Here is a 72089-nt window from a genome sequence, read left to right as displayed (position 1 = left end):
TGCCCTCTTTGGACGTCCGAAGTCCATCTTTCCCATCTCTTTCTGCCACCTTCTCAAATTTGCGAAGTCTAAAGAAGAAAAAAAAGCCTACTAAGCTTTCATTGATTTTCAGTTGACTATATGTTTACCTTGTTTACATGTAATTTCTGATCTTAGCATTTGTGTAACATACTAATACATTTACACATTTGTACAAACTGGCACCTCTCTGAAGTTCTTCTGATTTTTATTTCTGGCTGCAGGGTGCTTCTCGCCAATGGATTGATGTGATGAAGAGGAAGAGAGAAGTTCATGAGAAGATTATCAATCAGGCGCGTGATCAGCGTTCCAGTGAAATGATAGCTCAACAACCCTCCAGTGATGATGAAACTCAGCCAATTTCCAGTGAAAATGAGCCCAAGGTAATCAATCATTTTTTCATGTTTGTTATAATAGTAATTGGTAAATCATTAATAATTGTTAGAATTGTGGACGGCAAAGGGACGAGTTTGTTCTAAATTTTATGAATCTGTATGCAGGATGTGAAGCCAGAAATAATTTCCGTTAAAAGGGGCAAAAAAGGTTCTTTTTTCTGCTTCCTATCGTTGTATTTAAGTTATATTTACATTGTCTTGCATTATGTATGCTTCGAATTTCATGTATGCATTTTCTCTTTACTTTATAATCATGAGCAAGTCTGAGGATTGCAGGATATGGGTATTTTGCAGTGTAAATATTAATCCTTCAGGTGCAATTTGTAACACATTAATTCATATATAGTCCATAGAGTAGCAGGCTACCAGCCAGTCGACTCAATTTTTAAAACTGACGGTGTTTTCAGCATAGGGTAAGACGGTAAGTATGGCGAGATTGCGTTCATTGGACCCCTTGCCTCTCGTTAGGTGGGAGCCTTTTAGGAATAAAGTAATGTTGTTAGCAATAACTGTACGATATTTTTGCCAAGGTTCTTTCTTCTAGACTAATGTTGTAGGCAAGGAGTCAAACGTGGATGTAGGCGTAACTCTTAATAGCTAATGGATGCTTTGGTGCATGGTGCACATCTTAATGCTAAGGACCTTGGTTCTCTGTGAGTTAGATTTTGAAAAGTTCTAGAAGATCTATGATGGTGTTGCCTACCAAATGGCTCAATTGGCCAAGTGGTATCTTTGAAAGCTCTAAAGGCTTGAAGCAAGTCGATAAACTTTCTACTGTGCTGTTTATTTGGTTTGATTTGATGCAGTTCTTTTCTTTCCCCTATCTAAATCATTGTCTGATTTACAAAATATAATTTTAGCTTTTCCATTCCCAATCTCTTAGAATCATAAATGTTGAGTAAAACCTAATGATTAGTTAAACCGAGTTAATTTTTTCCTTTATGCTTTTAGTTTATCTAGTTTCATTGCCTCTAGAGTGAGACCGGAATAGGATTACATGTCAAATCAGCAACCACATGGCTTATGTGCTGAGAACGATATTTGTTAAATCACGCCGTGGATGTGCAATTGTGCATGTACAATCTAGTTTAGAAGAAAAATGGTCAGAGAAAAGGGTCAGTATGTAAGTACATGGAATTGGTTGGAGTAACAAATAAGCTTGCTTCTGGTGGCCAATCTGTAAATATTGGGCTGACATTCTTTATCTAAACATTATAAGTTTCTTGTTCTTTCCTCAATGTCTTTCACTTGATCCATTTTCTTTCAGTTGATCCATTTTCTCTCCCTTTTTCCATAGTAACTGTTGGTTCTAAGCGGAAAGAAAGGAGCTATAAGGATGAAGAGTATTTCATTAGTCTGTTTCCAAAAAACCAGGTTGGGCGCTGTTCTCTTTTCAACTAACGCCTTGTATTGTTTTGGTGTATGTTTCCCCTGATATGCTTTTTGGCGTTGTTTGGCGTGTCTGACACATTTACAATCCAACATGACATATTGACATCTTAGTTAAGGCCAAATTATAAAGCTTTTTCACAATATATATAGCTGTATGCGATGCTCCAGTTGGGTATGACGCCCGTAGGCTGTATCACATCAATCACTTGTAGCCTAGTCAGTTGCATAATTTTGGTGACGTATATTATCTGAACTTCAATTTGGTCTATGTTTTTCTGTCTCTTGTTGCTTAATGTGGGAGCTTCGTGATTCTAACTTCACGTTTTGGATTTGGTTTCAGCATCTCGAAGCGGGTCTCTCAGTGCGTGATGGTCAAGACTTGGGATCAAATAGGTGCATTTGACAAACAATTTATTCCCGAGCTTCTTTTTTTTTTATATCTAGTTTTATATTTTATATTTAGTCTATGATAATTCAAAAACTGGCGCATGAATTTTTTAAGTATTTATATCAAAGAAAAGTATAGTGAACTGATAGACGAGAACTGTTTGTTACATGTCCCTTGATTATATATTTTATGGGTCTTTTGTGCCTCAAAATATATTTTGCTGCGTTTGTGATGCATGCGAAAATCCGCAGTTAAGTCAGAGACGTTATTTCTAGATCTTACAATTGCATAAAGTGTCATTGTTTTTTTTTTTTTTTATAGTGTTATATACCCATTAGATGTTATATTTCCCACTTTTTTACAGAGTACTACCTCCTATTCTACATAAGTGTCTCATTGTCCAATTGTCTATTTTTGGTAAACTTTTATACTTATTTTAATCACTTCAACTCCACAATAATACCCCACCTCAACCCAAAACAATGCTTATTTTAATCACTTCACTCACAATAATACCCCACAATACCTTCCCTCTCTCCAATTACCTCACCCCACTACAATACTTTACATTATTTAACTCTTTTCCTTAATTCCCGTACCATGCCCACAATGGGACTATTATCCAGAATAGGAGGGAGTATTTTTTTTCCCTCACAAGTTTTTTTCCTTTTTTTTTTCTCATTCAAACATGTTCTTGATACTCTTTTAAAATGATTCTACATTTTGTCCTTTTCTTTTTTCCACTTTTTATATTTCAATTGTACACCTTTTTTAAGACATGTCTTCCTTTAATTCCATTGTTTTATGTTAACCGATATATGTTTAACTGATTTAAATCATTTTGGGACTAAGACTTTGTCGTTAAATACTGCAAATATTTCACGTGTACATTTCTTTTAGAAGGAACTTCTAAGTTCTATGTTGCTCGGACTCGTTTAGAAGTATCCGACACGGGTGCGTTTTAGGAGAGGGGGGGGGGGGTCAGGTTTTTGGTCTAAAATAGTGTCCAAGTGTCCTACCCATATCCGAATGTCAAGTGTCCGACATGGGTACGTGAGGTAATATTGAAGTGTTTGAGCAACATAGTCCAAGTTTGTGTGGGCTCACTTAAACCATATGCTCAGGGACTTTCTCAAACCCCAGCAATTGGTGAACTTTTTCTCACCTATTTCGTATTCATATTAGTACATACTCCGTATTATGATATTTGGTTAAATTCCATCGTATTACGTCGTAATCTGTGTACTGTATATATGCGTGTTACATAAACTCATAGCTGGACGTACTACAAATTAGTCACCTTTGGTTGAATAGGTGAGTTACATTACATGGCTTCAAATTTTTGTAGGCTTGATTCAGCCACTATGGATATAGCTGCTGATGATAATGCGGGTATACAGAAGCAAAAGAGCGTATATCACTGGGATAAGGTAAATATAGAAGAACTGTATTACTCCATATTTGATCAATTCCTTTTTTTAACTATTACTGGTAGATCCAACTGTAATTGTGATGTTTTTACCTTTCAGAAAAGTAAGAAGTATGTCAAACTTAACAATGGTGATCGGGTGTCGGCTAGTGGGAAGGTATGTAAAAGCATCTCTATAATTTGCAGATCCTTCCATTGATAAGAAATTGCAGTTGGTTCACTTGGTTGTTTGTACTTCTTTATCATAGAATTCACGCAGGCTTGTAAAATTGTTATTTTTGTCCCTTTTCCCCCTTTCCACGGGAGTTGGAGTTTAGCATTTATGTCTGACCCGGAGGCTCCGTACTATCTGGGTTTGAAATATGATGGGAAATGTCCAGTAGTCAAGTACCAAAGATTACAGTATATTAGTGGAATATCATTTAGGTCTGACGTTTATCTTCAGCTATTTGTTAATTTGGTTCATTAGAGGATTTTGGTGTCATCAGATATTATTTCCAAAATCTCGTCTGAGACCGCTCTTAAGGTTTAGACGACCTTAAGCAAGACTAGCTGATCATAGTTTACTTGAATACTCCGTATTATTCTGTCATCTGCCTTTGGGTTGTGATTTTTTATTATTTCTTAAAACAATTTAGTTTTGATGACCTGGTTTTAGTCAGTATGCACACATAATTGATTACCCATGCGTGTTTGCTGTTTTTCAGGTAAAGACAGAAAGTGGGCAAAGAGTGAAAGCTCAGAAAACTGGGATATACAAGAAATGGAAGGCAGGTTCACACAATAAAGTTTCTTCGAGAGGGACTGATAATGAAGGCAATGTGCGAGAAACCACTACTTCACAAGGTATTACTTGACTTGTCATGCGGGTTTTAACACTCCCTTTCTAGGTTCCACAAGCGCTCTTAGATAGACCCGGTAAAATTGTCCTGAACTGGATTAATAACCTATACTAGATCTGAAATAGAATAACCCTCAAATGACCCGTAGCCCCGTCTGCTCTGATCCTACCTATAACCTGACCCTACACAAAAACCATTTCACCAGTACAATTTTGCCGATCCGAAATTACTAATTTTAAATTAGATCACATTTTATGCAAAAACTCGTCTCATCTGATAGAAAAAGACCCATGATCCTGAACTGATCTTAGCTGTCATGAGTTGGGTAATACTTCGTATATACCTAGAATGACCTGACCCAGGTTGACTTCACTCGTATCTTGTTTGGCGAAGTGCCAGGTCTCAGTTAATTTTTTTAGATCTGTTTTTACTACCTAATATAAAGTTGAAGCATGGAGATGATGTGTGTGTCGGAGAGTGGATGGAACAATCTGAGGTCGTCTAACATCCAACATTACCTATGGCTATGCTCATCTTGATGGAAATCAAGGAACTTAGTTCTTTGTTGTGACTAAAATTCGATGCCTATGTTTCCATTGCGATTAAAACTCTGGTTCTTCATCATGACTAAAATTCACTTTGATTATAGGAGGAGGTCGCTTTAACAGGAGATTCCAAGGAGGTAGGCAACAGCGACAAATACCGAATGCACATCTTCCTTCGGAAATCAAAGATCTGGAACAAGTTCGTAAACAAAGGCAGCGCAAAGCAACCCAACAATCTTATGTCAAGAACAAACAAAACAAAGGAAAAGGAAATAAGTTTGGGAAGAATGGGAAGAAGAGGAAATCTAAATAGAACACCTGCTAGTTTGCTCAGAATTAATTTTGTTTGTATGTCGTCGATTGAGAGTTGGGAGCAACACTTTTTGGTGTGTACACGAACAACAATATACTCGGTAATCGTTATTGTTATGAAATTTTGTATTCTTCTTTATGTGTGTTTTATCATTTTTCTCATCGGTGTTTATTTAAACTGGTTATTTTTTGAAGACCCGTTTATCATTGTGATTTGCACTCTGATAATAAATCAATGTTGTTGCTAGGAAATGGTTCAAAATTGGCTATAAAAGTTGTCTTTGAATCTACCACTAAAGTAATGACGTATACTGACCGAATTATTCCGACGTCTATGACTTTTATGATGGTGCGTGACTGCGTGCAGTGTGCATGTTGAATATTACACTTTAATTTCTACGATATTCATGAAACAACTATCAGTTTAATGAAACCTCTAGATAGTAATTAGTAAATAGTTATGCTAGGGTAGATCTATAAATAGCAACATACATATAACCGATATTGGAATATAGCAGGTAGATGAACTAGGAAATCATATTCTAAGTGATAGACATAAATCACGGCGAAAGACGAGAATGGGTGGTAAGACTGGTAACGATGGTGAACAAAGTAGTATTGCTAAATTCCTGGCAAAGCCCATTTTGGAGGGGACACATTTGGGGTTGTGGATATTGCTCTTATTGGGTTTTATACAAGATTTTAAACTATTGAAGAATTAGGAGGCTAATCTTGATATTGAATGCCCAAAACTTGCGATATGGGCTCAAAGATGTATGACCCTGAAAAGTGTGTCCGATTCTCTTCCTGATCCGCTTAAAGTGCTTCAGTTCTCTTCGGAACTAAAGAAGAAGCTTCTTCCAGAACAAACACTGATACTTGGTCCGTCCCGGTCATTTGTTTTAACTTTGGTTTTGTCACGAAGATTAAGGAGAGGGGAGAGGACCAATTGTGAGTGTTATTGTTAAATGATAAGTGGGCAATATGTTATATGCATGATTATATTACCCTTTAAAATATTCTTAAAATAAAAAGATAAATAAATGAATGAGACACCTATAAATAGAATATGTAAACAAATGATCAGAATGAAGGGTACTCCATACCATAGTTCATGCTTCGGCTTTATCTTGATTTTCTGTTATTTATAGACGCACTATGCATTAATCCTGTTCCGAGTGTAATTCCAGAGCAGTTATTTGTTACCACCTATGCTTGTTGAATGACGTCTTTGGTTGAATCTCCCTTTCGGCCTCCTGAAACAGTGAACAAACTGAGGGCTCGGCTTTGGACCGAGCGAACTCACTCCGACGCTCAAGTCAGTAAACTTAAAGGATAAGTTGTTGTTACTTGGCGAAGTATATATTGTAGAGAGATAAGGAAGATATTACCAGATGAATAGTGATTATTAGGTTAAATTGTGGATCCTTTCCTCAATGAGAGTTGAGGAGTATTTATAGACTTTCACCTTTTGTCACGTAGTGGCCAAGTGGCCAAGTGGCTAAGTGGCTAGCAGGTGGAAAGACTGATCTACCCTCGGCCGAGGGACCCATGGCAGGCCGGCGGGCCCTGTTGACTCGCCGCCGAGGGTTCTTGGATATGGGTTCGCGGATGTGTGCCCCGGCTAGCCGTTGTACCAGCCGAGACCCAAGAGACAGGCCGACGGGCTGCGTCGGCTAGGCTGTCTAAGTCGTTGACTTGCTGTGGATATCTTTGACCTTGCTCAGTATGTTGACTCGGTCAGCGGGTGCAGAATATGCCCCATCAATTTGCCCCCAGCGTAGTCTATGCCGTGGTATGGGCTCCGATGTACGTTGAGCGTATATTCTGCGCAAGTGAAAAATTTCTGCGGCGGCTTTATTTACCTCGGCTTGGTTCTGCTTAGGCCGTACCATATCCCCCCTCCACATGGATGTGTAAAGGGCATCCGATGTGGAAAAGAAGCTGACGCTGGCCGAGACCTGGATTGAGAGTGCCGGTTGTTTTTGATTGCCCCCCAGCCAGTGCTGCCAAGCTTGGTTGATCATGTGGCCGGCGGAGAACAGATACTTAGGAATTTGTTGAGGAAGATGAATAGGCAAAGAGATATGAAGGGGCGTGTTGAAGACGCTTGGTCACTGTTGCATTGATTGACGTTTAACTGTTGCAACGATTGACATTCCGTGGTTGCATGTCCGACACGTGTCTGTTCGCTGATTGGCTGACGTTTCATGGGCTGTGCCCTGATTGGTCCTTCTTCATGGGCTTTTCCCTATAAATAGGGCAGTTAGTCCCTGAAATTGGTCACCAATTTCATTCTCTCTAAAATTTTCTTCTCTCTAAACTTTCAAGGGCTTCTTTCTCTTCTAATCTTCAGAGACGTTACTCCGGCGTAGTACTTTTTCTTCATGGTAAACAAACGAATTTTCAACTTTTAATTGTTAAGTAATTGTCGTGAACATGTCTTTCGCAACGATCTTTGGTCCTAGTAAACTGCGCCGGGGGGTTCCCCGTCGCGTCTTGATGAGGAGGAGATACTAGACGCCGTCCCGATAAGGTCTGGGGGCCCTAGGTCTCCTTCTCCCGAAGTCGATCCAGAAATTTTGGAGAATTGGGATGATGATGATGATGATGATGATGACGGCGATGATGTTGGAAGGACTCGTCCTAGTGAGGGGAGGCAGTACATCATGGATCACGGCGACGCTTGTAAGGTCTGCCCTGACCGTGCTTGGACCCATAAGTTCGCCAGTTGTTCCGGCGAAACACTTTTCGAGGGCCATTTCTTCTTCGGCAGGGGATACAAAATTGTTATCCCCGAGGAGGGTCAGGCTGTCTGTTGCCCTCCACCGGGTTGCACCGGCGTATACATCCGGCACTTGGAGTACGGGCTCCGGTTTCCGCTGAATGAATATGTTATGGCCATCATTAGAGCCATGAACGTCGTCGTGGCCCAACTGCACCCGTTGTCTATTAGGACCATAGTCGGCTTTGTCTGGCTCTGTCTCTTCAAGGGGGAGGTCCCAACGGTTAATTTATTCCGTCGGCTTCACCACCTTCGGCAGTCGTTTGCTGGTCGCGTCGGATGGTACAGCGTGCAAATGGAGCCGGGTTACGTCTCCGTCGATAAGCTTTCTTCTTGCAAAGACTGGAAAGATCGGTGGGTGTACGTTGAGGTGCTTGGGATGACTATCCGCCGCCCGGTCCTTCCAGACAAGTTAATTTGCGGTGCGAGACTAAGGCGGAGCATGACAAATGGGTCACCCGGAAAAAGCTTAAGATGGACGCCAGCAAGGTCCCTCTTACTGCGAATAAGAAGCTGGCGATGAGGCTTTTTGAGGCGGACAAGAGTGGGGTGCCGAAAAGATGGATTCCCCCAACGCAGATCATTCTTCAGGATGAGCTGCTCTGCCATGTCGGCCTCATACCGGCCCTAGCACAGGGTGAGTGGGGTCGGTGTGAGGCCCATCTCTGCTCTCGATGTTTTTTCATTTTGAACTTTGATTTATTCCTCGCTTAACATAAGCTTTGTTTCTCTTGCAGATCATTTTGGCTCGGACCTGTCTGAGGGTATTCTTAAGAGAATGGGGCTTGCCAAGGACAAGACCGTTGTTGATTTGCATCCTAAGGCTCTAGCCCGTGATCGCAGAACGTCGACGAATGACCTTATGGATCAGCAGCTGAAAGGCTTGAATGTGGAGGCGGCCCAGGCGAAGGTTGCTAGTAACATGCCGCGCCGAACGCGGAAAACAAAGTCTTCGGCGGCGACGGCGTCGACATCGGTTCCACCTCCCATCTCTTCAGCCCAGAAGGAGACGGTGGTGATCGTTGACATTACCAATGGGGGGGACTCCGATGCGGAGGGATCTCCCCTTGTCCGCAAGAGGAAAGAGTCTACCCCTGCTGCTGTTGCTGCTACCGAGGGCGGCAAGGAAATGGGCCCTCCGACCAAGAAGTCCAAGCCTGGTACTGATCTATCCTATGGCTCAGACTTAGCCGGTTCATTGGGCGTTCCAGATGACAGACTCTCTGGTTTGTCCATGAATGTTGACATGGATGATTTGATTGAATTTTTTGTATATCAACCGCTGCCGTCTACCGGTCACACTATTGAACGGCGTGCCGAGAAGAAAACTGCGCAGGCAAGTGGTCAAGACGCCACCGTTGTCACCTCCTTCCCGAAGCCTACCCCCTCCAGATTAAGTCGGAGGGCCTAAGTTTGATCCGGTCACTGGCGACGTGGGCTAATACGGCCGGTGCTCTTATTATGGAGCAAGAGAAGACCATGGCTGAAGCTGCTCCACAGCTCGAGCGGCTAAGGCTTGAACTCGACGCGGCGAACAAGGAGGCTAAGAGGGCCAAGGCTGAGGCCGAAAAGGCAGTCCGTGCTGAGAGAAAACTCAGGGAGGACGCTGAAAAGGAGGTCCTTGCTGAGAGAGCCAAGACCGAGGCTGCGACGGCTGAAGTTGCTAAGCTGCTGGAGGGGCATGACCTTGTTCAGAAGCACGCCGACCTTTACCGTACGCAGAGGGACGAATGGAGGGGCATGTTCCACTCCCAGGGGAAGGTGGTTCGGAATAAGGATGCTATCATCGCCCAAAGGGTGGAGGACATTGAGACGCTTCAAACCGTTATCCTCCCTAACATGTGTGCCCAATACCGGGACCTGGCCGAGGAAGCTGCTAGGGAAGTGATTGGGGAGCTCTTCCCTCTTGATGGTTCCTTTCCGTGGGACAAATTTGACGAGTTGTTTGATGACAAGCTCGAAGCTAAGGAGAAAGCCGCGGAGGAGAAGGCCAAGGAGGAGGTACGGGTGAAGAAGGAGGAAGAGGTGGCTGCGGAGAAGGCAGCCCTTGCTGAAAAGGCCAAGGCGACCAAAGAGGAAGCGGAGAGGATGAGGGCAGCTGAGGCTGCTGAGGCTGAGGCTGCCAAGAAAGCTGAGGCTGAGGCTGCTGAGAAAGCCGAGACTGCGAAGACAGCTTCTGAGTCGCCCAACAAGGACGACGCTGCTAACGCTGTTGATGACAAGCAGCAACAGGCGTAGGAAGACGGGCGGTCGTCACCAGGCTCACCCGACATCTCGGATAGCTTCAGCTGTTCTGGAGCCAACTATTAAGTCTTTCCTCCCTGCCATCTTTTGGTGCTTAAATGATATGTCTGTAACCTTTTGCTTTTCTTTTCTTTGTATTTTGTACAACTTTGGTAGGTTGTGCTTTGGCTTATCCCTATGGGGACGGCCGTCGTCTGTATTCTCCTCACTTGCAACCCGTTGTCATTTTTAATAAGAGTTTGATCATTTTGCCTCTGGCTTGGCCGAGATCTTTTCTTGTCTTCTTGCGTTATTAATTGAGCGCTCTTTTTCATTTTTACCTTCGGCTTGGCCGAGGCAGTCAGAATGCGTATCTCAACTGTGTTTAACGTCTTTTTCTTGAACATGTTAGCGTGTCGACCGTTGTGTCCCCTGCCAGGCCTTTGGTTAGCCGAGGCGACTATGGGTTACGGCGCGACAGCGTATGTTAGCGACTGCTGTGACGTCTACCTCTTGGAGTGACTGCCGTGGCGTCTACCTCTTGGGGTGACTGCCGTGGCGTCTACTTCTTGGGGTGACTGCCGTTGCGTCTACTTCTTGATAGTGACTGCGGTGACGTCTACCTCTTGGAGTGACTGCCGTGGCGTCTACCTCTTGGGGTGACTGCCGTGGCGTCTACTTCTTGGGGTGACTACCGTTGCGTCTATTTCTTGATAGTGACTGCGGTGACGTCTACCTCTTGGAGTGATCGCCGTGGCGTCTACTCTTGGGGTGTCGCCGTGGCGTCTACTTTTTGGGGTGATTGCCGTTGCGTCTATTTCTTGATAGTGATGCGGTGACGTCTACCTCTTGGAGTGATCGCCGTGGCGTCTACCTCTTGGGGTGACTCGCCGTGGCGTCTACTTCTTGGGGTGACTGCCGTTGCGTCTATTTCTTGATGGTGACTGCGGTGACGTCTACCTCTTGGAGTGACTGCCGTGGCGTCTACCTCTTGGGGTGACTGCCGTGGCGTCTACTTCTTGGGGTGACTGCCGTTGCGTCTGCTTCTTGATAGTGACTATGGTGGGGGAATGAACACTTTGATGGAAAACTTGGACCATTCTTCATTAGATATAAACATGCGTCGGGGTGCCCACAACTGTCTTGGGCACCTCCGCCGCTATACAAAGTATTTCCTGAGATAGTGTTCTAATGTCTCATCCAAGGCACACCCTCCATGTCTGTCAGCCGGTATGTATGACCTTATTTCTTGACCACTTTGCGGGGACCTTCCCAGTTAGCCGTCAGTTGCATCCATGAGGTCGCCCTCCTGTTGTAAGGATGGGCTCTTTCCCTTCTCTGATTTCTTTGCCACTTTGAGGGATTGCATGTTGCACCCTCTGGCAGATATCTGGATGTTGACCACCTCGTCCTTCTCATCCTTTGAGGCGAGCTTATGCGCTTCCCCCCGGTCCGAGACATACATTAGTGTCAAGGCCCGGATGGACATTACTGCATCGGCCTCGCTCAGAGTGACTCGGCCTATGAGAATGTTGTAGGCGGACGAGCCGTCAATTACCACGAACTCGGACAGGACATTCTTGGCCGCATTCCCCTCGCCGAACATCACTGGCAGTCTGATTGACCCCAGGGGTACCAGGCCGGCCCCGGAGAAGCTGTACAGTGGATTGGTGCAGGGGCTCAAGTCCTCGACTTTCAGGCCGAGGCTGAGAAAGCACTCCCTGAACATGATGTTCGTGTAGGCGCCTGTGTCAATCAGGCACCTCTTGACCAGGTGGTTGGCTATGTCCAAGTGGACTACAAGTGGGTCGCTGTGAGGGGCGATGACTCCCTCGTAGTCCTTCTTCCCAATGGTTATATCGGGGATGTTGGAAGCGGGGATCGCTGTTTTGGGTACAAAGTTGATGGCCTGATACAGTTCGTTCAGGTGCCGTTTGTGCCCATGAGCGGACCCACCGTTCTCGTTGCCCCCGATGACGACATGTATTACTCCTATCCGTTCAAAGACGGATTTCTTATTTGAACCGCCGGCATCGGTTTTTTGGCCTTTGGCAACATACTTGCCGAGGCTCCCCTTCCGGATCAGCTCTTCGATGGCATTCTTCAGATGCCGGCAGTTGTCGGTAAGGTGACCGGTGTGGCCGTGGTACTCACAGTACTGGCTCGTGTCACCGTCCCCCTTCGGCTTGGGGGGCCTTTCCCATTTCTAGCCCTCGCCCTTGCTCAGGGCGAAGACCTCGGCAGCAGATACAACCAGGGGGGTGTGATCATTGTACCGCTTTCGGTGATACTGTCCCGAACTCCCCCCGGCGCCCGCCGAGTTCTGTTTCCTGGCAGACCTGTCAGACCGTGACCTATCATTGTCACGGCGTCTTTCATCCGGGTTGTCCTCCCGGCGGCTCTTACTCTCTGAGTACCCGGTCTCGCTGGGGCCTACCCAGGTTTTGTGGTAGTCCTCCACCTTAATGGCTTGGTCGGCCATCTTCCTGGCGGAGTCTAAATTCAGACCTCCGCACTTGATGAGCTCATTTTTTAAGTCTCCTCTTGGGAGGCCTTTCATCAGTGCGAAGGCCGCCAGTTCGCTGTTCAGCTCACGAATCTGCTGAACCTTGGCGTCGAACCTCTTCACATAGCTTCGGAGAGACTCGCCTCCCTCCTGTTTGATAGTCAGGAGGTCCGATGTCTCGACGGCCCTCCTCTTATTGCAAGAGTACTGGGCCAAAAATATTTCCCTCAGGTCGCCATAACCGTATATCGACCCGTTGGGCAGCCCCTTGTACCAACTTTGTGCCATACCATGCAAGGTCGTTGGGAAGACACGGCACCAAACCTCATCAGGCTGTTCCCATACCGACATGTGAGACTCGAAAGCCTCAGCGTGGTCGATTGGGTCGCTTTCTCCTGTGTATGATATGGGTGGCAACTTTAGTTTGGTCGGCACCGGGACTTCCAGGACGTAGTCGCTGAGGGGCTGTCTGACCACGTGTCGAACGACACGCGGCGATCGGCTCCTCGCACCCCTAGTCCGGCTCCTCTCCCCGTGGCGGGAAGGGCTTCTTCTCCGACTCAGGTAAGTCGGGCTTCTTCTTCTCCGACTCTGACGAGTCGGACTTCTTTCACTCCTCTGGGGCATGCCTCGTCGGTGCTGCGGCGACGCTGTCCTCCCGCGAGTGCGGGAAGGACTTGCGTCTATCACTAGCACTCTGGGCTCCTCCGGCGTCTTGACAGGGTCGGCTTCCTCCAGTGCCTCGTTCAAGTTTCTCGGAGTCACATTTTGGACCCTGGTCTTCTGTCCGGGTGCACCCGCTCTTGTCGGAATGACAGTGTGAGCCGACGTGCTACCTATTAGGTCCAGGAGTATCTTCAGCTTAGCTGCGTCGACCGTATGTCCCATGATAGTGACTTGGTCGGCGGGCAGCGGTGTATCTTGTTCCTTTGGCATCCCGTTCGTCGTATCAGTGATACGGCCGGTGGGGGACTGCCCGATTTCAGAGTTGTGGAATGTGTCATCCTGGTAGAATTCATTTTCCACCAGCACCTTCTCTGGTTGTTTCGACATCTTCTTAGCTTTTTGGGTGGGTTTTTGTTGTGTGTTTTTAAGGGATTTGATTAGCTTTTAGTATGCTTTCCCCACAGACGGCGCCAATTGTTCCGAGTGTAATTCCAGAGCAGTTATTTGTTACCACCTATGCTTGTTGAATGACGTCTTTGGTTGAATCTCTCTTTCGGCCTCCTGAAACAGTGAACAAACCGAGGGCTCGGCTTTGGACCGAGCGAACTCACTCCGACGCTCAAGTCAGTAAACTTAAAGGATAAGTTGTTGTTACTTGGCGAAGTATATATTGTAGAGAGATAAGGAAGATATTACCAGATGAATATTGATTATTAGGTTAAATTGTGGATCCTTTCCTCAATGAGGGTTGAGGAGTATTTATAGACTTTCACCTTTTGTCACGTAGTGGCCAAGTGGCCAAGTGGCTAGCAGGTGGAAAGACTGATCTACCCTCGGCCGAGGGACCCATAGCGGCGGCGGGCCTGTTGACTCGCCGCCGAGGGGTCTTGGATATGAGTACGCGGGTATGTGCCCCATTTGTGAGTTGCCATCCGAGACCAGTGACAGTAGCCGATAAATTTCGCATCGGCTAGGCTGTCTAAGTCGTTGACTTGCTGTGGATATCTTTGACCTTGCTCAGTATGTTGACTCGGTCAGCGGGTGCAGAATATGCCCCATCAAATCCTAACATCATTATTTGGTATTCCATATAAGAAATAAAAGTAGTATGTAGATACTTACAATTTTAGCATGTTATGTATGAAAATCCAAGTAGAAAATAAAATATTACTCCCTCCGTTCCGGTCATTTGTTGTTCTTTGGTTTTGGCAAAGACCAAGGAAAGAAAAATGAGTCAATTACTAAATGATAAGTGGAACAAATTGAGTGTCAATGATCAAATTGTTCATCAAGTTCATTCTTAAAATAGAAAGGACAACAAATGACTCACTGAGACACCCCAATATGAAAAAAAAGACTACAAATAACCGAGACAGAGGGAGTACTTTCTTTATTTTATTCATTCGTTTATTTATAAAATAATCTCTTTAAAAAAATAGAAGTGATAATGTAATAACTTGCGCGAGAGAAATTAATCACTTGTCATAATAGTTTAACTACCTAATGTAATAATGTTAAAACATTATCGTGTATGAGAGTGTCCATCCTTGGACAATACATATCGAAATGACCGACGCTTAAAATGTGACAAGTGAGACAAAATGAAGATGCCTAGAAATTAATTAAAGGGTTGTCCTATATAGAATAAGTACTCCCTCCATTCAACTCCACTTTACATGTATTCCATTTCCGTCCATTCAACTCCATTTTACAGGTTTCCTTATTTGGCTAAAAAAATGACAATTCTATCCTTATTGAAAATCTTTATTTACAAAAAATGCCACCCATACCCCACACTAACCCACCATAAAACCCCACCTTTATGTTTTTTTTAATATTTTTAACCTCTTCTCTCTCTTTCCCCATGTACTTTTAATATTTTTTTTAATCCGCTCCTTAATATCCGTGTAAAAACCAAAGTTGCAAAGTGGAGTTGAATGGGGGGAGTAATAGAGTAGTAATACCATATTTAACCCATTTTGATTTTAAAATGAATATCTTTATCACTTCATGTTAAGGGAGATTCGCTGACAATTATAAAGACACAAACTATAATGCGATATAAGATTGTCTCATACCGAGAAATCGTCCATTTATATAAATGCACCATTCATTTATCTTTAGTAAATAAATTGTACTCCCTCCAATTCACAATAAACCTCCCTATTTTCTTTTTCGGTTATTCACAATAACCTCCTTATTTCCTTTTTTGGTAAGTGTTTGTGTGGTCCAAATTTAATTGTATGGTGGGGTAGTGTATTTGTGTGGTTCAAATTTAATTATATGGTGGGATAGTGTATTTCCTTAATTTTTGTGCCAAAATGAAATTGGAGGTTTATTGTGAATTGGAGGGAGTATTTTACATAATAAAACAACAAAACCGTAGTATGAGAGCGTCTCATTCCCTCATGCAATAGTTACTTTGATAAGGGTTCAATTGAAGATACTTCCTCCATTCAACTCCACTCTACCTATTTCACTTTTGTATACTATTCACAATTGTGTATTCAATTTCGATTTTCTCTCGATACGTAAGTGGAAATATATTCATGTGAGATCTTGTTTGATTCGTCTTTACGAGTACATTAAAAATATCTAACTTTTATAATTTTTGCAAATACGTAGCTAATGATATTTAGCGCGTAAAACACGCGTTGGCAAACGTGAAAAAAGAAAGTGGTAGAGTGGAGTTGAATGGAGGAAGTATTTATGGAAAATAAAATCCACTTAGGCAGCCGATAAGATATGTTGTTCCAACACAAAATGAGAATAAGCCGACCAAATCTGAACGAATCCAAATGAACAACCTAAATACTTCGTATCTAACTGAAGGCCAATCATATTATCGGATCTGGCGTCGTAAGCAATGACGTGAACGAGTCAATGTAGTATGTATACAGTATACAGTATACTTGGGATATAATGCCAACTACAAATATAGCTCACAAGAGTCACAACCAATCAACTTAACCACATTTCATATCATAACATAAAATCAAACACTAGCACTTTCAGTAGTAATGGCAAGTAAAGAGAATGAGCTGATATTACTTGATTTCTGGGCAAGTATGTTTGCAATGAGAGTTAAAATAGCACTTGCCGAGAAGGGGATCACTGACTATGAATGCAGAGAAGAGGACATTGTTGTTTCTAAAAGCCCTTTCCTGTTACAGATGAACCCGGTTCACAAAAAAGTACCGGTTCTCATCCATAATGGTAAACCCATATGCGAATCCTTGATAATCGTCGAGTATATCGATGAGGTCTGGAATCAAACCTCTCCTCTGCTTCCTACTGATCCTTACCTCAAGTCTCATGCTAAGTTTTGGGCTGACTTTGTTGATAAAAAGGTACTCTCTTCTTTTCTTCTTTAACATCATCCTTGATTTTATACTACCGGTTGGTCTGAAACAATAAAACGGGATTTTGAGACAATTTTACAGCCAAATGTGATCACTTTTAGAAAACAACTTATTATAAAATCCCGTCTTTTTGAAAAGACGAAAATGGTAATATAGGTTTAATTAGTTCCGATTCTTATTAATGTAAAAAATTGTTAATTGGGGCTAGAACATTATTCGAGTTTTTGAATGAGATTCTTATATGGGATCAGAGTACGTGAGTGACGTTAGGATACGATATGATTTAACAATTACTTTCTCTTTCACAAGTGAATAGTTTACACTTACTTTATTTTTTGAGGGGAAAATAAAATAAATGTAAACTAACCACGGGGAGAGAGGGAGTAGCTTAATACTCCGTAATGCGAAGTGTTCTGTAGCATTGGATTTTTGGGTATTGAAATGAAATGATGACGGACATGTGTTGTAACCGAGGTGTTTCGTTATCAAATAGTTAGTTGATTAGGGTGATAAGAACAAATAATAGCGAATAACAAATAAAGTGACACAAAGATATACGTGGTTTACCAGTCAAATAACTGGCTACGTCCACCCCGAAGGAGAGCAAAATTCACTATTGTGGAGATAATAGTACAACAGTAGATCAGTATACACGCGCTCAATATGAGCCAAAAGTATACCCTATTCTACCAACAAAATAGTAATCTCAAAAGGAACAAAAGACACTACCCCAAACGAGATGAAGGACAAACGATCTTGTGGCCGCTAAGATCCGAACAGACTCCTTCAATCTCCAAATTCAGACGAAACAAAGATTGTAGATTAATATTAGGGTCTTTGTATAGATTTATTCCACCCTAAATAAGAGATTTAGACTAATTAGAAAACAAAGTTTTTTAGGAAATTAAATAATTAATTTCCTAAACCAATACTACTGCGTAGCAAACTTAAAGAAACCTAAGCAAAGTCACTTAACTAATTAAGGAGTTAATTAAGGAGTTAGTGAAACCACTAAGGCCTTGTTCTTTCTGACTTTTCTGATCTGAATCGAATCGAATCAATCGAATCAATCAATCAATCAATCGAATCAATCAATCGAATCGAATCAATCAATCGAATCGAATCGAATCAATCAATCAATCAATCAATCGAATCAATCAATCAATCAATCGAATCGAATCGAATCAATCGAATCGAATCAATCGAATCAATCGAATCGAACTAAATCGATCGAATCGAATCGAATCAATCGAATGGAGTGAATGGAATGAGTGAAAGTGAAATGAATGAATCGAATCGAATAGAAGCTAAGCTAAACTAAAATGGACTGAAAATAAGCCAGAAAGAACAGTGCCTAACTCTCCAAAAATAAGCTAAAGTCAACGTCCAACATTTCTCCTAGGAAACCCACAGTAATGCAAGCGACTCGCGTAGCACCTGTCGTTGCTTCCTTCTTCTTATTGGACTTTGTTCCTTCGCTTTACTCTAAGTATTAGCTTAGTCCGCCTTTTGACACAAATTCAAGGCACAAATTAAAAGATGAGCTTTCATCTTTATTCTACCGATGTGGGATATAATTTTGCACCCTAACAACTTGTACTACAGGTATACCCGGCTCAATTTAAGATATGGGGAAAAAAAGAGGGAAGTCAAGAGGAGACCAAAAAAGAGTTCATAGATATATTAAAGACATTAGAGCAAGAACTCGGGGATAAATGTTACTTTGGAGGAGATAATATTGGGTTCGTGGACATTGCACTTATACCTTACTATAGCTGGTTCCACACCTATGAGCACTTCTCGGGTCTTAGTTTTGAGGCGGAGTGTCCTCACATCATTGGCTGGGCTAAACGGTGTCTCCTCAAGGACTCCGTCTCCAGTTCTCTTGCCGATATGGATAAGGTTTTGGAAGCTATCACTGAGTTCAGGAAGTTTAAAGGCATCGCTTGAAACAATTCATACTAATTGTTCATGTGTTATGAGAATCTATGTACTTGAGAATAATTCTGTTTTTTCTAATTAGCGCAATGAGAACGTTATGGTTTCAGTCCGCTAATAATGCGTTGTTTGTAATTCACATTAATCATTTCGAGTAATTGATTGATGAGACGATGATATATTATGTGTGTTTTGCTTAATTGATACGAGTATGAACTTTATTTCTGTCTTGCATTCCGTGGTGTATAGGTTTTTCCACCGAGTAGGGTGTTGTGGACAAGCACAGGGGAAAGCAAAGAGAATGCTAAAACGGAATTGATGGAAAGCCTGAAGATAATGGAAGACGAGCTCGGAAATAAAAGCTATTTCGGAGGTGATACCTTTGGATTTGTGGACATTGCACTAATCCCTTTCTACAGCTGGTTTAAGGTTTATGAAGTATGTGGAAATATGAGGATACAAGATGAGTGTCCTCAAATCATTTCATGGGCTAAAAGATGTGAAAAACGAGAAGGTGTGAAGAAATGTGTTCCGGATATGGATAATGTGGCTAACCTTATATTAGACATTAGGACCAAACATGGGATTCACTAATCGGTAGGTTTATTATGCTCGGTCATGACAAAATGCTCGGATAAGGAATTGTCAGACAAGGTCAAATTTTGTGTTATCACTTACTCAAACACACATCACAACCTTACCCAAATATAATGTCAAATTCTCCTAGCTTAATACAATAAATAAACCGTGTAAATTGCGATGTAATAATATGGTAAAGTTTGACAAAAAAAATTCTTCGTAATTGCAAATGAAATCATAACACAAATTATTACTCCGGTTTATTTTTGTCTGTTTAATTTACTTATCATTTTCATCAATAAAGATTTCTTTCAAAAAGCGTCTCATTCAATGGTCTACGGTGTCCTGTCCCTCTACCAATTGGGGTTTGCTTCCGTTTTGGAATTAGTTAACTTATATTATTTCGGGCATGTTGCTGTATGTTTTTGCATGTAGCAAAAATGGCTTAATAAAGCTTGGTATGGACCCTCTATGGCATGCGTGGGTTGTATTCGCCAGATGTGGGTGCCTTTTGGAATCTGTGGATTTGAGTTTGGCCGAGGGATTGACCTTGTTCTCATCTATCTACATGTTGGATTTCTCGGTTTGTTGGTCTTATGATTAAAGGGTTCGATCTCTAAGGTGTAGGGAGAGTTCTCCATCGATGGCAAACTTCGTCGTCTTGTTTTTCACCCTTTCTTTCTACATTCTTTTCGCAAAAGCGTAAGTGCACCTTGTTATTGTCACTCGGTGGCTTGTATGTATCAACGGTATCTGGAAGTGGGTTGTGATGGTGAAGCTAGTTCAATCGCTTGTTATCACCAATATTCCGTTTTACTCCATACTACCTTATTTTCATTAGTTTGTATTCATGGTTTGTGATTTTAGTTTTAAATAATGGATGTATTATGGACCCAGAGAATCTGAACATTATGTAATACATCTTTTCACCACTAGTAAAATCTTGTTCAGCGGCTCACCTCCTCTTTCATAATAATCATCTCACTTGGACCCTCAAGGTAGACCAAGCAAATGGGTCAACTGGGTCGGTTAGTTTGAGTCGGGTCAAATTTGGGTTTGCTAATTTTGAGTCAGGCTGGGTTATTTCAGATTTAGGTCAACTATTATCAAATTGTTCATGGATAATAATCAGTTTGTAACAATAAACATTCGGGTCGAATCAATTCGAATTTCTGGTCATAGTTAGGGTGTCAGGTTGGGTTAAAGTCGGGTTATTCGGATCCGGGTCAATTTTATCAACTTGTCAAGGCAACTCTCAACTCTCCACTTTTCCTCACCATTTTCGTTTCTTAACCTGCTTCCCACCCATTCTCCCTCTTTCTTTTACATTCACATAGCAACTTTAATTTGCTTTCATATGGGGAAAATAGCAGGAAAATCAACCTTGGTGACGAGAGCTCAATTCTCCAACTCTTCTGGCGAGCTCAATTCTCGAGGTTATCTCCCTAACCCTAATTCTTTGTTTTATTTTAGGATTTGTTTCTTCTCTCATCTATTGTTTTATATATACTTTTTACCCCCGTTTGGCCTAATTTACCATATTCAATTCTAATTCCTTTACTATTTTAGTTAAGGAAATTTATATTTATAGTTGTTGGGGGTTTCACAATTATTCCCTATAAATTCAAATTAATAAATTCAATCTAAGTACAAGTACAAGGATGGATATGGATATGGATATGGATATGGATACTAGAATGTCGTCTCCAACTAAAAAGAGGACATTCCCAAACGACTTATCTATTTCTACTACTAAAGGTAGTCGTAGTAGTAGTCGTCGTCGTTTAAGCGTTTGCACTAGTCACACCTCAAAAACATCATCGTCATTTGATCGTCTCACTGATGACCTTTTCACCGAGATCCTCCTGCGTGTCCCTGTCAAGCCTCTTCATCGCTCCAAATCCGTTTCCAAGCGTTGGCTCTCTCTTATTTCCTCAACTTGTTTTGCCCGCTCATATATCCTTACTGATCATCATAACAACATGCTACTTTTCAAAGCTGAACGTAGCAAACCCTATCATGACCAACATTATGCCTTGCCCTTCCTCCATGCTTCCTACCATCAGCTTTCTTCAATCCCCTTAACCTTTGATTTCGTTCTCCCGCTCTGCCGCGATTTCTATGACATTAATGATTATGGTAATCAAGCTAACAATTGGGAGGTCACTACTAAGGTGTTGGACTACGTATTCCTAATTGGCACCTACGGCGGTTTGGTCTTACTATCTGCCTCTTTTCAGGACTACCATCCTGAAAAGAGCCAGTATTTTTATTATCAATATTATCTGTGTAACCCCATCTCCAAGCAGTGGGCCCAGCTACCTTTGATCTCAACTTACGATAGTGTTGGTTTTACTTGCTACCACGCACAGCAAGCTCGTGGACTAGGTGAGGTTTCTAGAATTTGGGCGGATACCAATTCCTATGAGAACATCATTAGGAACAATGCTGATTATGACCCCAACAAGATTGACTTCACTGTCGTATCCATCAACCGGGGTGGGGAGAAAGACGAGTTTATCGCTAGTGTATTCTCCTCTACTGATGAAGCAGCAGAGTGGAGCATATTCCACGTCCCTTGTCCACCTGCTTCTAGGTGGATACTTGGACCCACCAAGCTCGTTTTTTTAAACGGAAACTTTCACTGGTGTGGGACCAACTGCATTGCCGCATATGACCCTTTCAACAAACCTCTGCACTGTGATATCATTCCGTTACCTCCCATGGATCCTCTAGAATCGGAGAATGGAAGAATATTACTTTTGGAAGCGTGTCAAGGGCATCTTAGATTGGTGAGAGTGTTCCCAAACAAAAATTTTATGGTTTGGGATCTTGTGGATTATGCTAATAAAGCGTGGGTTCAAAAACTTGACGTTCACACTGATCTATTGTTTCAGTCCTTCGCCGGTGTCGCTGCCAGAGACAAGGTTTACATGCTAGATTACCCTTCAACTGTCAAGCTCTTTGATGTCAGAAATAATTCCGTACAACATGTTTATGATCCTATCAATTTGGAGTTTTGGACAGTGTTGACAAATTGCGGTTTGCCCAACTGTTTTTGTCAAGCCCATGGCCAACTCCTGTTGCAGTTCAACAAAAAAAACTATTGTCTTATATCCATTTCTCTTGAATTTGTATTCTTGCTGGACTTTGTTCGAGTATTAGATTAAAATATGTATGTAATGGCTATTGTCTATTATCTTTATATTATTCAAATACACTTGTATAATGTCTAATACTCCCTACGTCCCATTCGTTTGTTTACTTTGTTCTATTTTCATGAGGAGTATTTTAATCAAAGGTAAACAATTGTTCTTTGGAATTTTTTTTTCTCCACAAAACCTATAATGGAGTTTCCTACCAAATGGCTCAATTGGATTTTTGTAATGTCTTTATACTGCTTGATTTTTACTGCTAGTGAATTGGGAGCCAATTGGTATCTTTGGAGGTTTGCAGCAAGTCGATACACACTTTCTTCTATGTTGTTAATTTATTTGACGCAGTCATTTTCATTTCCTTATCTAAATCATTGTCTGATTTACAAAATATAATTTTAGCTTTTCCATTCCCAATCTCTTTGAATCTTGAATGTTTGGTCAAAGCTTAAACCGAATGATTAGTTAAACTGAGTTAATCTTTTTCCTGTATGTGCTGAGAAAGATACCAGATTCGGATTACATGCCAAATCATCAATCACATGGCATATGTGCTGAGAAAGATGCTTGGTAAATCATGCTGGGGATGTGCAGTTGTGCATGTACAATCTAGTTTACAAGAAAATTTGTCAAAGAAAAAGGTCAGTATGTAAGTGCAATTGTGCAAAGAGTTGTTTGGCTGACATTCTTTATCTAAACATTACTCCCTCCGTCCCCCAGTCATTTGTTTACGTTTGTAATGCCATGTACCATTTGTTTGTTATATTTCCCACTTTTGCACAGAGTATTATTTTTTCTCTCTTAAATTTTTTTTGATTTTATTGTTCCCATTCAAGCATGTTCTTGATACTCTTTTAAAACGATTCTACATTTTTACGTCCTTTCCTTCTGTGCACACTAATATTTCAATTTTTCAACTGTCATCCTCTTTTAAGACATGTCTGCCTTAAATTATATTGTTTTACGATTTAAATCATTTTGGGACTAAGGCTTTGTGCTTAAAGATTACAAGTATTTCACTTGTACATTTCTTTTAGAAAGAACTCTTAAGTTTGCGTGGGCTTACTGAAAGCATATCTATCCTCAGGGACTTTCTCAAACCCCAGCAAGTGGTGAACTGATTCTAACCTATTTCGTGTACATATTACTCTCTTATAATATTTGGTTAAATTTCATCGTGTTACGTCGTAATGTATATGTACTGTCTATGCGTGTTACATAAAATCTTATCTGGACTTGCTACAAATCAGGCATCTTTGGTTGAATAGGTGAATTACATGGCTTCAAATTTTTGTAGGTTTGAATCAGCCCTTTTGGTCTTGTTGCTGATGATAATGTGGGTATATAGAAGCAAAGGAGCGTATATCACTGGGATAAGGTAAATATAGAAGAACTGGACTACTCCAAATATGAGCAACTCCTGTTTTTAGTGTTAATGGTAGATCCAACTGTAACTGTGATGTTCTTACCTTTAAGAAAAGTAATTAGTACTATGTTGAACTTAACAATGGTGAGCGGGTGACAGCTAGTGGGATGGTAAGTAAAGGCATCTCTTATTATATATGCAGATCCTTCCATTGATAGGAAGTTGCAGCTGGTGTTTACTCTTTTGTACTTCTTTCACGTGAATTGGAGTTAGCATTTCCGTTGGACCCTGAGATTCTGTAGTCTGTATTATCAGGGTTTGAAATATGATGCAAAATGTTCAGTAGTCAAGTACCAAAGATACCGTAAATAATCGGAATATCTTATTTAGGTCTGATTTTAACTTCATCTATTTGTTAACTTGGTTCCTTGGAGGATTATGGTGTCATCAGACATTATATGCAAACTTTCTTTTGAGACCGCTCTTAAGTTTAATTAACACGGCCTCTTTCCATTCTGTGGTTCATTTAATGATTACTATACTGACTATTCTGTTTTGCTTTTTCATACCCGGAGTAAGGGCGCCATCAGTTAGCTTCGGATCGCGCTTGAGTTTGCTTTCAGCCACGGCAGGCTTTTTAGAAGGCACTGAGTTGTTTTCTGCTTTGGTGATCAGGTAAAACCGAATGGGGACGGTAAACTGCCAACTTTTCCAGTATTCGTTGCTCGGTTGACTGGAACCTCGCACAACAACAAAACGGAAACGACCCTATAGATCTCTCTGACGAGAGTTTCGTAGCCATATTCACCGGGGAAAGTGCTGCGAAGCGCAAGAGCGTATCGAGAGAGGATATTTTTCGTGTAATGGTCTATGCTAATCTTCTTTCTTTACTGCAAACTAGTTTGTGATTTTTAATTATTTTTTAATAAAGTTAGTTTTGATGATCTGGTTTCAGTACACACATATTTGATTACTTATGCGTGTTTGTTGTTTTTCAGGTCAAAGCAGAAGGTGGGCAAAGAATGAAAGCTCAGAAAACTGGGATATACAAGCAATGGAAGGCAAGTACACACAATTAAGTTTCTTCGGGAGGGACTGATAAGAAGGCAATGGCGAGAAATCACTACTTCTCAAGGTATTATTTTGACATATCATGCGGGTTTAACACTCTGAATAGATCCGGTAAAATTGTCCTGAACTGGATTAACCTATACTAGATCTGAATAGAATAACCCTCAAATGACCCATAGCACCGTCTGTTCTGATCCTACCTGTAACCTGACCCTACAAAACAATTCCACCAGTAAAAATTTTCCTGATCCGAAATGACTAATTTTAAATTATTACCAAGCTTATCACATAGTATTGTGCAACAACTCTTTTCGTCTGATAGAAAAAGACCCATGGTCCTGACTCCTGAACTGATCGTAGCTTGCATGAGTTGGGTATTACTCAATACCTAGAATGACCTGACCCAGGTTGACCTCACTCGTATCTTGTTTGTCATAGTACCAGACCTTAGTAAGTCCTGATTTCTAGACCTGTTTTAACTACCTAATAAAAAGTTGTAGCATGGATATACGTCTGTGTTAGAGTGGGGATGAACGGCGGGCCTTAGGTCGCCCAACTTCCAACACTACCTATGGCTATGCTCGTCTTGATGGAAATAAAGGAACTTGGTTTTTCGGTGTGACTAAAACTCATTGCTTATGTTTCCATTGCGATTAAAACTCAGGTTCTCCATCTTGACTAGAATTCACTCTGATTATAGGAGGCCGCTTTAACAGGAGATTCCAAGGTGGCAGCAACAGCGACAAATACCGAATGCACATCTTCCTTCAGAAACCAAAGATCTGGAACAAGTTTGTAAACAAAGGCAGTGAAAAGCAACCCAACAATGTAATGTCAAAAACAATCCAAAGAAAGGAAGAAGAGGATGTCTAAATAGAAGACCTGCGACTTTGCTCAGAATAACCCTTTTTGTTGTACAAGAACAACAATATCCTCAGTAATTGTTATTGTTATGAAATTTTGTATACTTCTCTGTCGGTTGTTTACCATTTTTCTCATCCACATTATTTCAAGACCAGTTTATAATTGTGTTTTGCACTCTGATGATTTAATCTGTGTCCTTGGTTGAAAAAAAACCATATACTCGTACTTTGTCTGGCCTCAAAAGTTCCTTTTTTTTTGGAAAATTCACGCATTAGCTCTCAGGTTTGACATTTTGCTCGAAATATCCCATTTTTTTAATTTGGAAAAGTTTAAGAGACCATAATACGTGTTTACGAGCTCAAAAAGTGACAATATTTTTTTAACTGGGTCATGTTTCCGAAAATTGTGACTTGGAATTTTTTTAGCCGAGTTTGGATCTCTTGACCAAGAGATATGGTCATTCAAAGTTTGTTCGGTTTAAAAAAATTTTGGAAATACAAAAATGCATAATCACGGGATCCAAATACGACAATTTTTTGTTTCAAATGTAGTTTTCAGAAAGATGATCGATTTGAAAAAACAAATTGTCACTTTCTGAACTCGTAAACACGAGTTACGCCTTCTTAAAGTTTTGCAGATAAAAAAATTGGGTATTTCGGGTAAAATGTCAAATTTCAAGGTACCACGTGTATTTCCGTTTTTTTGTTGTTGTATAACTTCAAAGTTGTAAGAGCGTAAAATTGCTATATGCACCAATTACATATACTCTTTAACACATTTTTATTTAAGACGGGTGTATTCGTCTTAAATTTAAAATGAGTTAAGTAATGTATATAAAATAAAAGTAGAATGTCAATGAAAAAACAACATATTTATCTTATATGTATATATTATATATGGGTTTTTCTAACCTATGCCCACTAGGCATAGGATAAGAAACCCAAAAAGGAAATAAATAAATGATATTTTTATGGGAAATTGCAATATCAATTACTTTTACTTTTATTTACAAGAAAATATATTTATTTATATATTATATATATATATATATATATATATATATATATATATATATATATATATATATATATATATTGCATCAAGTGAGTCTAGGTATCTTAGGTGAGTCTAGCATTTTAATCTCAACCATTAGATAACACAAATCAACGGTTGGGATTAATCCTCACAAATCATAACCTACCTATATAAACCTAATTACATGTTCTCCCTCCTCATAATTCACAATCGGTTTCTCTCTAAACCAGATCTCTTCTATCTCACCTTTTTCCTCTTTTTACGATTTCGGAATTTCATCAGCAAAACAACAATCGCAAATCAACAATCGCAAATTCAATCTAACATCCACAACCGATTTTGCTAGAAACCTTCAATGATATTACACGAATTGCTCGCGCATTTAATGAACTCGCTCAATTGAATTCAATTAATTACATGTAATCAGGTATGTAATTCGTTACTCCTTTACTTTTGAGATTTTTTATTCGTTTGACGATTTTATGTTTATTAGTCCTGCGATGTTAATATCTTCAATTGATTTCAGATCTTGCAATTTGTAGTCGCATCTTCTAGTTTATTAGTCGTGTGATGTTAATTAATTGCATTATTATGCGATTCCTTTGCGATCTTTTTTTGCACTGTAATTTTGTCTCTTATTCGCATTAAGCAGTAAAGATCAGATTGACTTGTTTGTTATTATCTACTGTGTATTATATGTGTTCTTAGTGTTTGTCAAAAAATTAGGGTTATGATATTGTGAAATTCATACCTGGACTTTATTTCATGAAAATTGGGGTAATTAATTGTGACGATTGAATTAGCGTTCGCAAAATACTCGACACATAGCGTTATTGTAACAGGTTATCAGAATAACCTTATCAGTAACACTCTTACGGTAAAGAATAACATTATCAGAATGATGTTCTTTGTAACACTATTACAGTAATAGGGAAACTGTATTCTAATATCTTTATAATTGTATTATGTTAATTTAGCACCTTCTTTTGATGAAATTGTTTCATTATAATGTTATCATTTATTATCGACAAACATTAGAGATGTATGTTTTGTCGGTTCAATCTTTGCATCTACGCCATATGAAAAAGAGTTTAACTCCGTATGAATAATGAGTATTATTATATCATTGTAAAGTTTAAGCTTGTAGGAAGAGGATACCTTTATTGTTATTCATTTCATTTGAAAGTTTGAGTCGTTAGTTTAAAGGCTATTAGCTCAAATGGGAGAACAATGGGCAAAGCTTGTACAAAGGTATGGATTCAAATCCCATATAGCCTATTTAGTTATTTTAAAAATGTATTGTCAACTTTTCAAACAGACCATGCATATAGTCTAATGTTGTTTATTGTATGCGTTCCTCATATTTTTGATACAACCAATCCTTGTTCTTTCGCGTTATAGTAATAGTGTTACTGTAACATCAGTCATTCATCAGAGTAATACAGTGTTACTGTAATATAAAGTTACTGTAACATCATCGTTTCATTAATTGATTTATCAAAGGCGGATCAATATTAATGTAACAATGTTACTATAACAAGTGATTCATTAAAATAACCTGGCAACAATGTTACAGTATTAATTTAGTTTATTTACAATATAAAACGGTGTATAAAGTAGTTCTAAAATGTAAATGTAGGGATTATTTCGTTTTTTAATTTTTTTAAGTAACGGTATTACTGTAACGTCATTACTCAAAAAGTAACAATGATACTGTAATGATGTTACTGTAACAACATTGATTCATCAAAGTAGCACGAAAACAATGTTAAAAGTTCCAACTTTAATTATTTCAACAATAAAAATCAAGTGAATGCAGACCAGTCATATGCTTAAATGATTTGTAATACCACACAGTAGCAATGTGAAATGTTTACAAGATGTATACATCATATTCACACATCAAAATCTGACTACAATGTTATTAACAGTCTCAAGTAGCATTTCAACTTCAATAACGCTGCCTTCTTCACGCCTATCTTCATGACTGATTAGGCAGTGTCTCCCTTCTTTTTGTATGTACTATCTCCTTGCGCGCCTTTTTTGTCTTACTTGATTTCCCAAACCTTGTTCTTCAAATATTCTAACATTCAAGACAAAACATTCAGCCATTACTAACTAAAACATATGCGAAAGGCAGTGGTCAATCATTGGTTATAATTTACAGTAACAATTTTACAGTATAATCATTTGTGAGTTTTTGAAAATGTTAAAACCATCAAATTTAATTGAAAAACTACACAACATCAAATATACGATGTTGTAACAGTATATCAAGTTCAGTTCTATCATGTAGTAATAATGTTACTGTAACGATATTACAGTAACGAGTGTCGAGTATTTTACGAAAGCTAATTTAATCCTCAGAGTTACTCGGTTTCAACAAATCAGTAACCCTAATTTTTTTACGAATAGTAGAACATGAAGAAACGCAGATTTCAACACCGATCAAAACAAAAATGAGCATTAGTTACTTACTTTCTACAAATCATTAACCCTAGTTTTTTAGCGAAAGCTATAATGAAGAAACACAAATTTCAATAGCGCGAAAAAAAAACGAGTAATAATTACTCAAATTCTACAAATCAGTATCACTAATTTTTTTAATGAAAACTAAAACATTAAGACATGTGCAAATCGTTAGCGAGCCAAATAAAAAACGTACACTAATTACTTAGTTTCAACAAATCACAAACCCTAATTTTTAGGGAAAACTAAAATATGAAGAAATACAAAAATCAATTGACAGTTTCTTCTTATCATTCAAAATCAATAACAAAACATGCAAATTAATAGTTTAAAAATATGTGATAAAATCAATCACGACAAAAAATTAAATTATATAAAAAAAAGGTAAGGATCGTCGATTTGTACCTCTTTATTATGTTTGAAACGAAAGTAATAGACCCGCGATTGAACAACTTGAAGATCTTGAGTTGAGTTTTTGAAAATTTATTGAAGATGTCGGTTGTTTTTGGAGTTTTTTTGTTTGAGAGAGAGAGAGAGAGAGTTGTTGAAATATTTGACGAACGTTTGCTTTTCTTTTTTCAACTAATGTTTAGAGAGGGAGAGGGTAGGTTTTTAGAGAGAGAAAAATTATGATTATTATGAGACTTGGATGAGCTGCAACTTTGCTTTTATTGGTTTGACAAATTATTCGGGACGACGTGGCTCAATGAGAGCTGTTGGATCTTTTGATCCAATGGTTCTTATTCACGGGACGGACTCACCTAAGATGTTGGACTCACCGGATGCTCACTCTCTCTCTCTCTCTATATATATATATATATATATATATATATATATATATATATATGAGCTGATATCTGACCCACTTTAATGTTTCCATCTTAAAGAAGACTAAATATAAACATAAATAACGGCGAAATACAAGAATGGGTGGTAATGATTATGAGGGTGAATTAGGATTGCTATATTCACGGCTAGGTGTGTCATTATGAGCAACCGTCGCGGGCGTTGTGCAAGTGTGAGGTTTGGTGGTTAAAGATAAGGGTCGACCCGTAACCGTCCTCAGTGTGTAACTTTTCACCCGGACCGGTTGGCCTGCACATAGCCCTGCCCAATCTGCCTAATCATCATCAGGCCCAAACCAACCCGGCCCTTACCTTGGCTCGGTCCAGACTTACCTTCTCTGTTGCGGTCCAACCCCTGATCCATCCGGCTCAAGCCCGTCCATTTGACCACCCATAGTGGACTAGTGGTGGGAGATTGGGTGGGTAGGAGAGAAAGAGGGAAAAAAATTTAGGAAAGGGTAGACGAAATTAAAAGGAAAACGAAGGTGATTGATTATCTTTCATTTCCTTATTCACCAAAGGAAAACGGAGGTGACAACCCCATTGTTGATGCTGCGAACAATGAATCGTCAAATCTTCATCTAATCCTAGATCTATCTCCAGTTTCCTCCTCAACACTCGAACATGATACAGTTAGAGGAATTCTGTTATGAATTCTGTTAGTAACAGAATTAGTTACTCTTACAACTGAATACTCCTATAAATAGTCATCTTGTAATCATTTTTACATTCATTCATAATCAAATACAATTCTCTCTCAATTCTTTCTATCTCTTCTCTCGTATCTTCTCTTAATCTCTCTCGTCTAACTCCATTGTTAGACCACTCTTACCATTAAACAAGATTGATACAGCTGAGCACATAGCTCCTGTATCAGAAAATCAGTAGATCTATTCTCTTCTCTTTGCTTTCACTCTAACCTGGTAACTTTCCTCTCATCTATGTCGGTCATTATTATCCTTTTTACCTCTCTTTCCTAATTTTATTATCATATTTACTTATTATTATTTATTTATTTTTGTTGTTGTTGTTGTTGTTGTTGTTGTTATTGTGCTTGTTGTGCAAGCAAGCTGGTTTACCATGTCCAATTCCCACTTGCATTCTGATTCCTATACTATTTAGTCAAGGAAATCCATAGTTCTTACAATTGCTCCTTATATATATATATATAAATCGACAAGACAAACCCAATCAAACCATCCTTGTTGTTTTTTCTTCTTCTTCAAAATCAAATTAATAAGTACAAGGATGATGCATACTAGAATGTCTTCTTTAACTAAAAAGAGGAGATTATCAAAAGACTTGTCTATTTCTAATTGTACTACTAGAATGTCGTCTTCAACTAAAAAGAGGACATTACCAAAAGACTCGTCTATTTCTAATTGTACTACTAAAAGGAGGAGATTATCGAACGTTTGCACTAGCCACACCTCAAAATCATCATTGCCATTTGATCGTCTCACTGATGACCTTTTGACTGAGATCCTCTTGCGTGTCCCTGTCAAGCCTCTTCATCGCTCCAAGTCCGTTTCCAAGCGTTGGCTCTCTCTTATTTCCTCAACTTGTTTTCCCCGCTCTTTTCTCCTTACTCATCATCATAACAACATGCTACTCTTCGAAGCTCAACGTATCGAACCCTATCATGGACAAATTTATGCCTTGCCCTTCCTCCATGCTTCCTACCATCAGGTTTCTTCAATCCCCTTAACCTTTGATTTCGTTCTCCCGCTCTGCCGCGATTTCTATGACATTAATGATTACGCTAATCAAGCTAACAATTGGGAGGTCACTACGTACTAAGGTGTTGGACCACGTATCCCTAGTCGGCACCTACGGCGGTTTGGTCTTACTATCTGCCTCTTTTTAGGACTACCATCCTGAAAAGAGCCAGTATTTTTATTATCAATATTATCTGTGTAACCCCGTCTCCAAGCAGTGGGTCCAACTACCTTTGATCTCAACTTTCGATAGTGTTGGTTTTACTTGCTACCACACACAACAAGCTCGTGGACAAGGTGAGGTTTCTAGAATTTGGGCGGATACCAATTCCTATGAGAACATCATTAGGAACAATGCTGATTATGACCCCAACAAGATTGACTTCACTGTCGTATCCATCAATCGGGATGAGGAGAAAGACGAGTTTATCGCTAAGGTATTCTCCTCTACTGATGACGCATCAGAGTGGAGCATATTCCACGTCCATTGTCCACCTGCTTCTAGGTGGATACTTGGAACCACCAAGCTCGCATTTTTAAACGGAAAGTTTCACCGGTGTGGGACCAACTGCATTGCTGCATATGACCCTTTCAACAAACCTCTCCAATGTGATATCATTCCGTTACGTCCCATGGATCCTCTTGAATCGGAGAATAGAAGAATATTACTTTTGGAAGCGTGTCAAGGGCATCTTAGATTGGTAATACTGTTCCTAAGCAAAAGATTTATGGTTTGGGATGTTGTGGATTATGCTAATAAGGTGTGGGTTCAAAAACATGATGTTCACAATGATCTATTTTTTCAGTCCTTCGTTGGTGTCGCGGCCACGGACAAGGTTTACATGCTAGCTGACTATTCAACTGTCAAGCTCTATGATGTCAGAAATAAATCCGTACAACATGTTTATGATCCTATCAACTTGGACAATGTTTTCCGAGTCAAGTTTTTCCAACCATTTTTGTCAAGACCATGGCCGACTCTTGTTGCAGTTCAACAAAATAAACTATTGTCTTATATCCATTTTCCTTGAATTTGTATAAGATAATGTCTAAATATTGAATTGGGACAATGTAATGTCTAATATATTGAATAATATCCCTTTTGTACAAGGTCTAATGCTCCCTATGTCTCATTCATTCGTTCACTTTTTTTCTATTTTTTTAGAAGTATATTTTAATCAAAGGTAAACAATAATTCAGACAGTGGGAGAGTCTTTGTTCATCAATATATTTATCAGTGCATACGCACAAGTTAGCAAGTGTCCGTTGTACAAGTTAGAAATGTGTCGCTTGTACTGAATTGCAATGGATTTGATCGGTGCTATTATTTGATCAATAGTCTACTCCCATATCTCCATATCTTTACCGGAGTGTTAAGTTAGGTTTCATGTAATGAATTGGAATGGATTTGTGATCAATGCTATAATGTGGCCGGGTATTCAAGAATGTAGTCAAATACCTGATAGATTCTTTTTTTACAATGTTGAATTAAATTCTTTGGCCCATCGTTGGAACGAGTAGTCATTAAACAATCTCCTTTGATCGGAGAGTGATTTGAATCTAGTTTTGACTCGTATTATACAAACGGACCTATAACTTTTACATAACATATACTTCGTACATATGTAAGATCAAGTTCAGTTCAGGTAGTCATGGCTAGCCTAGCTAGCTTGGTCTATTTCCTCTGGATGGCAAGGAATCAGGCAAGAGCTGAAGCAGATGTGCAATCCACTGGATTGGTTTTGCGTCGTGTACAAGAGGTGTTGAAATTCAGAGGAGGGGAGGTTAACATGATATGCTGCCAAACTTAGTCCAAATAACTACCAATTTTTCTTACAAAATGTCCAAATAATGAGTTGCAAGACCGCATGCAAGCATTTCAGGACCATCCAATAGTAGTAGTATATGAGTTACCTGAGGAGTTGCAACTTCAGGCCCAAATTCTGCAACAGGTCATATTTCCTACATTATCACCAATATATTACCATCATTATAGCTATCGCATGTGTTAGTATGGATAAGCTAATATATACTCCGTACAATAAATAAAGATAAGAAAGATATGGGAATGAAGTAGGACTCATTAGTAGCAACTTAAGGAAGTTTTGAATCTGAGATCTTACCACTTTGCTTGTGCATAATCAGTCTCATTCTCGAATATGAGCTTTGCAGTCCATAGGCCTACCTTTTAGCATCGTCTCTTTAGTTTCCAGTGGGTCCTTTGGTTGAATGTAGATAACAGTAGAATTCGGCGCCATTAATATTGATTAAGTTGAAGTATGAAAGAAAAATAGAGGTGAAACGTTAAAAGAGACGTGAAGTATCAAAGAAAAAGGAAAAGAAATGTGAGATAAGTTAACGAAAAAAAAAGAGAGAGAAAAAAAAAAGTGAAAGTAAAGATTTTGGAAGAAGTGAGTGAGTTGCTACTGAGAAAGATGAAGTGAAAGTTGGAAATACAGTTAAATCGGGAGAAATTTTATCGGAAGAATTCACTTATTAGTTATTACCGATTAGAGAGAGCGGGAAAGTTTCTTCTTTTATTTCTTTTTTTTTTCTACGATATGCTTCCGTGTTTTTCGGAATCTATGATATACCCTTGGTTTTCTCAATAAATCTATAAAATATAATTAAAAGGCTACCCTAAAATGACTAATAAGCGCCATGTAGACAAAACCACGTAGGATCCAAAAATGCCACGTAAATGCCACGTAAATGTGAGCATCAAAACTCATTGCCACGTAATTGTCTTATTTTATAGATTTAATCATTTTTCTATAAATTAATTTAATTTATGTAACTCTTACAAATTTACATCAAAATTTCATAACTTATAATCAATATTGACATTTTAATTGAACTTTTGTAATAAAAACATTTTAATAAATGTCATAATTTATAATTAAAATTGAGATTTTAATTGAAATTTTGGTAATAAAACATGTTAAGAAATTAAAACTTTTCATATTAGTTAACATGCACCCACCATTTTTATCAACACTTTTTCCAATTTAATTCATTTTTTTAATTAAGCATTATAATAAATTGATTAAAACTCTTCATAATACTTAACACCCACCAAATTAATTAAAATTTCTTCCTATCTAATTAATTTTTGTAATATAATATGTTAATAAATTGATTAGATTTCCTTATACTACTTAATACCCATAATTTTCATTAATATTTTTCCCTATTTAATTCACCTCTTGAGTTGCTCGGCAATCAATTATGTAATTTAATAATACAACAAAATAAACTAAAAATAAAATTAAAATATGGGAGTCTATGGTTGTGTAATGGCTATAAAACCTATAATACCTATGATAGTTTCTATTCACAATATTTATTTAAAATCTATTGCTCATTTGCCCATGAGTTTCTAAGTTGTGGATTATATTTTATGGTTTAATTTATTTATTTGATTATCGAGAGTATATTGAGTATTGTTGTTATTATGTCCAATAAAGTATATTTTAATTTTTTATGTTATTGGTTTTATAAATCCTTTGATTTATATTTAAATTCGTGTTTTCCATTTGGTTTAATTTCAATGATTTACATGTGACAATATTGATTCATTTGTGAAGTTTTTGCCATGTTGATGTTTTATCTTTTGGTCAATATATTTTTTATATGAATTTCATAATAATCGTGAAATGTATGTGAATACAGATAAGACAAAGCTGTTAGAAATCATTATCTCATTATACAACATATTCTTATATGTTACAAATTAATTTAGTCATAAAATTAAATACAAATCTTATGCATGCAAACTAAATAAGAAGAGATAAGAAAATCGATTTCTCACCATCTAAATTTCGGTCATCATATGGGCACCAACAAGATCTCCTTCTTGTTAGTTCTTGAGCTCAAATACTTTGGGATGATCCTCCATAACCCAAGTTTTCAAAGTAGAAAACCTCCTCTTGATTGCACCCAAGACTATCCCTTATCCCCACTAAATAATATTAGTTAGATATTAGTTTAGTAGTTTACCTTAAAAATGATTACTAACACTCATATATTACATTAATAATTTTAGTAATCTCTATGAACAATTTCAATCAAAAATTTCATGTTTTGATGAAGGAGAAAGATGAACATGTGTGAGAGAGACTTTTTTGCATGTGTGTGAATATATGTACAATTTTAAGAGAATAAAATTCTCTCCTATATCACACAAAACCGGTGGAGGGAGGTCTTAAGACCAATGCATGGTCTTTTTCTTTTTACTTTTGTTCTTATCAAGTGAGTAGATGTGTAAGGCTATTAGGTATAGGCATCATTGTTTTATTTTTATCACATAAAATAAAATAACCACAACCCACTAACTCCTCCTCCATTTCGGTTTACTCATAATATGGACCACCATTTTATTTTGTCAATTTGTCAATTGTCACACAATATGTCACATGTAGTATGATACATGTTATTAATTAATTTAATGCATATTTATCACATAAATATCATTTCATGAATTAATTAAATTACATCCAATAAATTGACTAGTGATACTTGATCACATAAATAAAATGGGTCATGTAATTATAATTCACAATATCTTGTAATTATAATTGACCATTCATGCTTATTTCTATTGTTTCTCAAACAATAAACAATTTTAGTAACAAAGCATTTTATTACTAAAATAAATCTTATTTAATCCCATTACAATAAGATAATAATTCTCTCTCACAAATCGAATTGTTCAATTTTAAGGAATTGATCAACATGCATCGTCATACAATTAATCAACTTTATAGATAAGGGCATCATCCTTTCGGTGTGACCTTAAGGGATCAACTGACCACCACCATCACACGACAGTAACGTCAAACTCTAGCAAGCCAATCGTTACCGATTAATGTTGATCAGTTGAATATAAAATGAATCATCCCTTACGTATTCTTAAAATGAGATTTAAACATGTGATCAATATGATCGACAATTGTGATCGCATTATTGTCGGAGGACACATATTCCAACAATCTCCCACTTGTCCTCGACAAGTGTGCGTCACCAATTCTCTTGTCCTATTACTATCTCCCACTCAATGCAAGGTGTCTTTCGGGTCGTACTTGCAAGTGATCATATCGAAATTGGTTTCTCGATCTGGAGAATAACTGATTGACCGGAATTGATCTACCATAGATACCTTCCGAGCGTGGCCACGCATTTCCAGTTCATTACTCCTCGAGTGGCCCTGAGATATTGTTTTAACCCTGACAAGGGGTTGGACAATTCCTATCGCACTTATTCCCTTCGACTAGCCATAGCCATCATAATCCAAAATATGCCCATTTGACCCCATTTACGAAGGTCGTAGTAACACAAATAAAAGTTAATCTGAAACTGTGCCACCTTAGGCGAACAATCTTTAGTCAAAAGAATCGACTCATTAGAATACTATAGTAGCTCTCGCCACGACTAGGCTATATAAATTTGCCAGAACTCTATAATCGGTCATAAGGCCCGACAAAGTGTTCTTAACAGTCTGCCTATGTGATCGACTAGTCATCTCACATGACTCTATGGCACTTGAACTTACCATCAATCGCATAACACTCTAGTCACTTCGAGACGTCACCTCATACAAGTGACTATGGGCGAATACCATGTTAATCCGGGTTCACTTTAACGGGGTTCAATATTGTCTCTACAACCCGTTTGGATGTAACAAAGTATAAAGGAGTTTTCAGATTTAAAAAAAAGTCGAACGATAAATGTGATTATCATATGAGTAGTCAATACTTGATTACTACTTCATATTCTATAATCCAGTTTGATCTTGAATGTAGTTGTTCATTTCAATTTAATTGAAATGACATGACTCATCATGTTAAGCCTATGAGAAGGCTTTGGTTAGTAGGTTTTATCAACTTCTTGCACCTTACTCAACCTTACTACATACTCGTTTTCCTTTGTAATGTATACATTTGCATTACGAAACTTTCTGAGTACGCGTCGAGATCCAATCAAGACATAGACCCTCTAGCCTTAGAATAGCTCCCACTGTTTTCATAGTGTGCGGGACCCATCCCTCTTGCACATCCTATGATTGCAAGTGTACTCAATTTCCGTTGTAAACATTTCTCATTGTTCTTTATTCCCTAGAACGATTCTAGAAAATCTATTTCTTAAATAACATAGCCACTATGGTATCTTAACCGTCCTAATGTGTTTTGATTATGGTTTTATCGGAAATCATGCGCAATCTCAATTGTCAATTGTCACTTGTGTAACACCCTTACACAAAATTGCATCAAAAACACTTTGCATTATATCCTTAATGCTTCTGCAAGGACTTAAGGGTAATCAATATGGCTACTTGGTAATTATTACTTAAATTCGATTTTGAAACAATTCATCATACTCAAAGTATATGAAGTGTTATACATCATTTCCTGTTTAATTGATTCGGCAGCGGAAGCAAATGGAATCAATCAAATATGTTCAACTTGATTTGAAATAGTCATGAATCTTATCAACATAAGACTTCTTATTTGACGCTAATATCATGTGGATTTATCTCCATAAATATGGATATTAAAGATGTATTATAATACTCCATAAGTCTTAAATCATTCCCAATGATCAATGTGTCATCCACATATAAGACTAATTAAAATTTCCGTAACTCCCACTAAACTCCATGTATAAACACAACTTCTCGACTTATCGAGAAAAGTTTTATAACATGATCAAAACATTGATTCCAACTCATTGATGTCCTACTTAAGACCCTCTCTTAAGCTTCACATTATGTTAGGATGGCAAGAATCTACAAAACTCAAGACATGTAATGAATACATTCCTTCTAATTGAAGAAGTGGGTTTTAGATTCACTCGTTATATGTATATCATCATAATGAAACACGATCCCTAAGAAGATCCAAATAGACTTAAGCATTTCAACTAGTGCAAAACCCTTTGCAACTAATCAAGCTTTGAAATCTCTCTTTATTAGTGCAAAACCCTTTGACACTAATCAAGCCTTTCATTTCAGATTTTCATGGCTCTAAGCCTTGTATTGAGTTGTATGGCTCTAAGCCTTGTATTGAGTTGTGACTTAAATATTCTCATGTAAGTCATATGTCCATTACTTTCTAGAAGTAATCAACTTGAATCAAACAATTTCTTTGTAAGTTGTAAGCTCTTTTCTTTCTTAAAAGTAACATGAATTCATCATCTTCAACAAGTGATGACTTTAACCTCCTAGGTTTTGAAGAAACAATGTCTTGCACAAAACGTCTCATGTAGCCAAGAAAGACCAGTTTCTTGCGACATAACATTCTTTGTGGCTCTTGAATAATTTCTCCCACTCTGTCTTCTAGAAATAAACTTGTATTCTAGGAAGACAACTTCACGAGCCACAATCCCGTTGTACTCGTGATTATAGTAAGGAAAGATGAGCATTTGTTTCTTGTGAAAACTTACAAGCATGGTACCCTACCATTTCATATCTCATATGATTCGTTTTAGATTTACTGGAAATATATTTTAGACAAAATGATAAAATCCTCAAAAGGATCAAGTAACTCAAAGTAACTTGATTGAAGCCCAAACCATATCGAATAGCGTTTGAATTCTTTATCCAACCACACATTATACCATGATGCGTGCTAAGAGAGATTAATTTGTGATACCATATCACATTTCCTTTGGCTTATATCAAAGTCTTCACTTTGATAATCCCATCGCGACTAAATCGTGATTCTTTGAACTTTTTGAACTTCTTCAAAGATTTCTCTATTTACCTTATTAAGTGAACATATTATCGTCAACTTAAATTGTTGGTAAAAGTAAATGATCAACCTATTCTGTATCAATGATTTTCATTCTCGATTTCCTTTTCAACCAAAAAGCACGAGACATCTTGCTTTGAATACAAGATACACAATTACCATAAGATCTAATGGTTTCAAGAGTGCTCGATAACTCTTTGCGTTGATCATTCTAGAATTTTAAGGTTTAATCCTGGGATACCAATTTGAGTCTTGTATCATCTCCATGATATATCATTCTAGTTTGGTTTAGAATATAATCACCTTGATAATGGGCTAGCCATACATCAAATCGTGGTGTATAGGGCCACAAATGTGAAACCTCTTTTGTATCTTAACAAGTTTATATTCTTATTTAGAGTTTATACACTTAATAGTCATAATTAAGTACAAATCTAAACCCAAAAACTAGATTGAGTATACAATTACTCTATCTCTCAACATCATTTTTGCTAGTCGTCATATTTTAATCATTCTATGTATCAAATACAATGATGAAAACCACCATCGGTTTCTAATATTGACGAAGTAGTACTAGCAAAATTTATGTTAATCAAATAAACATTTAAAGAAGAAGGTCCCATTAGATGTCCCACAACTAACTTGTTGATTCTTCAATAATTTGGGGTAGTTTCCTTTCTAGTGTCCAACGTTTAAGACAATGGAAACTTTATCGGTCGGGATTGATAGGTTTAGTATCGTTATTCTCAATAACTTTACTTTTAACATTACCTTGTATCAATTCCATTATAATCTTTACTTCTTGAACCTCGTCCTTATCTTAACGGTTTAAGAGAATGCTCCCACTCATTTTAACGAGTCTTTACTTAGAGAAGCAAAGTTGAATCTTATGAAGAGTACTCTTCAATTCAATCGTTTTAGTCTTAAAACTTTCATTGAAGTGGTTGCGTTATTTTGGTCAATTACGAATTCTGACAAATCTAATTACCAAAACAATTTATCGCTTCAAGGTACTTAATTCAATTAAGTATATGAAAAACAATCCATTGTAAGTAGATGTGTTAGTCAAGAATCAAAAACCTGTTTGATAATGAATAACTTTAATCTATACTCTTTACAAGAGATCCTTAGCAATGGTTCATATGAGGTTTTAGAAGCAAATTCATATTTGTCTTTAGTTACGATGTTTTAATGGAGATTTGAAATAAAATCGAAATGATATCGTATATGAATTGTGGTAAAGAAATAGAACAATATGATAACGGAATAGTGGAAAACTTAACATTTATCGTTTTATTAATACTTGTAAATAACAAGTAAAGCATTTACATAGTGACCTCTACCCAACTATGATAAATGATTCCGAGATCCAAATTCATATTAACTTGGGCACGGGGTAGCCGATGAAACCCTTATCAATATAACTCGGTGGATTAACTCTTTAATCGATTATACTTTTAGAACTCTCGGTCGATAAAATTACATTAACATTTATCTTTAGCCCAAAACACATCTGTAACACCCCCATACTCCAAGTGCCTTACCAGGACCACTCAGGTATGAAGGTATTACCATCTCGGTTACCCGAGGCAATGATAATCAAATAAATAATAAAGAAACAACGTTTAAATATAAATACTTAGTAAAAGGTTACAATCTCGAAACCAAAACCAAAAGTGTAATACATGTTCTCAAACTGACTGTTTACTGTTCTAACTGAAATGTAAAGAAACTACTAAGCTACAGCGGAAGACTTCTATCATCATATCGTGGCAATCCCAGCTATCCCAAGATTACTCGTCTCATACCGCTCAATATCAATATCGCTCACCATCTCCGAATGGATCACCGCAGTTTACAAAACAACAACCGGGTCGATACTAATCACACAATTCAATATATATAACAACAATAAGATAAACAGAGTGACTTAATCACACACACAACCACCCAATTCCAATCATCTCAATCATCGATCGTCCACTTTGGACAGCCACCCGATGGGGGACCGCGGCCGTACCCACCAAATCCCCGCTCCTCATAATGAGCGATAACCCTGTCCATTAATGTGCACATCCCTTCTGTGGCGGGTTCCACAGAAGGCGAAACTAGGGCTTGAAGCCACTCCCGCAAGTGACCTCACTCAGCCGAGGACACGCCTCGAGAACCATAGACAACAATCACAATCACAATCACAACCGTCACAATACAATTACTATATCAAACAATCAATCTCAACACATCAACAATCATCCCATTATGGGATTAATGCGAGTAGGAAATCCTACCCGGAAAGCACACTATCGACGGTCTCGGCTCTCTATTGTATCAAAAAGCTTCCTCTATGAAACCTCCTCCTATCATACAACATACAAATGCTACCAAATCACATACTACTCAAAAACCCCCAAATCCCTATATTAGGGTTTAACCAAATCAAAGGAAAGACAACAAAAAGGGTACATAGATCTTACCCTCGACGCAAGGATCTCAACGGTATAACCAACGATGAGAACCGACCTTCCAAACTCCGGGATTTGCTAACGATGCGATTAGGATTAAGAACGTACTTGCTTTCTCTCTTTAACAATAAATTAGGTTTTGCAAAAGTGTTTAGAATAATGACGACGAAGGTTATATATCTTAATCGCATAATTAACAAAACCCGAGAAAAACTCCCCGTAAACCGGCTACTCGATCGAGTACCCAAGGTACTCGATCGAGTACCCCCTTACTCGATCGAGTATCCTAGTTACTCGATCGAGTACCCAACAGGTCAGAAACTTTTCTAAAACGCAACTTACCCTTACTCGACAGAGTAAGGCCTACTCGATAGAGTACCAAAGACTCATAAATACGGAGTATTACAGTCTTCCCTCCTTAAAAAGAACTTCGTCCCCGAAGTTCAAACCACTACTAAACAAAGGTACTCCCATAACACTCTCGACTCAACAACCAAAACAAAATCAATCATAAAACATGGTACTAACCCAACTCATCCCGACATACATACCGGCAAAACATACAAAAAGGGTATAAAACGGTTAAAAACTCTAAAAAAAACTCGTCGCGATCATCTCCTACCCCCCTAAAAGAAACAAGGTTACGTCCCCGTAACCATACATACCTGATCAAACAGAAAAGGGTATCGCTCTTTCATAGCTTCCTCTGGCTCCCATGTAGCTTCCTTAGTCTCGTGGTTAGACCAAAGGATCTTAAGCAAAACTGTCTCGCCACTCCTAGTCTTCCTAACCTTTCGGTCAAGAATCTGCTTAGGCACCTCAAGATATGATAAGGACTCATCTAGCTCTAAGCTCTCTGCCTCTAACACATGTGACGGGTCACTCACATACTTCCGCAGCTGCGATACATGAAACACATTATGCACTCTTTCTAACGCAGCTGGTAAAGCCATATGATATGCAACTTCCCCAACTCGCTCTAAGATCTCATAAGGCCCTATAAACTTCTGACTTAGCTTGCCTTTCTTCCCAAATCTCATAACCCCACGCATATGAGACACTTTCAAAAGAACCTTGTCCCCAACTTGAAACTCTATGTCCCGGCGATGTAGATCTGCATAACTCTTTTGCCTATCCTGAGCTGCCCTCATCCGTTCCCTGATCATCTTAATCTGTTCCACCATCTCATGCACCATCTCTGGTCCTAAAACCACTGCCTCAGCACTATCGTCCCAACAAATCGGACTCCTACATCTCCTCCCATACAAAGCCTCAAACGGTGTCATCCCAATACTAGTGTGATAGCTGTTATTGTAAGAAAATTCTATCAAGTCCAACCTCTGTTCCCAGCTACCACCAAAATCCATCACACAAGCTCGCAACATATCCTCAAGAGTCTTGATTGTTCTCTCAGTCTGTCCGTCTGTCGCAGGATGAAATGCTGTACTCATCTTCAAAGTTGTTTCCAACGATTCCTGCAACTCTTTCCAAAACCTCGATATAAATCTCGCATCTCTGTTAGACACTATGTCCTTAGGGACTCCATGTAACTTAAGCACGTTCTTTCGATAGGCCATAGCCAATTGTGCTTTAGTCCACGTATCTTTCATTGGAACAAAGTGAGCTGACTTGGTCAGTCGATCCACTATTACCCAAATCATGTTGTTACCTTGTTGACTCTTTGGCAAACCCACAATAAAATCCATAGAAATGGATTCCCACTTCCACTCAGGTACCTCTAAAGACTGAATCTTACCTTGTGGTCGTCGCTGTTCCCCTTTAACTCTTTGGCATGTCAAACAACGGGACACAAACTCAGCTGTCTCTTTCTTCATCCCAGGCCACCAAAAAGTTTTCTTCAAATCCTTGTATAGCTTGTCACCACCTGGATGTACTGAATATGGTGTACTATGTGCCTCTGTCATGATTGTTTTTTTCAATTCCTCATCATTAGGGACACACCACCTACCATCAAACCTCAAACTACCATCTGTATGAATAGAAAATCGGGACACTGTCCCTTTCTCCACTCCAGCTCTCCACTCCACTATCTTACGATCCAACGCTTGTTTACCTCGAATGTCATCATAAAACTCAAGCTGTACTGTCATATCACCCATGACATCTCCTTTCTGCATCATATGTATCCCAAACCTCGCTACCTCATCTCTCAGCCTCATCAAAGATAGAGCCGCACACGAGAGAATGTACACTCTTGCTACTCAAAGCATCAAAGAACTACATTGGCCTTCCCTTCATGGTAGATAATTTCCATGTCATAATCGCCAATCAACTCCATCCACCTCCTCTGTCTCATGTTCAACTCCTTTTGAGTGAAGATGTACTTGAGACTCTTGTGATCGAAAAATACCTTAAAGGTCGCCCCATAAAGGTAATGTCTCCAAATCTTGAGAGCAAACACCACCGCACCCAACTCCAGATCATGAGTAGGGTAGTTCTCCTCATAAGGCTTCAATTGCCTAGAAGCATTGGCAATCACTTTACCATTCTGCATCAACATACATCCCAACCCATTCTTTGAGGCATCTGTATAAACCTCAAAGTTCTCGCTCCCTTCAGGAAATGCTAAGACAGGAGCTGTGGTCAAACGCTCCTTTAATGTTTGGAACGCCGTCTCACAACTCTCATCCCAACGAAACCTGTTCTCTTTCCTCATCAACGCGGTCATATGTCTAGCTATCTTGGAGAAATCTTTCACGAACCGTCTGTAGTACCCAGCTAAACCCAGAAAACTCCTGATCTCAGCAACATTCTTTGGTGCTTCCCACTTTGTCATTGCTTCTATATTTGCCGGATCCACAGCTACCCCATCTTTAGAGACCACATGCCCCAGAAAAGCAACTTTCTCTAACCAGAACTCATACTTGGATAGCTTAGCATACAACTCATGCTCCCTCAAAGTTTGCAACACGATTCTCAGATGCTCCTCCTTAGTCTTGGAGTAGACTAAGATATCGTCGATAAACACCACTACAAACTTATCCAAAAACTGTCTAAAGATCCTATTCATCAAATCCATAAACACTGTCGGTGCATTAGACAACCCAAACGGCATCACCACATACTCATAATGGCCATACCTCGACGTGAAAGCTGTCTTTGGTATGTCCACCTCTCGAGTCTTCACCTGATGGTACCCCGACCTCAAATCAATCTTAGAAAAGACTGATGCACCACTCAACTGATCAAACAGGTCATCTATCCTTGGTAAAGGATACTTGTTCTTCACCGTCACTCGGTTGACTCTCTCTATAATCTATGCACAACCTCGGACTCCCATCTTTCTTCTTCACAAAAAGAACTGGTGCTCCCCACGGCGATACACTAGGTCTAATGTATCCCTTCTCTATCAGATCATCTAACTGCTTCTTGAGCTCCTCCATCTCCTTAGGACCCATCCGGTACGGTGCCTTAGAGATTGGCCCCGTCCCCGGTTTCAACTCAACGGTGAAATCTATCTCCCTCTTCGGTGGCAACCCCAGAATCTCCTCTGGAAAAACATCTGTAAACTCTCCCACCACTGGTATCTGATCAACTGTCGGACTCTCTATCCGGTCATCTCTCACATGGCACAAGATCAAAGGACATCCCTTCCTCAGATAAGACTTCAAGGTGACAGCTGCAATCAACTTAACTTTGGGTTTGACTAGAAACCCACGATAAGACACACTAACGCCCTTAGGACCTCTTAAAGACACTTTCTTTTGATGACAGTCTTTCTTAGCTTTATACTTTCCTAACCAATCCATCCCGACTATCATCTCAAAACCGTCAAAAGGAAACTCTAGCAAGTCTACAGGTAGATCAACTTGCCCAACTATCATAGATACATCTCTAAACAACCTCCCACATGATACAGACTCACCCGAAGGTATAAAAACTTGCTCACTAACAGACTCATATACCCTCAAACCCAACCGTTTAACATGACTCGAAGATACAAACGACTGAGAAGCCCCCGAATCAAACAAAACAAAGGTATGAATACCATTAACAAGGAAAGTACCGGTGATAACGTGTGCATCCTCCTCACCGCTTTCTTCTCCATCATGAATATCTTTCCATCGGTCTTTCGTCCACCTCCCCTGGACAAGATCTTGGTGAAGTGGTGGCTTAGCACCCGACCCTTGATTGTTGTTGTTGTTCGTTGGTGGTTTTTGATAAGAATTACCGCCGTTGCGGTTGCCTCCACTCTGGTAACTCGACTTCCCGGTTTGCCCACGATCCACCCGGTCTATTGCTCGCGTAGCTCGCGCAGTCGGAAAGTTCCGGTGCACTTGTGCACTCATGTCTCTTGTGGCCTACACCACCACAGCTATAGCAGGTCACTCCCCAACTACCACTAACACTTCCACGGCCACGCCCAAAGGAAGCCCCAAAGATCGAACCACGACCCTTAAGAAAACCCCTTAGATCGATTGTGGTTGCCTTTCTTGTGATTATATTGGCCACCACCCTCGCTCTCGACTTCCTTTTCACCACCCGACCTCTCCCGAGCCATCTCCACCAACCTCTCGGCTCTCCCAACCCTCTCATAAGCTTCCTTAACATCAGTAAGGACTCCCACGGGTAACTTATCCATAATCTTAGGGGTTAAACCCCTCTCAAACCTCAACGCCAAATTCTCCTCACTCAAACCCATATCCTCAGCATACCTAGACTTGTTATTGAACTGCCTATAGTACTCGGCCACGACATCTCGGCGGTCATCTTAAAACTATCAAACTCTTCTCTCAGCTTACTCCTCACATGCTCCTAAGCACGAACTCTTTTCTCTGCCCTACGAAACTCCTCCCAAGGTATAGCGGGTAAACCTTGGTTTGTATATATCTCCTTAGCACTCACTTTCACCGTATCCCACCACTTGCCAGTGCCTCCCTCGGATAGAACGCAGCTGTTCCACCTCATCTCATCGGGACGGTGAACCAAATCTAATATGTTCTCCATCTCTCTAAGCCAACTATCAAGAAGGTTAGGCTCCCAACTCCCTTATACTCTTTCGGGTTAAACCTCGCTATATAGAGGCTGATTTTAGAATGATCAACCTCCTTCTCCTTATCCTTATCCTTATCTTTCCCCACAGTCTTTAAAGCCTCGGTAAGAGCATCCTGATGCTCCAACATCTTAACGATGTCATCTATGGTCATAAGCTCGGCTCTAGCATACAAAGCGATCTTCTTGGGCGGCATCTTGAAACTATATCGAAAAGGGGTGGATATAAACATACGCGCTAAAACCTCAAAACACGAAAACAAACGCCGGACCCTACTCGATCGAGTTCCCAAACATACTCGATCGAGTAACGGGCTACTCGATCGAGTGCCCACCATACTCGATCGAGTGCCCCAAACACAGGACCCCAAACGGACCTTCGATATCTAACATACTCGACCGAGTAGCTAGGCTACTCGATCGAGTGACCCCTACTCGATCGAGTGCCCGAGGTACTCGATCGAGTGCCAAAAACACGATTCTGGTCTCAAAATCGTCAAAAACCCACCCGATCAAGTCAGTCCCGCTCGATCGAGTCATGCTAACTCAGAAACGCTACCCGCATGCTATGTCATATGCTAACATGCTAAAACTTTATAAAATCAACGTTATAACATAACTAAACATACAATGCTACGCATCCTTTCATACGATTCACGAAATCATTATATCATGCAATTAAACGCCACATTGTAAACATCCAACATGTTTTCATTCCAAAAACAAGTCTACATATATCATCAACCTTTCTTTCATATTCTCAGCTTTCTACCTCTCCAACAGTTACACACACTTCATCACATTCACACACAAGTTAACCAAACAACACATACGACCTTGACTTACACCCCCCATGTGACCGGTTCAAAATTGTAGGGCAAGTTCGCGACTTTAGGACGTCTCCCAAGCCTTTGCATTAGCTCCTACAACTTTTACCCCGGGTTCATTTTAATTGACTCCCTATGTTCATTAGGTTCATTGGTTACAGGTTTCAGGATCGTCGCTCAGATACCATTTGTAACACCCCCATACTCCAAGTGCCTTATCAGGACCACTCAGGTATGAAGGTATTACCATCTCGGTTACCCGAGGCAATGATAATCAAATAAACAATAAAGAAACAACGTTTAAATAGAAATACTTAGTAAAAGGTTACAATCTCGAAACCAAAACCAAAAGTGTAATACATGTTCTCAAACCGACATTTCATCGTTCTAATCGAAATGTAAAGAAACTACTAAGCTACAGCCGGAAGACTTCTATCATCATATCGTGGATCCCACTATCCCAGACTCGTCTCATACCGCTCAATATCCGCTCACCATCCCCGAATGGATCACCGCAGTTTACAAAACAACAACCGGGTCAATACTAATCACACAATTCAATATATATAACAACAATAAGATAAACAGACGACTTAATAATCACACACACAACCACCCAATTCCAATCATCTCAATCACCGATCGTCCCTTTGGACCAGCCACCGCGATGAGGGGACCGCAGCCGTACCCACCAAATCCCCGCTCCTCATAATGAGCGATAACCCTGTCCATTAATGTGCACATCCCTTCGTGGCGGGTTCCAGAAGGCGAAACTAGGGCGTGAAGCCACTCCCGCAAGTGACCTCACTCACCCGAGGACACGCCTCGAGAACCATAGACAACAATCACAATCACAATCACAACCGTCACAATACAATTACTATATCAAACAATCAATCTCAACACATCAACAATCATCCCATTATGAGACTAATAATGAGTAGGAAATCCTACCTGGAAAGCACACTATCAGACGGTCTCTACTGCTGTATCAAAAAGCTTCCTCTACGAAACCTCCTCCTATCATACAACATACAAATGCTACCAAATCACATACTACTCAAAAACCCCAAATCCTTATATTAGGGTTTAACCAAATCAAAGGAAAGACAACAAAAAGGGTACATAGATCTTACCCTCGACGCAAGGATCTCAACGGTATAACCAACGATGAGAACCGACCTTCCAAACTCCGGGATTTGCTAACGATGCGATTAGGATTAAGAACGTACTTGCTTTCTCTCTTTAACAGTAAATTAGGTTTTGCAAAAGTGTTTAGAATAATGACGACGAAGGTTATATATCTTAATCGCATAATTAACAAAACCCGAGAAAAACTCCCCGTAAACCGGCTACTCGATCGAGTACCCAAGGTACTCGATCGAGTACCCCCTTACTCGATCGAGGATCCTAGTTACTCGATCGAGTACCCAACAGGTCAGAAACTTTTCTAAAACGCAACTTACCCTTACTCGACAGAGTAAGGCCTACTCGATAGAGTACCCAAAGACTCATAAATACGGAGTATTACAACATCCGACAAGGGCACGGGGTAGCCGATGAAACCCTTATCAATTACTTTTATTGAGTTCAACCCAAATTTCGAATAAATGTGTCCATAATCCAAATTCACATTAACTTGGGCACGGGGTAGCCGATAAAACCCTCATCAACATGAATTCGGTGGATAGACATTTATCACCCACTTCCCCTACGTAACAAGGTTTGTACCCCGGGGTGGCCGAGTGCACTCCCTCGCGACCTAGGTTTTCATGGTTTCTACTTTTTGGTAAGGCTAAGTCTCAATCGTTTATTTTAGCGAGAGGTCATGTCAATTTATTATCTATGACGTTTTAAGTGAACTAAAGCGGTGAACTACGATAATTGTAATTGACACGGTCAATATACTCGATTTAAATGATAATGCATGTTTTAGTTATGGCGATTTAGCGATGCATGCAACATATAAATAAAATGCAAAGCATAAAAATAAATCCTAGTATGGCCTTCCTAAAATAGAAAATCTAATTAACTATTACATATTCGGAAACCAACTCCATTGGTCCCTTGAACTTCGGTTGAGGCACGCATCTCGAGGTAACACCGTCTTTATGTATCGTCTTCTTGAGTGACACCGTCTTCAAGGAACTCCGAAATAATTAAGTTACATAACAAATTACATAATTTCCTATTATACATTTGTATTTAAAATAAAATAATTCTATTAAATTACAAAACGGTGATACGAGATCACAATAAATTACAACCGAATCGATATTTCCATACATTTCGGGTAATACCAATTAAAAACGAAGGCCATACTAAGTAAAATTACATAAAATAAAATTACATAAAATAAAATTACATAAAATAAAATTATGACAATCATAAATAAAATGCAGCATTATAATATGTATGAACATGCCTAATTTTATGCTAAATCGCCTTTAAGGAGCCAATATCGTATATTAAACGGTTTTTACGGATTTGCGTGATTCAACCTTTTAAAATCACAATAAATTACATAAAATCATATTTATGCATAAGTTAATTACCCTAACCAACTTAGGACTCAAAATTAGTCTCCACTAAAAATTTGACTATAATTAACTTATATTTCTTAAAATTGTTCATTACTTGACTCAAAATTACAATAAAATACCATAAACTTCAAATAAATCACAAAAATTTCAAATAAATTCAAAATTTGAAATTTAAACTCATGAACATTCTGGAAAAATACCATGACACTCATAATGTTCAAAAACTTAGGTTAAAATTTCGGAAAATTATCGGAAAAACTATGTTGCGATTTATCGGTTTTATTAATTATAATCATAAAAACATGAGAAAATTATATTCATCAACTTTTCAATTTTAGATCTGAAAAAGATAATAAAATGCAACATGTGACATTTTTCCTTAGTCACGAAGTATGTTTTAGCAATTATTCACTAATTAAGTCACTATTTATGCTATTTTTCATCAAAAATTCATAAATCATGCCATGAACAAGAACAACGAAACTCATAACATGAGGGGTCTTGAGAATACTCAAGTTGTGAAATAGCTTCACCTTTCTTAGTATTAGGCGGGGAGAGAAAGTGATTAATGTTAATTTTATTTGCGGGTTTGTTTAAAAAGTCACGTTTGAAAAGTTCGTTTCACGAGGAGCGAAGCCTGAGTTAAAGTCACGCGCATAGGCGCGTTCGAGCTACGCACCCTTGGTTCGGGACGAAGCCAAGCCGATACATACGATAGGCGAAGGAAAGACCCCCATTTCATAGCGTAGATGGTTCAACCACGCCCGGTGCCACGAAATTTTTGAGAACTAGGACGGGATCGGCACAGGGCCAAGCCTTTAGTTTAGGTTCTTTAAGTAGGTTGGGTGGCAGCAACAGACCTTTTTGTTATTTATTTCTATCAAAGAATCTAATCATATGAACGAGGGATTTCCGCACATCTTACACACATCTTGTAAAATTGCATGTGACAACATACTAAATTTCTATGACCAGATTCGAAATTTATCTCATATTAACCCATTTTTCATTTAAATTCGATTTTTATCATGAAAAATCCAAAATTTGAGCATAAGAACTCCAAAAATTATGAAAATTTACAGGTCATTTAAAAAAACAACATATGATAACATATCCAAAAACCACTAGATAATTCGAAGTTTAACTAATTCTAGTCCGAAAATGACATTTTAATCATAAAATCACATTTTTAATGCCATTATTATATAAGATGAACAATAAAAATCCATAAATTAACCAAAATATCCTAAATACATTTTAGGATCAGAAACGTTAACATGCATAATTTATTTCGTGATATATCATAATAACACAAGTTTATGAGTTTTATATGTTAATCGTATAACTCGGAAAAACTATAACCGATTTGCATGCAAACAACCAAGGCTCTTGATATCGCTTGTTAGAAATCATTATCTCATTATACAACATATTCTTATATGTTACAAAATAATTTAGTCATAAAATTAAATACAAATCTTATGCATGCAAACTAAATAAGAAGAGATAAGAAAATCGATTTCTCACCATCTAAATTTCGGTCATCATATGGGCACCAACAAGATCTCCTTTTTGTTAGTTCTTGAGCTCAAATACTTTGGGATGATCCTCTATAACCCAAGTTTTCAAAGTAGAAAACCTCCTCTTGATTGCACCCAAGACTATTCCTTATCCCCACTAAATAATATTAGCTAGATATTAGTTTAGTAGTTTACCTTAAAAATGATTATTAACACTCATATATTACATTAATAATTTTAGTAATCTCTATGAACAATTTCAATCAAAAATTTCATGTTTTGATGAAGGAGAAAGATGAACATGTGTGAGAGAGAGACTTTTTTGCATGTGTGTGAATATATGTACAATTTTAAGAGAATAAAATTCTCTCCTATATCACACAAAACTGGTGGAGGGAGGTCTTAAGACCAATAATGCATGGTCTTTTTCTTTTTACTTTTGTTCTTATCAAGTGAGTAGGTGTGTAAGGCTATTAGGTATAGGCATCATTGTTTTATTTTTATCACATAAAATAAAATAACCACAACCCACTAACTCCTCCTCCATTTCGGTTTACTCATAATATGGACCACCATTTTATTTTGTCAATTTGTCAATTGTCACACAATATGTCACATGTAGTATGATACATGTTATTAATTAATTTAATGCATATTTATCACATAAATATCATTTCATGAATTAATTAAATTACATCCAATAAATTGACATGATACTTGATCACATAAATAAAATGGGTCATGTAATTATAATTCACAATATCTTGTAATTATAATTGACCATTCATGCTTATTTCTATTGTTTCTCAAACAATAAACAATTTTAGTAACAAAGCATTTTATTACTAAAATAAATCTTATTTAATCCCATTACAATAAGATAATAATTCTCTCTCACAAATCGAATTGTTCAATTTTAAGGAATTGATCAACATGCATCGTCATACAATTAATCAACTTTATAGATAAGGGCATCATCCTTTAGGTGTGACTTTAAGGGATCAACTGACCACCACCGTCACACGACAGTAATGTCAAACTCTAGCAAGCCAATCGTTACCGATTAATGTTGATCAGTTGACTATAAAATGAATCATCGTCCCTTACGTATTCTTAAAATGAGATTTAAACATGTGATCAATATGATCGACAATTGTGATCGCATTATTGTCGGAGGACACATATTCCAACAAAAGCATCACGTGGTAATCTGAAGAGGGAAGAAATACAAAAGACACGAAACTGAGGTAAAATCTATCTATACAATATAATTAAAAGGCTACTTAAAATATTTAATTTTAATTCACATGGCCTTTTTATAGAGGTTAATACTAATTCATCTATATTAATTACTTAATTATTTATTTTTATATAATATTATAAAAAGGCAAAACTATGTATTAAAAAGTTAATTATCTCCAAAATTGTCACATGCTTATAAGTACCAAAAAAAACTAAAAAAAAACAGTAGTTGCAATCACTAAAAAACTAATATAAACTCTTTATTTTCCTCTCATAAATTTGGTTATTAATCTACCTATTTATTTAACTTTAATTCCATAAGATAATTAAAAAGCAAGCGATACTATCTACCATTATTATTCCGCATGTCATATTTTAATTTCGGAAGATAATTTCTAAACCATTCTCATGCAAAGTAGATTGTGCAAAATAATAATAATAATAATAATAATAATAATAATAATAATAATAATAATAATAATAATAATAATAATAATAATAATAATAATAATAATAATAATAATAATAATAATAATAAAGCAAATATTTCACATTCCATTTCTCCTTACACCATATTTATGTCTATATTAGACTTCATAATACTGAGAAAAATCTATAACTTTATAATCTAAATAAAAATATATAATCTATAAATCTAATTAAAAGGCAAGCCAAACTATCTACCATAATCTATATGTCATATTTAATTACATACGATAATTTCTTAAAGCACTCTTGTATAAAGTAGATTTTGTAAAAAATAAATAAAAATTATAATTATTAGTAATCAAGCAAACCTTATGCATTCCAGTTCTCCTTACTCCTTATTTATGTTTATATTAAATTTCATAATAATGAAAAAAATGATGCTCAAAACTCAAAAGTCATGAACCTTGATTCATATTTATACTTATATTAAATTTGATAATAATGAAAAAATGATGCTCAAAAATCATAAACGCATTCTCAATTGTTTATATATTTTTGTTGGAAGGCAAAATTTATAAACCAAAATTTTTCTCATCCCTATTGCTCATAGAACTAAATGTGTCACTAATCTTCCTATGATTCTATTCCAAATAAGGTAAATGTGTTAATGTTTTAGATTATTAACTAATTTATTTCTTTTTTAGTGCAAGTTCCATTGGTATGAAGTTTTGATCACATTTTTCAACTTCATCGCATGTATTTGTTTTGTTCCATTTAGAGTTTACCAAGATTCGTGGTGTTGTCCTATTCAAAAGTTAACATACTTACATCTCCAAGACTTCATTCATATTCCCTCTTTCTTTCTCTATTTAAGAGGAAGTTTAAGTTAATAACGATAATATTGTATAAAACAAACTCCACTGTTTTGTTGGTTAATTCGCACTAATTACTGAGTTACTTTTTTATAGAGACTATTCATTGGAGAAAGAAGACTATATGGAGAAGTAAAATATTAGGATTGCTTAAAGAACTATATATTAAAAACTAAGTGTAATATTGACGACATCAACGTGAATGAGTAATAATTTTTTAGTTTTTTTTTTCAACTGTATTTTTTATTTTGGTATTTGTTGATTTTTTTTCATCATTTTACCTTTGAAAAAATAGCACTCTTTAATTTATCGACTTTGATTTTTATGTTAACATGTCAATGCCCGTATTTTTAGTACATGATCTATCATGAATTATTCATGAGGTAATCTTATTATGTGATTTGATATTTTATAAAGTCTCAATTACTAGAAACACTAAAAACAAAATATCCTGTGAAATTCACGGGCCACAAAACTAGTTGTTTTTCAAATACCCTAGATGCAAAAATTTTACAATTTCAAACATTTTTTTGTTGGCGGTTTTAGTAGATTAGGCATCCAAAAATATGTAGACTTATCAAATGCAGCCATTAGAACACTCAAATCAAGATACTTTGGATATTTAAGAACTATTCTGGAAATTTAGGTGTATATCAGATGTTTCTTACAAACTGAGACTATATTGTAAAATCCGAAAAAACACAGAATACAACATATAAAATCTTTTTTTTTTAACAATAGAAAAGGATAGCTAAGACCTAGGGTTAAGTCGTTAGACCGCCCGATTATAGATAAATCCTTGTAAGACTCCCAGGATAGTGACTACGAGAAAAATAGAAGATAAGACCTAATATCCAAGATAATAGATCTTGAGTCTTAGGATAATTCAGTAAGGTCATTCACTTGAAATACCAATCTGAAACAGTCTGAAGCAGTATCAATATGACAGAATCCTAACTTAATAACACCGTCATTTACTTTAGTAAACTACTTTACTTTGTTAATGGCTTTACAATGATTTATCGTAAATATGACTTACATCAAACTCATTCATATTTTAATAAGGGTTATTTCATGGGAATAATCCAAACTAAGTCCCTCATTTTCATATTAATCCATACTACTATTGTTTAACTCGAAAAAATCCGAACTATTGCATCATTTATCTTGTACTGAACCCGTCACATATTTGACCTGATACCTTAGGTTTCCCAATCGGTCATAAGGTGGGTCCCTTCCTTTCTATTTCTTTTGTTCTTTCTCTTCATCTCTAGTAACTCTACATTCTTCAACTCTTCTCCTTCTTTTCATTTCTTGTGATCCATTTTTCTTTTTTCCTGGATAACACCACCAGCCCGCCATCATCATAAAACCCATATTTAACCCACATCTCCAAATTCTGGTCAACATCAACCCAGAAAAACAGCAACCATCATAGCAACAAGCATCAATTAGAAAAAATGGAATGGTGCATCCCTAGGCTTAAACCGAAACAATGTTGCATCATCCTGCCTCCTCCTCCTCTTCCCACTGGTGCCACCGTGCGTGGAAGAACTTGACCCAACTTCAGCGATTCCTCACCATAAAGGTCATAAATCTGAGGCTTTTACGGGTCGGATAAAATGTCATAAGCTTTGGAGATTTGTTTGAATTTGAATTCGATTCGCGGTTGTTATTAGTAGGGTATTTATCTAGGTGCTAGATTATAGCTAGACGATGGTAGGATTTGTAGAGGTCGTCTTCAATTACGGTGCGGTGCGGCGCGGTTCAGTTTAATTTAAGAATGTTGTAATAGTGTGCCTCCATTTTTGGTGGTGTAAATGCATTCAATTGGATGGTTTTATTCTATTTGGGGAAACTTTGGGGGAGATTGTCAGCGTGAAGTGGTTTGCTATTGTTGTTGGGTTGTGGCGGACGACGATGAGTGAGGAAGAGGGGGTGAGGGAATGGTGGTGGAGCTGGTGTGGAGTTTTGATTTTTGGTGTTCGGTGAGGTAAAAGGGGATGAAGATTGAAAAAGATAAAGTTTAGGTTGACTTATTAGAGCTCTAGTCAAAGGTAAACCGGTTGTTCAAGTTTCCTTTCCATGAGTTTAATGAAAGTTAAATGACGTAATAGTTAAGATTATTCTCAGTTAAAACATACTTCCTCCATTCAACTCTACTCTACCCCTTTACTTTATCACGTCTGTCAACGCGTCTTTTACGCGGTAAATATCATTAGCTACGTATTGCAAAAATTATAAAAGTTAGATATATTTAATGTACTCGTAAAGACGAATCAAACAAGATCCCACATGAATATTGTGGAGTCGCCACCAATTTATTGTGGAAAATTGGAAACCGTTCGCACACTTCGCGTCATGTCAAGACCCAAAGTAATGACATAGACACAAAGAACTCGTTACCCTTAGCATTCTATCAATAAAATGACTCTCGTGGATGCCAATGAACACGGATGTTCACAGAGATCTGGAGTAAGGGGTGAGGGTACGTATTAGGAAGTCCTTTTACTAAACACCTAATCCCGCCCGCCTCGATAGAGGCCTCTACTAATGATTAGGGAAATTCAATCATACTTATATGTTGTCGATTATATGCATGCAATGCAACATCCACAGATTAATCCTAGCATGTGAGAACTAACTAAGTCGGTGAACGCGTAATTTAGCAAAGAATTAGGTCGAAGTAGGGTTTAAGTTAATTACATGTGAGAACAAATAAATAAACCATACAATACAATAAATAATGATAATTAAAATTACAATAAATTATAACGAGTTAATGATTTACGTTAAAAATATGTTTAAGACGGACAATTTGAGAAAAAACAAGAAAAATAAATTAGGTTAGAAAAATACGAACAGATTAGAGGTGATATTAGGGTTAATAGCCGATTAATACGTAAACTAACGAATTAGGTCAAAGCAAGAACGGAAGTTCAGAGACAGAGCTCAACCCGGAACAGGGCAGCAATGCTGCATCTCTTGGAAGATGCGCATGGGTCACTACGTCTGTTCCTGAGGTGAATTCTGGCTGTGAAGTCAGAACTGCGTGTTGTTAATGAAAGTGATTTAGAAGGTTATTTACATGTGAATAGTTCATAAAAGCGATAAAAACGAATGAAACGAAGTAGAACGGATTAAGACTAATTATGAGCGAATTAAAGATTAATGAGGGATTAATTACAACTAGTTTAGATCAAATTATTAAGACGTAAATGAATGAAAGATGTGATAAACTGATACAAAAGTCGAATCCTAGAGATTTGATATGAATGAATCGAAACTCCAAAATTCGGGTTTAATTTGAATGGCGAAAACCCGCAAATATTGATTATAAGGGATTTAAGTCAGGATTTAAAGGTGATAATTATACATGTTATGATTATAATTATTATATAAGAATGAAAAAGAAGAAAATAAGAAAGAAAAATCGAGAGAAGACGAATTAACAGAAAGGCGAGGAAGAAGAAGAAAAGCAGGAACTGCGGCAGCCTAAGGAAGAGGCGCAGCAGATGCTGCGATTCTTCGAAGAGGCACAACAGTTGCTGCGTTTCTTCTCGACATCGGCTAGTAATTAATGCGCAAAAACAATTTAAAATAAAGGGTTTTAGAAATCGTTCTTAAGCATATTTTTGACGTAAACTTTACATTTATTGATACAATAATAAAATACAATAATAAAATGTGGGATTTACACCCTCAGACTTACATGTTTGAGGAAACGAGATTAACTAAGTTAACGATTAGTGATTGCTCGGCTCGAATGTATGATGAAAGTGCCCTCGTTAAAGGATTTAGATTAGATTGGCTGATTAATTGAGGTGGAGTTGGTCAAATTGGTCGGTCATGTAACGTGACTGGTACTCAGAAGGATCCGAGCTTACGTGGCCGATTGATCAAGCACGTAGACGTCAATAAGCTTAAAGCACGGTCTTAGAATTCAAAGGGAGAAGAGAAAGGCGGACACTCGCGTGAGAAATATGAGGAATGAAGGTCCCTATTTATACTAATCACATGGAGGAATTATGGTATGACTGAAACTTTGGAAACAAATCTCGAAAAGATTTGAAAATACGCAGAAAAGAGTTGGGGAAGAGGCGCAGCAGCCACTGCGACTCTTGGAAGAGGCGCAGCAGGTGCTGCGTCCTTTCCCCAGAGGTTTCCTCCTGCGGAAGAAAGATTTCCGCGTTTTTGTTATGGAATTGCGGTAGATCTTGACTTCCTTATTCTTTAAAATATGATTTCGGGATATATTTTACCAAAAGATAAAAAGATTAAGATTATGGAATAGAAATATCCGGAATATTCCAGAACATTCTGACTCGGCATTTTAAACGGTTTATTAGAAAATGATGTGGTTTTTGACTTGGACTCCAAATGAACTCTTATTAGTTGTCAAAATGACCGTAATGGCGCATAGATGACAACCAAGGGGTAGACACAAGTATTTGAGCTATCACTTGACGATAAACTTACGAACTATCATAAATCGTTCCGTGTACCAAACATGCGGCCCAATCATCACCAGGTGGCTTGCGGGAGGTGCAGAAATGAGGTATCTATAGAGCCCCCACTTTGACTGAGGCTTGGACAAGGCAAATGTCAAAGTATAGCCATCAGGTCAATCGAAGATTACAACCTGACGACTATGGCGACGTGAGGCGGCTCAACGGGTCTGAGCCAAGGACCTGTCGTCGGGATCATTTTAGAGTGTGTCGACTATCAAGGAGGGTCGTTTAAAGTCCATTAGACTACGTAAGGAAGCTCACCAGCCATAAGAATAAACCATACCTGAGATACCCCTGAGTGAAGCAAGACTGAAGACGTTTCGTCAAAAACTTTTTGATCTGAAGATAACATGATGTCTGAAGGCAGGAGGGTCACATGAATTCTGGAGGTTGCTGAAGGATTGTCAAATAAATGTTGAGAACATCAGGACGTCGGTAGAAACTGCTGGGGGAAATCTGCTTGCGTTGGTCTCAAGCGAACTTCATCTATCGAGAAGTACAATCGGCTGTCATGAACTCTTGCAGGGAAAAATAATAGGGTATTGATGAAAGGCGTGTCGAAACACCATCGAAAATCTGCTCGTTGTTGCAAGTGAAGTCTTGATGAAATATCTTTGCTGGGTTTGATAAAGTACTGCGACGGTTCACAGTCTACTCGAACATAAAGTACTGCGACAGTTCACAGTCTTCTCGAAGATAAAGTACTGCGAAAGTTCACAGTCTGCACAAAATACGGGTCCGGACAAAGAATAAATATCAAATGGACCAAATGTATGATATATGGTATTGGAGAAGAGGCGCACCAAAGATGGGCGAACTTATAACGAACCTTTGAAAATTGAGCTGGAAGGAAGCTGGGGAAGAGGCGCAGCAAGAGCTGCGACTCTTGAAAGAGGCGCAACACCTGCTGCGTCCTTTCCTGTGTTCGTCCCTGCCTGAGTAAAAACTCGACAGAACCCGTGTTTTCTCACAATAACAAAATATAAATTCCTCTTAAACTCTCTCAAATTCCAACCATATTTCATCAAAATTTGATCAAAAATTTCTATTAATCATGACTAATAGAGGTATGTGTCTCATTCTTGCTTTGATACTCATATTTTGCTTGATTTTGATCGAAAAAATTAGGGTTTTCAACCCAATTATTTCAAAAATTTGGGGTTTTTCCCCCAAATGGACTTGCCTTGTAAAATTGACATTAGAAATGGACAATTGGCAATGTTAGGAACATATCCATGTATTCTTTTTATATTTTCGCTGAGTATTGAGCATTTGAGTGAAATTGAGACGGTTTTTCAGCTGTTTCGAAAACCGCATAAAAAATGGCCTTAGAATTGCCCATTCTTGATGAAATTTGGTTTTTGGAATCCTTATGTGATGGGTAAACTTCCTACCATTTCGGATTTTTGATTTGTGACGGCTTTTTCAGGACACTTTTCTAGGGCATAATCACCATTATAGCAAAATGCTGCCGAAATTTCGACTCAAGCCCATGACTATGCTTGAACTTAGACTTGACTTGACCCATTTTACCACATGAGCGGTCGGGTTTTGAAATTAATGGCCAATGATGGCGAGAAATGGCCATTTTCAGAGCTTGAAAAGACATGAAATCACCTTCACCGAAGCTCATCGTCATTTGACGCGGCCTAATTTACTCTAATTTTGCAGGTGACATGGCTTCTATATCGGGGAGGGCTCCCATGGACGTGGATACCGACTTCGACCCTTCTCTCGCTTTTGAGGAGGTGTTCAAGGAGGTTGTCGAGGAGGTCGTTGAGGAGGAGGTCCCGAGGCGGGCCAACGTCGGACGAGGTGGTCGCCAGCTAGCGGGGGCACCTGAGTGGGCTGAGAAATGGGATGGTCGACATCTCATTTGGGCAGCGGAGAGCCACCTGTCTTACAGGATGGCGAGGAGTTTGGTTAGCTTCATACTTGTCATTTCGTTACTAATTTCCTCCTTTATTCACCAGTAATTCCATTTCTCATTTGCTTTGTGCTAAAGATAGCATTTTCTTGAATCGATACAGGAGGCCGGGAACTTGAGGTCCTTCTCCGGTTACACGACAATGATGGAGGCCTACATAGCTTTGACAGAGGAGGAGAGGGTCATCATCGAGCTAGGAGCCTTCGGAGCCTTGGTGGGAGCGTGGAGGGCAATCCATGAAAGGAAGCTTCAGGCTAACCTTTGCCTGATTCGAGCCTTCCTTGATCGGTATTGGGACACGACCTCAACCTTTCACATACCTTTTGGGGAGGTCGGGGTCACGTTGGAGGACTACGAAATGATTTCTGGTCTGCCGTGTGGAGAGGAGGCTGTGGTGTGGCCGTTGACGGCCATGAGGGTGGACTCGGCTGAGGCCAGGAGGCTGATCGGCTGGAACCTGACAGAGAGTGCTGCCGTAGTTCCCGGGTTAGTGCCGAGTACTTACGTCAGGGACTACTTTGCGGGTAAGACCCCGACGTTGGTAACGATGGATGGGAGGAAGGTAGCTCCTCCTGCTTGTAATGCGAAGCAGATGGCTTGTCTGTGGCTCTGGTGGTTCTTGTCTTCACTTTACCTCGGAGACAAGGGGGAGAGGCTGTCGATGAAGCTTCTCCCGTTCCTTTCTAACTTGAGTGACCTAGGTCGTTGGGACTGGGTTACTCCTGACTTTGCGGTCCTCACTCGCTACATGAGGGCCATGATCCGTGCTGAGCTGCTGGAGAAGGGGACTTCTCCTGCTACTATTGGTCTTGGACTGCTGTTGGAGGTATGAACCTTCATTTCGTATCATGAAAGATCATTACTTCTTTTTTTATTTCCATCTTTATCGAATTGTGAAAGATCATTGTCGATTGTCTTATTTTGCAGGCGTGGGTGTACTCCTACTTTCCGGGCTTCGCGCCCAAGAGGACAATGCTTGAGCCGAGGGCTTACCCAGTTGTGAGGGACTGGGTGGTGTGCCGTAGGAAGAGCCATCGCTCTTCTTACGATGTTTGTCGACGGGGCGTGAACGCCTTGAAGCTGAGTGACGTAAGTATTTTTAATCACTATTCCCTTTATCGTTATTCATTGTTTCTCAGAAGTGATCATAAGAATGACCCCTCGTTTGCTTGCTTTAGTGGGTGCCCAGACCTTGGGTGGGCTACCCCGACACTCCACCTTTCGTGGTTGAGGTCCTTCGACTTAGGAGCTCGAGTCGGTTGCTGCTGAGGACGTCCATGGGTCAATTGTGGTACCTGGGCGAGCGTTTGACTCGTCAGTGCTCTCGTGATGCTTTCACGGTTCCCATAGGTCCTCCTCAGACGATGTTTAGGGAGCCTTCTGATGCTGAGCGGGAGGTTGACTTGGCAGACGTTGGTGGCGACGCTCTTCTCCTTCCCGATGAGGAGTACTCTTTGTTTGTTCGCCAGAGACTGGCGTACTGGCCTATCGTGGTGAGTATTTTACCTTCCTTTTTGAATTGACTTGACAAACTGACGAATGATCATCGAATAAGACTTCATTTGAATTTTGCAGGAGATCGAGGTAGCGGGCGTCGAGCCCCCAGCGTACCCCGAGACCCTTGAGTACACTGACGCGGCGGGAATGACGACGATCTCCGAGCTCCGCGACTTCGGCGAGGAGGTGACAGATGCTGGCCTGGAGGAGTGGCAGCACTTGGCCCCAGCTTCGGTTGTCTTTTGCTGTCTTTGTTGCATAAGAATGCATTTGTTCATTTCATTGAAAATCTTTTGTTTATTGAAATACAAGTGGCGCCGTCTCGGCATGTGGCGCTGTAGAGGGTGGCCAACCGGCTGCGGGCTACAGCCATCGAGGCACTCGCAGGTGGCCGAGGACGACAGGTATGAACCTCTCATTTTTTTATTTTGAATTCGTTATGAACCTTTTATTTTTCGGTATGAACCTCTCATTTTCTTTATTTTGAATTTTGTTGTAATTTCCCGCGTTTTGTTTGAAATGATTGAAATGAGGAATTTCTTTATCACTTGCAGAGGGAGCGCGACGTGGAGCGTGAGCTGGCGCAGTCCCAGGAGGAGACAGCTCGCCTGTTGAGGGAGTTGGAGGTCAGGGACGCGGAGATTGCTGCTCTCGAGGCGAGGGTCACCGAGCGAGATGGCGAGCAGGAGTAGTTGTCTTTGCTTTTGTTGTCGTCGGTTGTCTTGTATATACTTGTACATTTTGGACTTCATTTTCGGATTTTTCGGACTTGTTTTGGGCGAGAGCCCTCAGTTTGATGTACATATAGCATTTTGGCTGTATATATGATGGCCTGAGTGCCTTTGCTGCTGGGTTGTATGTTATTCCTGCAGGTTAGCTTACAAACAGGGTTGGTAGATGATGATTTACGCCGTCATGCTGCCGAAATTTACATAGAATTTGCACGTAAAACACACACTATACACATGGCTTAAATTAGCGCGAAATGAGAAAATGACCTAAAAAAATGTGAAAAATTGCCCAGAAATGAGCGAATGCGGAAAAATTGCCCAGAAATGACCGGACGGTAGGGAGGCTACCCCCTAAAAAAAACTTAAATAGAAATGTGTAAGTTTGAAATGTGAAACGGGGAGTGAAATGATTCCCTAAAAAATAAAATAAAATAAAATGTGTAAGTGTGCTTGTTTGGCGAAAAATGTCGATTTCGTCTCGAGAAGCGAACCCGACAATGATTTGGAAACATAAAAGTTGGTAATTTGACGGAATTACCAAAATATAGGAATAGGAAATTATACCCAAAATAAGTTAGGAAAGATCCAAAGCGGAAAATCACGGAAATCCTTCCGGGGAAGAGGCGCAGCAAGAGCTGCGACCCTTCGAAGAGGCGTAGCAGGTGCTGCGGCACTTCCCCAGTTGGTCAGTTCTGACGGAATTTAGGAAACAACTTTTAGTATAAATAGAGACGTCGGGGAAGTTTTTATTCACATAATTCCTCCGTCTACCTTCCGTTTATTTCACAAAAGTTCTCCTATTTTCATAGAAAAATTCGCAAATTATGGATGCCTTTGAAAACCGTCTCAAAGAGTGGACAAATGAGTTTACAAACGTTGAGAAGCATGACATTGGTGCTTTTAATTTAGGATCAATCTTGAGTCTCAAATTGGTGAAGGTTGTGAAACCTTTCTTGGATGCTTGTCTTGAATATTGGGATCCTAATTTCAATGTTTCTGCCTTTCCTAGAGGCGATATCTGTCCTTTCCCTGAGGAAATTGCTGCAATTAGAGGATGGGATCCAGAAAATGCGCCTGCCATACCCACTAGCTCTCAAGGGTACAAAAGTAAATTTAGAGATTTGCTTGGATTGACTAAAGCTGAGGCTGACCGTCTTGTGACCTCAAAAGGAGTCCGGCTGTTTGACTTTATTGATCGATTCATAAACAGGGAAGACCCTTCTATCTCTTATGTGGCAAGGCGTAGGGCGCTGGGTTTTGCCTACTGCATGGTTATGCCTCCAAGGGCATGTTGATAAGGAAATGAGAGGGGATCCTCGTTACTTGAGCATGGTTGAACAGATGGAGCTGTGCAAGAGTCCATCGTGTCTGTGCCTATGAGAGATCATTTTAGGGCTGGATAATAGAATAGCCAACCGCGATCTTCCTTATTTGGGAAGTCCTATCATTTTGCAGGTAAGAACCTGTTTTCTCATTTTGTACAATGCCAACCGTTTTTTTTTTCGATTTTGGCGTTAATTCCCATCTTCTTTGTAGGTTTGGCTCATGGAGCGTCTGCGGTTGATCGATCCCGCAGTTAATGTGCCAGGATATCATGCTCGGTCAATGACGATGAGAACCAAGCTCTATATGGTGGACTTCACTCGGGTTTGCAACTATTGGGAGTAAAAATTGAAGAATGAAGGAGGTCATTCGATCTGATGGATTGTGCCATGGTGGCATCTCAGGTCTGTCACTGGAGTTTCATCTTTAGATCCTGCTCGGTTAGTTCGCATTCCTGGCTTGGAATTCATGATATGCATCTTCCCGGAGAGATTGATGAGGCAAGTGGGCATTAAGCAGAAGATTCCTAATCTTGACACTGTTCCTCAGACTGCATTGGCGCATATTACCGAGATTCGTTGAGAGTGGGCCCTCAAGTGGGCTCAGAGGAACATGTGGTTGATACTTTCTCCTGTTGGTTCCTTAAGGGTAGCAGATTTATATTTGCAATGGAGGAAGGCTACTACTCCCGAAAAGCGCGAGCCTGTTGACTACAAGATTCGTGAGGTAGCAAAGGAGAACCAGAAGTATTTGACTGAGGGGGAGGAAGAGGCCGGATTCCGAGTCGTTCATCAGTCAAAGAAACCGAAGACCGCTCTTGCCGTAGAGATGGTGGTGGAGAGAGACCTTTGGTGATTAGGTCTGAGATAGCACAGGAGCGCCCGACTCGTGGTCGAGACAAGAAGTATGATAAAAATGACAAAGGAAAAGGAAAGATGGAAAAGTAGGCTAAGTCGTAGTATTATTTATTATTATTATTATTATTATTATTATTATTATTATTATTATTATTATTATTATTATTATTATTATTATTATTATTATTATTATTATTATTATTATTATTATTATTATTATTATTATTATTATTATTATTATTATTATTATTATTATTATTATTATTATTATTATTATTATTATTATTATTATTATTATTATTATTATTATTATTATTATTATTATTATTATTATTATTATTATTATTATTATTATTATTATTATTATTATTATTATTATTATTATTATTATTATTATTATTATTATTATTATTATTATTTTTAATAAATTGCGGGGTTTTTAGAATCCTAGTCTATTTATTTTTCTGCATTTTATATTATGTGGCGTATTATTATTACTTATGAATAAACGATTAATTAGCTATGAAACTATTGTATTTTCTTTTTATTATTCTTGTCGAATTTTAAATGCAAATGCAAATGTCCTTCTATTTACATTTAAAATAACGGGTTATATCTCGTGAAGGATTGACTGCGTATTCATTCAAAAATGAAATCAAACCCTTGCACGTAGTTCGAGTAAATGTAAAAGAATAATTGTTCTAAGCAAGAGCTTGTAGTGACCTAGAAAATAAGCATGAGCTTTACTTACTCCTAAAATACAACTCGATATTTGATGATATGAGGATGACGAACTGTCAAAATACAAGAGCAAGGTGACATAAGCTTTATTTCAGCGGGTCAAGGGCCATTTTTATTTCGTGTCGCATGAGTGGCACGTGGGTGTTACGTGAGGCGCGTGTTTTGTCCTACGCTAAGCATTATATCGTTTCAGTTGGTCGAGGTTAGTTGGATTAGCAAATTCATTCCTATCTAGGTCTGTGATCCTAACCGCACCCCCCGAGAGTATGGACTTGACTAAGAATGGTCCGGCCCAGTTGGGTTTGAACTTTCCTCGTGGATCGACAGGTAGAAGAGCTCTAGCTGATTTGAGGACTAAGTCTCCTTCTTTGATGTTTCTGGGCTTAACCCTTTTATTGAAGGTTCGTTTGATACGTGCCTGATAAGTTTGCACATTATGCAATGCGCGCAATCTTCATTCATCCAAGAGGACGAGTTCTTCATATCTATCCCTCTTCCAATCAGCTTCTGGAATTTGACTTTCGAGAAGAATGCATAAGGATGGGATTTCTAGTTCAACTGGTTGTACAACTTCTATGCCGTAAGTTAAATAGAAAGGAGTAGTCCCAGTGGGCGTCCTACTTGATGTGCGATATCCCCATAATGCGAACGGAATCTTACTGGGCCAATCGCGATAATTGTCGATCATTTTCTTGAGGATTGTGACGACATTCTTATTAGCTGCCTCTAGCACGCCATTAGTTTGAGGTCTGTATGGCGAGGAATGGTGGGACTTGATTTTGTACTTTGCTAGCAATTGTTCAGTCTCAGCCTGAAAATATGATCCATTGTCACTGATGATCTCGTGTGGGCAACCATATCGACAGATGATATTGGTTTGTATGAACTTTGCCACGTCTTTGGCTGTGAGACTAGTGTAAGATGCCGCTTCAACCCATTTGGTGAAATAGTCGATAGCTACCAAGATGAAACAGTGACCTCCTATTCCGGCTGGGGTGATCTTCCCGATGATATCGATTCCCCAAGCAGAAAATGGCCAAGGAGATGTCATGGTGTAGAGTAGTGAAGGAGGGACATGTTGCACATTCCCGAAGATTTGGCAGTTATGGCAATGTCTGACATACTTGATGCAATCTGATTCCATCGTGGTCCATTAATATCCCAGACGCGTGATTTTCTTTGCCATCATTGGTCCCCTCATATGAGGGCCACATTCTCCATCATGAACTTCTTCCATCACTTTTTGTGCCTGTGAATGATCAAGACAATGTAAGACTACACCAAGAGGCATTCTTTTGTCCAATTCTCCTTACATGAGGAGATATTGAGAGGCTAGTAGGCGTATGACGCGTTGTCCTCTCTTATCCATATCTAGTGGATATGTACCATTGAGCTTGAAGTTTAGAATGGCTTGAAACCAAGGTTCCCCTGGGTTTTCCTCTTCATTTGTAATTTGGTGTACATAGGCTGGTTCTGATCGTCATTCTATGCATAAAAAACATTTCTACCATGTCGTCTGACATGTTAATCAGAGATGCGAGTTTTGCAAGAGCGTCTGCAAACTGATTTTCTTCTCGGGGTAGGTGTAGATAAGTCACATGATCGAAGAATTGGGCAACTTGATCTATCCTAGCCTGATAGGGTGCTAGACTTTCACTTCGAATTTTCCAAGATCCCGTAATTTAGTTGATGATCAAGGATGAGTCTCTGTGAACTCAAAGATTTTTGATGCCTAAACTTACTGCTGCTTGTAGCCCAATGAGGCAAGCTTCATATTCTGCTACGTTATTTTTCACCTCGAAGTCGAGTTTGACAGAGAGTGGCGTATGCTCACCTTCAGGAGAAATGAGTAATACTCCTATTCCAAATCCTCTTAGATTCGATGCTCCATCAAAATAACGGTCCCAAGAATCTACGTTGGTTTATAGTATATCCTCATCTGGAAATGACCACGTGTCTATTGCTTGGGTGTCATTGATAGGATTATCCGCTAAGAACTCGGCAACGGCGCGCCCCTTTATAACCTTCAGAGGTACGTATTTAAGATCAAACTCTGAGAGCATTAAGGTCCATCTTGCCAAGCGTCCATTGAGAACGGGTATTTCGAAGAGGTATTTGACAGGATCCATTTTGGAGTACACCTTGACAGAGTAACTAAGCATGTAGTGGCGTAGTTTCTTCGTTGCCCACACAAGAGCGAGGCATGTCTTTTGGAGAGGTGTGTACTTGCACTCATACTCCAAGAACTTCTTAGTAAGGTAGTAGATAGCTCTTTCTTCTTTTCCTACAGTTTATGCTAGCATAGCCCCTATGGCTGTTTCAGTCACTGTGAGATATAAACCAAGAGGTTGATCTCGTTGAGGAGGCATGAGCACTGGTGGCTTGGCTAGTATCTCCTTAATTCTGTCAAACGCCTTTTGACAGTTATCGTCCTATATGGTGTGATCTGTTTTGTTGAGCTTTTTGAAAATGGGTTCACAGATCATGGTAAGTTTCGATATGAATCGACTTATATATTGCACCTTGCCTAAAAATCCCCTAACCTCCTTCTCTGTCTGAGGTTGTGGCATTTCGATTAGAGCTTTGATTTTGGATGGATCGATTTCTATTCCCCTTTGACTGATGACATATCCCAGGAGCTTGCCTGATGTTTCCCCGAATGCACATTTCTGAGGATTGAGCCTCATGTTGTATTTTCGCAGTCTTAGAAAGAATTTGCGAAGGTTATCAATGTGCCCCTTCCTATATTTGGACTTGACAATCATATTGTCGACGTACACCTCCACCTCTTTATGCATCATGTCATGTAGCAATGTGGTCGCAGTGCGTTGATATGTAGCTCCGGCATTGATTAGCCCGAATGGCATAACAATATAACAATAGGTGCCCCATTGGGTGACAAAGGCAGTCTTATGCATGTCTTCTATGGACATCTTGATCTAATTATATCATGCATATCCGTCCATGAAGGACAACAATGCGTGGTCTACTGTATTGTCTACCAATATGTCGATGTGTGGTAGAGGGAAATCGTCCTTGGGACTTGCTTTGTTTAAGTCTCTAAAATCAACACAAACTCGGATTCGCCCATCCTTTTTGGGCACGATTACTATGTTAGCCACCCAGTCTGAATACTCGGAAATTTTGATGAATCCGGCTTTGAATTCTTTATCGACTTCTTTTATTTTAAGAGCCCATTCTGACCTCATCCGACGAAGTTTCTGCTTTACAGGTTTGAAACCTGGTTTGATTGGAATTCTATGTTCTGCAATATCCCTGTCGATCCCTGGCATATCTTTGTAGGACCAAGCGCAAGCGTCTTTGAACTCATGTAGGAGGTCTATGAAACTGGCCCTTTCGGTGGGCTTAAGGTTGTCCCTATCCTAAGTTCTTGGGGTTCTAGTTCGGTTCCTACGTTGACGGGTTCAGTGCTCTCTCTAACTGCTGCCCCTTCCTCCTCTTGTAATATTTCTTTAGCTATGTAGGGAGGCAATTCGATTAAGTCTGGGTCTGGATCATCCTCATTATCATTGTAAATAGAATTGCATTCAGAATAACACAAAGAGTAAGCAAAATCTGATTTATTCATATTAAATTTTGAAAAGAGTTGAAACAAAGAAGCCATATGTTTGGTAGTCAGTGGCGGTAAAAGGACAGCTGCTGGGACATTTCCCAAGCTACTGTTACCACTCGATGCTATGCTAGGAGAAACAAAGGGATTATGAGTGACGACAGGAGGAGACTCTCTAGGAACTTCTCTAGACTCAGATTCCGATTCCGATTCCGACTCCGACTCCGACTCTGACTCTGACTCGAATTCGTTATCTTCGGGTTCTCCTTTGAACATCTCTCTTTCTCTAGTGCTGACTTTAAAGAGCTTTCCTTGGTTGTTTGTCCACTTGATCTACTTTCCCCATCCTGTTTGCTGATTTGAATTGGTTTCGGTGATTAACGCTGCAGGGTTGGAATGGTCATCTTGAAGTATCATGGTAATGATCTCGTCCTGTGCAGCTCTAACAAATCGGTCTTCCCCAAATAGGAGGCTAACAGCCAGTTCGTCTAAGCAAGGTGCTTGACGAGTTATGACGGTAGGAACCGTTTCTGAAGGAATAAAGTAGCAATCGTGGAATATCTCGATTCCGGCTAGTTGGCTTCCTTTATAGTGTCAAAGTTCGGGAAAACCCGTGAAAGTATTCCTGACTCCCTTCTCTAACGAAGTATCCGTTTAGGGTGGGGAGATAGGGTCGCATTTGGATTCCCATGTTCTTACGGTTTTGAAACTATGTGAGCATCTCTAGAGCTTCTTTTTTCGTGGGTTTGTATCTCAATCCTAGTGGTATCTTTTGAGAGTTTCCTTCTTTGTAAGGTGCAAAGGTATTTCTCTGGGCAGGATTCAGTGGCATTCCCGGGAAGTATCCCTGAGACTTGAGTATGTGGTTGACCACTAAATTGGAGTATGGATCGAAGTATAGAGGTGCTAGTTCGCTTTCTACAAGGTTTATGCTATGGAAGCCCTCAAGCTCGTATACTGGATCTGTAACTACTTGGTTGCTTGACATCTTTTCTATCACTGCCTTGATAGGTGACGAAGTGATCGTCACCACTTTGCCATCTAGTGGGATCTTTATTTTTTGGTACAAGGTGGATGTTACTGCTTTGGAAGGGTGAATCCAAGGCCTTCCCAGGAGTATGTTAAATGATGCTTCGATATCCACTATTTGAAAGTTAACCTTTCGCTCAATCGGCCTTATGGCTATGGTGAGGCTGACTAGTCCTACCACTTTACGTCGTGTTCCATCGTATGCTCGAACACCTTGGTTAGTAGGAGTCCAATTCGACTCTTTTATGCCCAATTTATATGCTGTTTTTAATGGAATGACATTGACTGCAAGGCCATCATCCACCAAAGTCATTGGCACATTCTTTTTTAAGCATATGACGGTGATGTATAGAGCCAGGTTGTGACTAGCGCCAAAAGGTGGCAAATCCTCATCTGAGAAAGTAACTAGGTTACTTAGCTTAGTTAAATCTTGGAAGACCAATTTGACTACGTCGTCAGGTGTAGAGTTGTGTGCCACGTTTAATTTAGCCAGGGCTTGCAGCAAAACTTGGCGATAAGGGAATGAGCTTGCAACTAGTTGCCAGATTAAAAGATCAGCCTTTGTCTTTTGTAGTTGATTTAGCAAGGGGTCAGTGGATGTATCTCCGCTGTCATTTGGTGTGATGACGTTGGTGTTAGTAATTGGACCATTAGCTATAGGACCATTTGTTGGAATATGTGTCCTCAACAATAGTGCGATCACATGATTTAATATCATAATTAAATCTCATAATAAGAATACAAAAGGGATGATAAATTAAATAGTCAACTGATCAACATTAATCAGGAACGATTGGCTTGCTAGAGTTTGACGTTACTGTCGTAGGACGACGGTGGTGGTTAGTTGATCCCTTAAGGTCACACCTAAAGGATGATGCCCTTATCAGTAATGTGACACCCTCATTTATCGAGGAAAAGTAAACACGTAATTCTAGAATAAAACAGCATGGATATGTTTGTAATAGGTTCATTTGGGTAAAAACCTGTAATTTTTAAAAACCTGAACCTGTTATAAAGATATCCAAATTGGAAGGTGTCAAAACATACAAGGTCTAAATAGAAGTTTCGCAACATAACCATTGCTAAAGTCGCGAATAGCAAAGTTATACAACCAAATGTAAAGAGGGAGACATATGTCCCTAAACTATATGTGACATAAAAAGTGTTTAAGGGTCACAATAAAATAAAGCCAATCTAGGTCCCAAGGTTACTTTGCTCGCTAGCTCGTCCGTGTACCCCAAATAAGCATCACCTACCTGTCAATCGCATTTTATACAAACACGAAAGCCACAGTCAGTGGGGAGTAACTCCGAGTTCTCCCAGCCACGAAATGTCATAATTAA

The 72089-nt window shown here is 39.0% G+C and overlaps 3 protein-coding genes across 10 annotated transcripts in view; all 3 read left to right on the top strand.

Annotated features, from left to right (window-relative positions):
* Positions 1–5469, top strand: part of LOC141605390 (putative DEAD-box ATP-dependent RNA helicase 29) — a 12118-nt gene extending 6649 nt beyond the window's left edge. The window contains exons 4-11 of one of the 2 annotated variants that reach the window (XM_074424126.1): positions 243–401; positions 519–561; positions 1711–1787; positions 2146–2198; positions 3542–3623; positions 3723–3779; positions 4330–4468; positions 5114–5469. In XM_074424126.1, coding sequence (XP_074280227.1) covers positions 243–401; positions 519–561; positions 1711–1787; positions 2146–2198; positions 3542–3623; positions 3723–3779; positions 4330–4468; positions 5114–5322 — 819 coding nt within the window. In that variant the 3' untranslated portion in view covers positions 5323–5469. Of the gene's footprint in view, positions 1–242; positions 402–518; positions 562–1680; positions 1788–2145; positions 2199–3541; positions 3624–3722; positions 3780–4329; positions 4469–5113 lie in introns of both variants that reach the window. The other variant, XM_074424125.1, reaches the window with a different exon arrangement.
* A 10900-nt stretch (positions 5470–16369) lies between these two features.
* Positions 16370–19643, top strand: LOC141605389 (glutathione S-transferase U19-like). 2 transcript variants are annotated; one of them, XM_074424123.1, is made up of 2 exons: positions 16370–16851; positions 18469–19026. In XM_074424123.1, the coding sequence occupies exons 1-2, from the start codon at positions 16522–16524 to the stop codon at positions 18811–18813; spliced, it is 675 nt and encodes a 224-aa protein (XP_074280224.1). In that variant the 5' UTR covers positions 16370–16521; the 3' UTR covers positions 18814–19026. The 2 variants fall into 2 exon arrangements, with proteins under 2 accessions (XP_074280224.1, XP_074280225.1); XM_074424124.1 differs by lacking the exon at positions 18469–19026 and adding an exon at positions 19051–19643 and having other exon boundaries at positions 16427–16851.
* A 1002-nt stretch (positions 19644–20645) lies between these two features.
* Positions 20646–25995, top strand: LOC141605387 (uncharacterized). 6 transcript variants are annotated; one of them, XR_012526343.1, is made up of 6 exons: positions 20646–20816; positions 23041–23176; positions 23833–23913; positions 24577–24761; positions 24900–25083; positions 25673–25995. XR_012526343.1 is itself a non-coding variant. In XM_074424120.1 (4 exons), the coding sequence occupies exons 1-2, from the start codon at positions 21042–21044 to the stop codon at positions 24673–24675; spliced, it is 1230 nt and encodes a 409-aa protein (XP_074280221.1). In that variant the 5' UTR covers positions 20844–21041; the 3' UTR covers positions 24676–24767; positions 24900–25083; positions 25673–25995. The 6 variants fall into 6 exon arrangements, 4 of the variants coding, with proteins under 4 accessions (XP_074280221.1, XP_074280223.1, XP_074280222.1 ...); XM_074424120.1 differs by lacking the exons at positions 20646–20816; positions 23041–23176; positions 23833–23913 and adding an exon at positions 20844–22172 and having other exon boundaries at positions 24577–24767; XM_074424122.1 differs by lacking the exons at positions 20646–20816; positions 23041–23176; positions 23833–23913 and adding an exon at positions 20845–22172 and having other exon boundaries at positions 24900–24962.
* Positions 25996–72089: the final 46094 nt, after the last annotated feature.

This window comes from Silene latifolia, chromosome 10, assembly GCF_048544455.1.
Source record: "Silene latifolia isolate original U9 population chromosome 10, ASM4854445v1, whole genome shotgun sequence".
NCBI classification, from domain to species: Eukaryota; Viridiplantae; Streptophyta; class Magnoliopsida; order Caryophyllales; family Caryophyllaceae; genus Silene; species Silene latifolia.
Note: the sequence above shows the minus strand (reverse complement) of the source record. Positions and strands in the feature narration are given on the sequence as shown.

Bases quoted from the DNA above. Each gene is read 5' to 3' on its own strand.
- LOC141605389 (XM_074424124.1), top strand. From the start codon at position 16,522: ATGGCAAGTAAAGAGAATGAGCTGATATTACTTGATTTCTGGGCAAGT. The intron at 16,852-19,050 runs GTACTCTCTTCT...CGTGGTGTATAG, and splicing joins CTGACTTTGTTGATAAAAAG to GTTTTTCCACCGAGTAGGGT.
- LOC141605387 (XM_074424120.1), top strand. From the start codon at position 21,042: ATGGATATGGATATGGATATGGATATGGATACTAGAATGTCGTCTCCA. The intron at 22,173-24,576 runs GTGAGAGTGTTC...TTTGGTGATCAG, and splicing joins GTCAAGGGCATCTTAGATTG to GTAAAACCGAATGGGGACGG.